The sequence below is a fragment of the Lytechinus variegatus genome, chromosome 14 (assembly GCF_018143015.1).
Source record: "Lytechinus variegatus isolate NC3 chromosome 14, Lvar_3.0, whole genome shotgun sequence".
In the NCBI taxonomy this organism is placed as follows: Eukaryota; Metazoa; Echinodermata; class Echinoidea; order Temnopleuroida; family Toxopneustidae; genus Lytechinus; species Lytechinus variegatus.
In genome coordinates, this window is record NC_054753.1 from 22,562,563 (window position 1) to 22,632,061 (window position 69,499).

Genomic DNA, 69,499 nt, shown 5'->3' on the forward strand with positions numbered 1-69,499 from the left:
GAAAGGTGTATAATCACAATATTGAGAATTCTTTATAAAGCAGGTTCCTTTTGTTGGGATCATTCATCATAGCCTCGGGAGCAGTGTTGTATCAGCGACGATTACGCAAATGGCCTGACCTTTACACGTGGCCAGGGTAATCTTTGTTCAACTTAAGCGTGTTTCATCAGAAAACAGGCAGCCCTGCGTTCCAATATTGCCAAGTAAACATCTGAGTAGAGTTTCATTCCATTAATCTATTTTGAGCCGAGCTTTCTCCTTTTGAAAATGAATGCCGTTATCTTGGGTGCATCTACATGCAAACTTACACAAACACCCCCAAGAAACGCAATCCCGCAGACGCAGTAATGAAGGAGATAATTTCCGTGCCACAGCCAAAGCACGGCGATACTCGGCAGCTTGACCTGCCGCTGTCATCAAGTGCGCCGATATCGTTTTTCTCTCTTCTCTTCTGCAGCTGTCGTTTGTCTGCGGTCGATGGCATGATACGCAATCCCATGTCGTTCTCTTTGAATGTTATGGGACATTGGAAGGGGTTTTAGAAGACCTCTGAAAGACCACTAAAAACAATTAGGAGACCACTAGAGGCTGATGCGTTAAAGCTCCAACAAGTAACCCAAAATATCAAATAAATTTAGAATTCATTCTTTTTTTACATAAATGAAGTTAAATTAACAAAAAAAGAGAGAAGAGAAAAACAGTAACACAGACTCATAATTCAAATTTCAATTCAATTACAATTTCTTATGTTTTTTTTATATAAGTTGTAACTTCTGTTCATTATCAAAAAGAGCCTTTTATCATTTCTTCATCTTCCCCTACTTTCTCCTTTTTCTCTTGGATATTTCTAGGCCTCACTACTTTAGATTTCTCCCTTTTCTGTGTCACTCACTCTCTCTCTCTCATCCTCCTCTCTGTATCTCTGTCTCTTATTTTTTCTATCTGTCTCCACCCCCCCCCCCCCGCTCCATTCTCCATCAATTCATCAATTTTTCTTTTTTCCCTTCGCTCTTTTTTCCTTTATCACACTGCTTTCTTATCGTTGCGTACTTCTATCTATCCATCTATCTATCTATCCATCTATCTATCCATCTATCTATCTATCAATCCATCTATCTATTAATCTAATCGTTCTATCGATATCTCCACTTTATCTATCTAATGTCTCATTATGTTCAAGATTTCTCTCATGAATATATTTGATCACTTCAAGTTTTCTTTGAACTTGCAACATCAACAGGCACATTTTACAGTGTCTTTATTATGAATCCAACTCACAAGTTGGTCCTTTAATGGCTGGCATCAAGCTGCTTTCCTTTTCTTCTTTACCTCATCTCAAATCTCCAATTGTTCAAGAATTTGTTTAAGGATATAATCATTTCCACTTTTCTTTGAACTTGTAAAGTCAAAAGGCACATTTTGCATACATGTTGAGTATAAAGTACAATCAGAATCCAATCTCTTAAGCGAATCTAACTCATAAGTTGTTCCTTTAACGGCTGACATATGTCTTTTCGGTTTCTTCATCATCTTCTTGAAAAAAAGGGAATTAATTAATCACCGTGATCACCTCATCTCTTGACCGTCATCTATCTTCAACGGCTTAACGACGAGATTTAATTGCATCGCACATGTCAAGATGGCCAAAGATTCCTAGCTAATGACTCAATCAAAAGGACTTGGCCTAGGGGTGTTTCACAAAGCCGTTTGTAAGTTACAGAGCGACTTTAAGAACGACCGGAGATCCTTTCTTATGGACTAAATAATCATCAATGAACATGTTGGTGTATAGGCCTACCATTTACAACAAAGAAGGATCACCAGTCGTTCTTAAAGGCGCTGTTAACTTACGAATAGCTGTATGGAATGTGCCCCTGGAGGTGTTTCACAAATGGTTGAGTATGACAAAGGGGGTGTTACAAGAAAAAATGCAATCGATTGCAAATTTCTATTCCTAACTTCCAACTGATATACCACTTGTAACTAAAGCAAAATCAACTTCTTCTTGATGCATTTAGGGGCAGACTTGGTGGGTGTTTTGTAAGAGAAGAGCGACTTAAAGAAAAATTTTTTTTGGTAAATGGTATACACCATTGGCGATGGTTTAACATGTAAGAAAGGTTCACCAGTCGTTCTTAAAGTCGCTCTTAACTTACGAACAGCTTTATAAAACGGCCCCCAGGGTCCCGTAACACAAAGGTTAGTTACTGAAAATTGTAGTCAATGCCATCAATGGTAGAAAAATGTTCTATGATCGTTGCTAAGCTTTGTGTTATGTGCCCAAACATTTAAGAGCAAATTTGTCATTAATTGCTGGACTTATGCTTGGTTTTAAGACCCGAAATTGACTTGCAATTGATATTGCGAGTTTCTTGCAACTCATCAATACAGTTGCACTTAAAGGTCCAGTTACATGTGAATAAACAGCATCACTGCATATTTTAAAGTTTCGCTTATTTTTCACAAAACAGTGATATGCACAACTAGATGAGTCAGTCGATGATGTCCATCACTCACTATTTCTTCTGTCTTTTTTATTGTTTGAATTATACAACATTTTCATTTTTACATATTTGAAAATTAGGACCAACTTGACTGAACCATGTAGTATTAAACAATGCGAATTCCACATGTTCAGGGAGGAATTAATCGTTGTATCACTTGACAATGAAGAGAAAATTTTCATATTTCATATACCGTTAATAACATAAAAAAGAACTTGTGAGTGGATGATGTCATCAGTCTCCTCATTTGCATATAGACCAGTATGTGTATATAACTAATTTGTGAAATTAAGCAAAACTTTCAAATATCATAACTTTCTTATTTTACATCCGATTTTGATGAAATTTTCTGTGTTATGCTTGTTGGATTTTTCTCTTTTTATTCAAATCAACTTTTTGTTGGGGTGGACTTGTCCTTTAAGTATGTGTTGGAGCTAAGGAAAGCAATCTACATTGTACTTCCAACACAAAAACCAAAAACAAGCACCAACAGCAACTGCAGTACCCACAGCAACACCATTACTAACACCAGCACCAACACCTACACTTACACCAATAACACCAGTACCGACACCAAACTAGATATAGGGTTTCTGATGCAACAAGAGTGTGTGTTTCTGACAAGTTGGCCAAGAGGTTGAAAGTTCTGCTCATCCACTGCCCTGATATCATAATGTAACTCCCTACTCTTATACGAATAGTGCAGTGGGTTCTTAACTTGAAAAGGTGGTGACTCTGCTCTACACGGGGCCTCCATTTAACATCCTATCCGAGGGACGGAGTGTTTTCAATTGTAACATAACCTGCATCTACGAAACATGGGAGAGACGTTTACACACAACGCACTGGCTTCAGTCATCCGCCCTGGGTGGACTCGAACCCATGATCTTTGGTTCAACGGGCAGACGCGTTACTGACTGAGCCAACAACGCTCTCAATCAGGCTATTTTAATTGTCTTTAACAGTACTTACTAGGGAGATACATACATTAAAATCCAAATTTGGTGCATAATCCAAACATGTGTATGTTCACATTTACAGACATGTGCATCTCTGTACGTGAATCCATACAAATTCTGATCTAAAAACAATCTCTAGATTGAAAAGAGCACCTATGAAGTCCTTCAAGGAAGGGATTAGAATTAACCTTTAACTATGGGTGGATGAAACAAAGAATTAATGCGTTCTTCACAATTTAACCTTTAAAAATTGCATCTGCTTCAGGAATACATGAAAACAATACTCACTGGAGTACAAAGAGACAAATTTGTGATCAAAGCTTAAATGGGAAGTTAATCCAGAAGAAAAGTTTCTTGTAAAAATAGTTATTTAAAATAAGCCAGTTCGTAGTTCCTTTCTGCGCATGATCAAAAGATTCTACGCATGATCAGAAGAAGGTCATTTGTACTAAAGTGACATGGTGCTTTAAAATCTAATGAGATAAGCACCAACTTTGATGTCTTGATTATTCATATATTCTTTTGAATTGCCGTTTTCATTTACATCCACAAAAAACAACAATGCTTCCACGAACGACTGGTATTTCACAGTTTGTCAAGTACATTGTGCAACATGCTAAGATATGCATTCAAAGTAGGAATGCAACAAATACCTTCATTAACTGTTCATTGGTGTGCTATTCTAGTCACCTGGTCTATTCAATTTTCTTCATCCTGCTATGTAAGGCAAGCTTACGTAATATCTTGCTTTGAAATCTGCCTATCATGATGAAAGAAATGAAAGGTCATTTGACCAAAATTGCCCATGAAGTAACTACGAACTGGTCCATTATTTTTAAATGTTGATGAAGGTTTGAGGAAAATCCATTAAAATTCAAGAAAGTTATTAAAATTTTAAGTTTTGGATTTGTGATGTCATAAACGCGCAGCTGCCCTACATGTTATGGAATATAAAATGCATAAATTTCCATTTCTAACGGTTCGTGACAACTTATTTTTGCTTTATTTCAAGGAACGGGTGTGAAATAATTTGTATATTGATATACTGAAGGTACAGCAAAAAATATTTTCAATTTTCTCTCTTTCGATCCTTCTTCCATCCCCTCTCCTTTTTTCCCCGTTCCCCCTCCCTCCTGCCTCCTCTCTCCTTCCCCCTTTCCCCTCTCTATCCTTTTCATGGTCTATCCTTCTTTCCTCTCCTTCCCTCATCCCCTCCCTCTCACAGGCTCCCTCTCCCTTTCCCAAGCTCCTTCCCCCTCTCTCTTTCTATCCCTCTTCCATTTTCTCTCCTTCTTTTCTCTCTTTCCTTCACCCCCTCCCTCTCCCTTCCCCCAGCCCCTTCCCCTCTCTCTCTTTCTATCCCTCCTCCATCTCCTCTCCTTCTCTCACCCCTCTCCCTTTCCCGCCCCCTACCCCTCTCCCATTTTAACCCTCTTCCATCTCTTTCCTCACCGCCTCCCTCTCCGTTCCCCTTGCCCCTTCCCCACTCTCTTTCTACCCCTCTTCCATCTTTTCTTCTTTTCTCTCCTTCCCCCTCCCTCTCCCTTCTCCTTGCCCCCTCTTCCCTTTCTAACCCTCTTCCATCTCCTCTCCTTTCCTTTCCTCACCCACTCCCTCTCCGTTCCACTTGCCCTTTCCCCTCTCTCTTTCTATCCCTCTTCCATCTCTTCTTCTTTTCTCTCCTTCCCCCTCCCTCTCCCTTCCCCTTGCTCCATCCCCCACTCCCTTTCTAGCCCTCTTCCATCTCCTCTCATTTTTCCCTCACCCCCTCCCTCTCCCTTCCCTTGCCCCATCCCCCTCTCCCTTTTATTGCACAGCCTCTCTGAAAACCAGTCATTGACTGATCGAGGGCTTTTTTTCAATGTTTGAATGAAATAAATCAAATCTCCCTTCCCCCTCTCTCTTTCTATCCCTCTTCCATCTTCTCTACTTCTTTTCCTCCTTCCCCCATCCCCACCCTCTCCCACATTCCCTCTCCCTTCCCCTCTCTCATTCTATCCCTCTTCCATCTTCTCTTCTTCTTTCCCCTCCTTCTCCCATCCCCTCCCTCTCACACATTCCCTCTCTCTTTCTAAGCCTCTTCCATCGCCTCTCTTTCCCTCACCCTCTCCCTCTCCACTTGCCCCATCTTTCTTCCATTCTTCATCCATCCTCTCTTCTCCTCTCCTTTTCTCCTCTCCCTCCCGACGCCTCCTGTCAGCATACACTCAGGTTTGATTGTTATTCAATGATGATGCTGTATCTCATCACCCGACACATCCCATCAGCTCCGCTGCCCCGCAAAATTCCAGTGTCCGACTGACATCGGCATTAAAACCACAATAGCGCTCTCACGGGCAAAGCTTAATGACGCCAGATTGGCGAGCGTGCGGCCAGATTACAGGGAGCTTTCGGGCCATTCACCGCATGACACGCTATTGGATAACACTGACGGCGAGTGACTCGCATGCAAAGTAATGTATATTCTCAGACTGGTGCTCTTTGGATCAGAGGACTGTATGGTTAGAAGAACATGTATTATTCATTGTCTGGTACATTGGATCACAGCTTAACATTCCATCCATTAAAGTGCAAACCGACAGTTAACTTTATATAATTTATTTCAAGAAATTCAGAGAGGAATTTCTTTTTTTGTCTCTATTACAGTCACCAATCATAACGAGTGAAACAAAATCCTTGCACTTGTAGAAAAAATTGCCAGTGATAGTCATATCATGTTATGGTGATGGTGGTGATGATGTTAATGAAGATGACGATGATAATGACGATAACGATGATGATGATCATCATCATCATCATCATGATCATGATGATCATGATGATGATGGTCATGATGATGATGGTCATGATGGTGATGATGATAATGATAATGGTGGTGGTGGCGGTGGTGGTGATGATGATGATGATGATGATGATGATGCTCATGATGATGATGATGATGATGGTGATAATGATGATGATAATAATGGTGGTGGTGGCGGTGATGGTGATGCTGATAATGATGATGATGATGATGCTGATGCTGATGATGATGATGATGGTGTTGGTGATGGTGATGTTGGTGATGGTGGTAAGCAGCGATGATGATGATGTTGGTGGTTGTGAATAGAATCACCATTCAAATAATTTATCACAGAAACAGCGGACTGTAAACTATCATGAATTCCATTAAATCATCAGGTCCCCTAACCCACGCACCCCACCATTTCAAAACAAGGAAATATTTCATCACAAAACCAACAACAAACGGAACTAATGAATAACCTATAAACATTTCTCAGACATCACAAAGAAATGACTCACCTTTTTTACCAAACCATTCTATTTTCTCCACTCATTAGGAGGTAATAAAACGTAAAAAGTATTACATAATTGTAGCACTTGTAATTACACATGCTAGCAACATGTCAAAGCATGGCTATCACTAAACAAACTAAGACTACAAATTCTTTCCTTTTAGATTCCACATGGAATCTAGAATAGATAACTTCATCAAATATCATGATAGCACAGTATTTTTGTTGAGGGGTGTTGATTCTGTTTTTTTCAATAGCAGAATGATAAAATGAAGAATTTTTCATTTTCAAAGTGGACCTTGATTCAGCGAATATCATAATTGCAGAAAGAGCATAGGGCTCCCTAACATAATTAAATCATTTCATCAAGCAAACTGTCATGTTAAAAATCACATTACATGAACTTAGTGAAGCATTGCACTCATTCTTCGCAACAAACATATTTCTAAAGAATCATCAATCACATTCATGACTAAACATGAAGTCCGTAACATAAGCTTTGTAAGATCAGCATTCTAATTTGGCGTCTATTCAAAATGAAAATAAGAGTCAAATCTGTGTTTTGAGCTAAACATCCATTCTGGTAAAAAAAAAATTGTTAAGCATGGGCTGCGTTTCTGCGACCTCATAAAAGCTGGAATCACAAAAATGAATAACGATTCAACAAAGAAATATAAATCACAGTAAATGCAGAATCAGGGTTTAATCATGGACCAACCCTCTCTCGAACACTGTTTCTCCCAGTCGTAGTGCGCAGTTTGGCCCAGATAGGTTAGGTCAACATCTACATGTATGAACGTTGTTTTTTTAATTGCAAAAGATACTCGGTCAATTTCCAATACATGTGTGAAACGAAAAAGAAGAATGCCACTGGCAGTGCAAAAATTAGCATGAAAATGGAAATAGGCCAACATAATCATGATTCAAATGAAAAAAAAAATATTGTTTATTAGACCTTTATCGAACGTGTTTCTGCAGAAACGTCTGTCCTAACACCCCTTTTTTCTGTGCGTGACATGTTCGTGATTTGAAACATGTTCACTTTTACTTTTGACTAAAATGCAAACGTGATTCTGCAGAAAAGTCTTTCTAAATGTATTTCAAATCATGATTCTAAGAGATAAAGTTGCGCATAAACACACCCTTCAACATATCCCTGGATCACAGTATCACACACCTTGATACAACACATGTTCCTTGGTTTGTTTGTTGGATTCTGACTTAAATCTTAATTGGACACTCCAAAGTCCAAGCAAATTGACCAACAAATCGTTTACACTTCATTTATATTACCTTCACCATTCCATGACTATGAGATTATATACCCTCATAAGGTTTTTTTCTTCTAGTCTGGGTCTCGTATAATAAAACGTCACAACTAAAGAGAATCATAATAAAAACATCATAAATAATAAAATCGCATAGAACGTTATATCATCTTCCAAAATTTAGTAATACTTTCCTTTCCTCCTTTAAAATCATTAATATAAGTGACTACACTGAGGCACAGAACACAAATGCACCGCATTCAAACCAGATTAAATTTCCATTTATTCTAAATTGCCACATAAAAAATCTGACAATAATAATTCGATAATCTGACAATAATGCCCCCAAAAATATATTTTTATCATTCAGACAAGTACATGTAATGTCCTTACAATAAATGTATTTCCCTGTTTTTTCCACACATGTGCAATGTCAATTTTGTTTGCCATGTTAACAGTACTCTCCAATTCCTTTAGCATTTCTTCATACAAGATATGGAGTGTGAACATGCCCTTAATAATAGATAGTAATCTCCAATGAAGATGTGTAAGAAAACACTATTAAAAAACTTTTATTACAGCCTAGGACAACTTCACACAATCATACTACCCAAAACAAGTGCCAATTAAAGTGGTAGAATTCACACTCTATACCCTTTCTGCTATCTCTCTGCTACACTGGTTACGTATTATGTTGAGAGATTTCCAGAGTGAAATGTAACATTTCTTTTTGATAAATTACATACACATCGATTGCATTCACAATTATGCATTATCATTAACTAATTTCTTTATTACAATATTCATAATACTGCTATCATAATTGTGTGTTATTACTATACAGTATATCATCAATGGGCCCACTGCTGAGCACTCAAATGTGAAAACTTTTTCCCCTTGCACTATTCTGTAAACTTATGTTATGGTCTAAGAACAATTTTCATGTTTTAAATTTTCAAATGACAATAAAATGAATTAAATTGAATTGCATTGTTATTATTTATCATTATAACTACTACCACTATTCATTTTCAGTACATATAAATATTACCACTGTATTTATCACATTTGCCTTCATTACTATCATCAACATCATCAACATAATCACCACCACCATCATTGTCATCATCATCACCATTATCACCACTATCATCATCAACACCATTATCATTATTACCATCATCTCCATCATCATCATCATCATTGTCATCATCATCGCCATTATCATCATCACCGCTATCATCATCATCATCATCATAATCATCACCATCATCATCATTATCAATCATTATCATCATCATCAATCATTATCATCATCATCATCATCAATCATTATCATCAGCATTATTACCACCAATACCATTTTCACCATTACATTGCTTGAGCAGATCTTTACAAAAGAAAATCTTGACATGAAGCTAACTGGTCTACCGCTGATCATCAAACATCACACTGGAAAAAAAAACACCTTCACAATTCTCAGCGAGAAGTTAGGACAGCGGCAATTGTCATAGGGAGCAAACTGACGGGTCAATCGGGCAACGACAGTGAATTCATCTAATATTTCTTGGAAATCTTCTTAGAGTCGGCTAAAGAAGCCATCACGTCCGTTTTCATTTCATTCCTGAACACGATCTAGCACTTCCAGTGGTATTCAAGCAAGCACGGCTGCAACGATGTTCAGACCGAGACATTTACACGAACTAAAACGTCTAAATACTGTATTACAGTAACACTAGCACAATCGCTATTATGTAAAAACATAAAACAATGTAAAAATTAAATATGAAGTTAACACTAGCCATCCAAGAATTTGTTCAGCAAACTTTTGCCCAATGTTTAGAAACTTATTGGCAATGTAATGACAAAATTGTTTAGAAACTTATTGGCAATATAATGACAAAACTGACCAGCAAAAAAAATGAAAATTTACCAAACGTCAGGGGGGGAAATGCTTCGAAGTTAGCTGAGTAAGCTAAATTAGCCAAACTGGTAGCCCCATTTCTTTTTTTTTTACAGCATATAGTCCCTTATTTTTTAAGAGGGGCAATGGAATTGATAAAAACTTCTTGCTTGACGTATTTGTGGTGTACATGTATGGCCGGTGTTTTAATGGTGCTTTATTGGCGTTTGGTTGGCATTTGATTGGTGAATATTGTTGTTTCTTTGGTGTCTAGTTGGTGTTTGTTTGCAGTTTGATTGGTGTTGGGTCGGTGTTTAGTTAGTGGGTTAACTTGTAGTAATCTGCAAATAAGAACAAATCCTGGCTGCATCTTAATTCACTGTCACTCAAACTGCAAGTTGCAATTAAAGTTAACTGTTACAGAAGTTTTGCCATTCAATGGTAACTTTCCTAAAAGCCTTTATTCTGATTGGCTGCTCGGCATTGTGACCATTGTATTTACCATTGGATTGCAAAGTTATTGTTATGATAACTTTTATGCAACGGGGACTAGAGCTTTGCTATACAAGAACACACCATTATAATTCTATCATATTCATACTAAAAGAATGTATACACTAAATTTCAAGTATTTAAAAAAATCAACATTGGCTGTGTATGGTAGGCTAGTGCAAAGTGACCAATCAACTAGATTTCGATCTAAACCTTACATAGATTTTATCACAAAGCTAAAAGATTTTTTAAATCAAATGATTCAGCTTTAACAATCAATCTTTGAGACTAAAAGTATATTCAATAATCTGTTGGTCTCTATTCACAGCCAGTTTGGATTTATTTTTAAACCCTTGAAATTCAGAGTGCAGTTTGCACAGGAACTTATGCATGGGGTTCAGTACAGCCACGATTACCATTTGTCTGAACTGGTCTCGAGAATCCCAGAATGATATCACTGACGTCTGGGCAACCCTTTGCACGATTACTTATTAACTGACTATTGAGATGGCTCTTTCCGTGATGGTAATCCCTTACGCAAACATGATTGCATGGGACTAGAAATATTGCCGGGTTTCGCAGAGGAAGCTTGACAATGCGATGATCTTTATTGCCAAGTTAATACCAGATAGAATTACAGTTTAGATGTCATTGCAATTATAGTTCAGACTGTCCCTCAAGAAATTCATCAGTATGTTCCACATATGAAATGATATAAGGAAAATAAGAATGGTGATAAATAGATAGTATTGATGTTGTGAACAATTTGATAATATGATATAAATCTAAATCTGCAATCTAGACTTATATTGGTCTATAAATAATTTGTACACAGAGGGTGGGGTGCCCTTTTAACTAAAAGCCGACTAATTGGTTTCCATGCGGACTCTCGGTCAACTGTCCCAAACAGCCATTGGCTTGGGAACACGCAACTGGCAGAGTGGTTTCACAACTAGCAAGTTCAGGATTCAAAACCCGTTCAATGCATGGGTACTAGACTGAATCGTTGTTTTCCTCACATAATAAAAAATCTTCAAGGCTTTAAAAGCAGACATTCTTCCAGCAGAGAACATGAAAAGGTAGGCTGAGATTTATGAGTTATAAATAGATATGGATATATATATTCAGTAAAGTAAATCAGCAAAAAGCATGATGTCACTCACAAATGCCTGCAAGAGTCCGATACAAATTATAAGCTAACTGTTTTACAAGGAACAAGTTTGGGTTGGGAGCTGGAAAAACAGTCCCTAATGACTGCAAACTATTTTGTCCTGAACTGGATCCTCAAGTGGACAAATGGGAAACAACTCTCAGTAGGAACTTCTTCAATGAAGAAACAACAGTGAGGGTGAAGCGAGGGAGAACGAGGGAATAACGAAAGAGATCAGAAGATGGGTTAAATGCGAGGAGAGCAATTGAGGTAACACCTGACGCACTCGAGAGATCTGTCACACGAGAACAAGTGATCGTGAGAGAAATAGAACACCGTAAATGAGCAAGAAAAGGGTAATCAGCGAAAAAAGAGGGGAGAAGAAGTAAGAAATGGTGAGAGAAAGGACCCTGTGAAACAGGCCTTGGCGACTGATAGTAGGGATTACTTCAATGAATGATTGGAAGTGATCAATACGTGCAAATCAATCACATAACTCAACGGTAAAATTAATTGCTATGCCTCGTGTTACAGAGTCCTGAAAGAGAGACTGGTGATATCCATCGACCCTATCCACGAGATCGCAGAATATGCAAGAGACAAAGAATGAGAAGAGATAAGGAGAGGGATGAAAGAGAAAGAGATGGAGAGAGAAGGAAAGACAGAAAGATGAAGAGGATGCAAGAGTAGGAGAGAAAGATTAAGAGGATGCGAGAGCAAAAGGTAAAGACAGACAGAGGGAGAGAGAAAGAGAGAGGTGATGATACTGAATTCAAGAGATGCACCAGAGAAATTAACCCCAAGGACCAATCGAGATGACACAATAGAAACAAGAGCCACTCGGTCGTACGTCTCCCAGGCGACCCCAAGAAATAAGACCAACCCGGAGAAGATCAACACGAAGCTTGTAGAGTGAACGCTCTCACGATACCTGCAAAAAAAACATCAGAATCAGGAGTAATGCAGCCTTTTCACAAGGCCTTAAGAGTTGGCGATATTCCTCTTCAAGTAGTGGCTGAGACAAGACTAGCGTTCGACGAAGAGAGATACAAGGCCTTATGGATTCTGACGGAGATATGAATGTGTAAATTATTCATGAGCATGCCGATGCGCAAATCCGCACTGTCAATGCTGATGACATCATGGGACCGGGTACGTTTGATGCGAACGATCCGCTCAGAGATCGGCCGCTACCTCTCCGGTAGCATTCACGAGTTATAAACAAAGGTTAACCCAAGAAATCCAGTCAGGTTCCTAAAGGTTCTGTTGCTGAGCTCACATTCACCGGTATCCATCCAGCAATTCACAATTAGTCTCTCTCCGGTCTGTACTCTGTGGGTGTTTGATAAAAGCATCATAACCGACACCGAGCCTTGTCTCAAGGCTAGGAGCAAGGCGACACAGACGACATATACAACAGGTTAAGAATGAGCCTACGCCGACGACCGTGCCATTAGCATGGTCGGCTTAAAAGCCTGCACAGCATTCTTGCTCTAAAATGCAAACAACGCATTTGAAATTCAACAGGCACTTGGTACAATTCCACTCACTCGCGAGTGATCTAAAATGATGACATCTGATGATGGGAAGGAAACTTATTCAATTACCTAAGTGTGTTCCACCATGCATGGTGTGGCATTCTATTCTTTTCCCATCTACTCCAATTCCCTTTTTCCGCAGTTTTAACCAATCAGATTGTTAATATCTCATTTCACAGTTTATTTAATCTTCTCATGCACTGTGCTCTCCACATCCTTCACCCAACCATGGACGGACGTACTCTCTAAATTCTGTGAACTGAAAGTCAATCCAATAGATTATCGTCAGGGACCAATCTGAACTTGGATGAAAAGCTTCAAGCACATAAGATTGAATTCTAAATCTATTAGATTGAAAACGGATTGCAATATATTTCAATCTAATGTATTTAGAGAGTACTACGTCTACTACTACTACTACTACTACTACTACTACTACTACTACTACTACTACTACTACTACTACTACTTCTACTACTACTACTACTACTACTACTACTACTACTACTACTACTACTACTACTACTACTACTGCTACTACTACTACTACTACTTCACTACTACAACAACTACTACTACTACTAAACAAACAATTTCCTGACTCATCAATATACAGTGTCAATTTTTGAAGTACAATCATTTCGGAGTACTTGATTGTGAAACAATGATTTTCAACTTACCAAACTCTGTGTCTAGGTGTACAAAAAGATTTGAAAAAGTTGAAATACAAGAGACATCTCCTTCACATTCTTATCAGTACAAACAGCTTTTACTTCTTTTACTTGAAATAAGATCAACATGCTTACCTGCAGAAAGAACAAAAGAAAAAGAACAAGAAAATAAACATTATATGATAATTTGTTTCAATATTTGAAATTATACAAATTCTCATGAAACTTGAAAATATGGCTTTAAAAGGAACTGAGAGAGGACAGATCTAGCAAAAATAGCTGAACTTTGTTTACAAGTGTGTTTGGAAAGAACTTGCAGCATTATTTGCATTTCAATCACAGTTTCGTTGGATATGGTATCATCTGCAGAGAAGCAAAGGGAAATAACTCCATTCAAAATCATATGCCTTTATGCCCTTCTTGATCTCCATGCAAAGATATGATATCACTTGTTGCGGCTATCCACACCATCTGCACTGCGCAACAGTGCGGGTTACAAGATGCTTGGTACGGCGGGGCTCGATGATAAATTAATCTCGCACACTGACCCCCTGAATAATCCCAAAACATCGCCTCTATGGCGTATTTCCATTGATTTTTTTAAAGCATTTTCTGAACCTACGGAGAGTACCATTATGTAGCTTAAGATGCATGCATTCCCTGGCGTGTGCAACCTATACGTACATCACACTGGTATGGCGGGAGCATTGGTTTGGCTTGGCTTTCTTTCGGAACCTCCCATGATGCTTTAATTTTGCATTGAAATTAAGATGGCAAAAGCTGTGTTTATACAAAACATCACTTTATTTCATGTGAAAGAAGGTGCATGGTATTCTTAAAATCTGCATTTTGTAGACAAGATCCTCACTCTAAATTTCATTATTAAATTTTTCTTTATTTTTAATTTTTTTTTTTTCACATTTTGTTTAATAGTACTTTGTCTTTCACTGTGCCTCTCTGTTTCTCCCTAGACTTATTCCCTCTATTTATCTTTCTCTCTTTCTTACTTACTTTCTTCCTTCCTTCTGTCTCTCCTTTTCCCAATTCTTTCCTTTCTTTCTTTCTTTCTTTCTTTCTTTCTTTCTTTCTTTCTTTCTTTCTTTCTTTCTTTCTTTCTTTCTTTCTTGCTTTCTTGCTTTCTTTCCTTCCTTCCTTCCTTTTCCTTCCTTTCTCCCTTTCTTTTTCTTTCATTTTTTCTCTCTTATCTTATATTCTCTTCTCTCCTCTCCTTTCCTCTCCTCTTGGTTCCTCTCTCTCTCTCCCTCTTTTGGTTTCTCTCTTCAAAAAGTAGTTATAGTTTATTTGCTTCATATGATATAGGCAACACAGAAAATTCCTCTTTGTCTTTATTTCTTTCCTAACCTACTCAACACATCAATAATAGTATATTGATGCTCAACAGTTACTCATGAACAGTACACCACTTTGCATCACCCATCATCCCCTCTAGTCTGCTGTGCAAACCCTTCACTCGAGTTAAGGGTCTGAATTGCAGCCTACTCATCTTGTATACCGAAGGCCCTCTCGTTCGCACCTGAATTGAAACAGCAAGTTTTGTATGTATGTGCTAGTCTTTGCATGGAGACACACTTGTTGATGAAAGTTTCAACCAGGGTCTGTGCCTGCAGACTACCCCCCCCCCCCCACAAGCACACACACAATATGGTTTCAGTGGTTTCAGAAGTGGTTTTAAAACCAAGCAAAAAAAAAGAGAAAATACGAGAGAGTGAGATTAGAAATCCAAGGTATGAAATTCAAGTCAACCATCCACCAACTACTCTGGATTTTTTTTATATCTGACCAAATATTCCTCTGGAGGATATATAATTCCAGCTTCATCCAGGGGAAAAAAACGAAATTGTACACATTCTTTCCTCAGAGAGACAAGAAAGAAATCAAGCTGCAACAAAACAAAACCAGAAAATAAGCCAATTGAGGACAGACACAGCTTGGGTTGCATTTATGCTAAATTTTCAAGAGCAGAGTGTAAATTTTCAAATAAACAAAATGAAATACATTTCGTTAAACTATCATACTTTTTATTCCTAGATCATTTTACAAAAGAAAAATCAGAAAAATGCTTTAAAGAGTTTTGATAGAGGATACAGGATATAGGAGTTTTGTTTCATTTCACTCTGATCTATGCAGGGACAGCAACAACATATTTTAGAGGAGAAGACAGAGAGGAAAGATGACCTAAAAGGGACATTTTTTTCTCAATTAAATTAATATACATGTATATATAGAATGAGGCAAAAACAAACTTTCTGGGACTACTTTTCATAACTTGACTAATTCTGCAAAAATCAGACAAAATTGAAGTAAATGGGGTATCCTTTGGAATTTCCAGGGTTTTTTTTCATATTCCAAGGCTTTTTTTATCACTTCGGGGGCGAAATCACCAGAACCCCGTGTGACTTTTTCGCTGATATAAGATGATCCAGACATCTCTCCTGATTCCTCCTGATTATACTCTTCCTATTTTCTTTTTCCTTTATTTTCTTTTCTCCTCTATTTTTCACATTATCAAACTATCTCTCGGCGGCAGACTGGACAGTAAGCACCCCTTCCCCCCCCCATGCATGTAGCTGCACCCCTGCATTTATGCATGAGTTACATCCAGCGGCTCATGCAAGCATAGCAGAGGGGTTCTGTATCAATTATTCGCAAGACAACCTATATCCTGGTATCACACCAATTTCAAGGGTTTCCTTCCTACAATGTCCTTGGACTTCAGCTGGGATTTGGTATTGATCAGGACACCATACTTTCAAAACACCCTAATATACAATATTCATTTCCTCCTCCTCTCACATACAAAATGAATTCCACATTCCATACCTTTAAAGGTAAGAGACAGTAGTTGCAGTAAACAATTATTTCATGAGAAAAATCAAGGTTAATTGTCAAAACATTACTATCCTTTTTACACAGGATTTTCTTAGCCCTGGACTATCGCTAACCCCGTACTTTCCTTAACCCCGTACTATATTTTTTTTCCTTTTCACACTTGCCAAATTGTTATTGCTAACCCCAGATAAGGAATGCTGGCTTTTCACACACGAAATTCGCTATTAAACCCCGGATTAGTGGTTTTGTCGATCATTCGTAGTACAAGTACTTCACTCATACACTTTTTACACATGCTAAAATTTCCTTAACCCCGTACTAAAGGTGGGGTTAGCCCACTTTGCAAAAATGCTGTGTAAAAAGAAAGTGGGCTAAGCTTAACCCCGTACTATAGGTGGGGCTAAATGGCAATTTAGCCCCACCTATAGTACGGGGTTAAGGAAATTTTAGCCTGTGTAAAAAAGGTATACCATACATCTAGATCTGGTAAAAGAATAATAATAATATAATATAGCGTATTTATATTGCACACATGTCCACCTTGTTAGGTGCTCAAGTTGCTCCTGTATTACCCGGCTAAGCTGCATGGACGTTCATAGTGCACACAGCTTTTTAAGGAAATATTTCCTACCGGTACCCATTTACCTCACCTGGGTTGAGTGCAGCACACTGTGGATCAGTTTCTTGAAGGAAATTACGCCATGGCTGGGATTCGAACCCACGACCCTCTGTTTCAAAGTCCGAAGACTAATCCACTGGGCCACAATGCTCCACATGTGAATGTGAAGAATGTGAAATTATCTTTGTAAAATCATAAAATCTTAGCTCAAAATCAAATATTTTGTTGTTCACAAAAGCAGAAAAGCATACGTGGGACAGTGTATTAATATTGCTTCGAAAAAATGCCTGACATTTGATGGAATTCGATGCTTGTTTTGCTTATTTCTCAGCTATTCCAAATTTTCTCCCAGAGATATTTGGCACATATTTTTAATTCATACATACAAACACTTTGGTGGTAATTTCATTAGATAACAATAATAATAATTATACTTGCTTATATAGCGCTTAATACTTACTTTGTCAGAAGTCTCTAAGATTCTGTTTGAACTCATTTTGAGATCATTACCATGACTGGTATTCATCTTTAACAAAATGAATACACATTGTCATTTCATAAAAAGCATAAATCAAATTCAGTATTACAAAGAGGAATACTTGTTATTTTTGACAAACGAGAAGTGACGAACATAAACTATGAATGTTGAGTTATCAGGCTGCTCAGAAATTATCATAAACAGGACTGTCATTTAAGGAAGTAGCTACATGTAATAACAAATTGAAAAGTGCAAGGTTATAAAACATGTGATTTAGTCAAAGATGTATACAGTGTCATAAAGATATCCAGATTAAAAGATAAAATACCCAAACTGGAAAAAAACAAAATGTATCGAAATGGTCTACATTTTAGTGACATATGCTCAAACTGCCATGACATTTCCCTTACTATAATAAGAAACACTGAATAGATAATTGTTCTTGTACTACCAGTGCTTTGTTAGACTGTAATATGATTTTCACCCTGCACTTTATTCCCCTTAAAGAGAAATTCCAGTAGTTGCAGTAAACACTGATTTCATGAGAAAGTCTGTAAAACAAGGCTTAATTGTCAGTATATCATCGAGGATCTAGATCTGGTACAGTTACATTAACTGAACTTTGTGAAATCTTGAAATCTATGCTGAAAAATGTTCACACCGAAGATCCCCAACACAGATAAGCGCACGTGGGACAATGTATAATTATTGCTTAGAGCGTCGGGACCGACGCTCTACCCAAATCCTGTGCTTATTTGCTGATTTCTCAGCAATTACACAATTTCTTCAAGAATCCTTTGGCACATGTGTTTTATTTATACAGACACTTTGGTGGTCATTTCATTGGATTCTGTATGAACTCATTTTGATATTGTTACCAAAACTAGCATTTACCTTTTACCCCGGGAAATTGGTGGGGCTAAGGTGGGGTCTTAGCCCCAACAATTTCCTGGGGTCAAGCTTAGCCCACTTCGGTTTCACACTACGTTTTAGCAAAGTGGGCTAGCATGGTAAATAGTGCGGTACTATCTGGCCCTGCAAAAAACAGGGTTAACCGGCTTTTTGTGGTGCTAGCAAATGCTTTAACCGATTTTTATTCCAATTCCCGATCCGATCCGATTTCCCCCTTTTTTCTACATTTTTCCGAACTCCGATTTTTGACCAGTGGGGAAAAAATCGGATCGGAAAAACCAAAACATAACAAGACAACAACAAAAAAACATGTGGCGACATGTTTGCCGTCGAAATGCACTGCTGATTTGTTTTTATCTCAGACAAAAGCGGTGGAAGGAAAAGAAGATAAAGGGGAAGAAAATTATGATTTGATCATTTGTTTTTATCTCCGATATTAGCGGAAAGGCAGGTGGAGAAGATTATGATTTGTTTTGATCTCCGACATAATCGGGGAAGAACAAAACGATGATGATGATGATAATTTGTTTTGATCTCCGACAAAAATGGAGGAAGAAAAACAACGAAAAGACGATATGTTTTGATCTTAAGCGGAGGCAAATAAGATTTAGTTGAACACGCTGACATGCGCGGTAATATTTACGACTATCTGACTATACGTCCTCTAAGAGTTTACGATTACCTCACCATCACTACGATGTTGTAGAGAAGGTGAAAATCATCTCTAACAACTTTGGATAATAGTGCGTCTTTTTCGGGAGGTCATGCGACCTTTATGAGTTTACGATTACCTCCGCTATCACTACGATGTTGTAGAGAAGGTGAATATCATGGTAAACAACTCTGGATAATAATGCGTCTTTTTCGGGAGGTCATGCGACCTTTATGAGATTACGATTACCTCCGCCATCACTACGATGTTGTAGAGAAGGGGAATATCACGGTAAACATCTCTTGATAATAATGCGTCTTTTTCGGGAGGTCATGCGACCTTTATGAGATTACGATTACCTCCGCCATCACTACGATGTTGTAGAGAAGGTGAATATCATGGTAAACAACTCTGGATAATAATGCGTCCTTTTCGGGAGGTCATGCGACCTTTAAGAGTTTACGATTACTTCCGCCATCACTTAGATGATGTAGAGAAGGTGAATATCACGATAACCAACTCTTGATAATAATGCGTCTTTTTCGGGAGGTCATGCGACCTTTAAGAGTTTACGATTACCTCCGCCATCACTACGATGTTGTAGAGAAGGGGAATATCACGGTAAACATCTCTTGATAATAATGCGTCTTTTTCGGGAGGTCATGCGACCTTTATGAGATTACGATTACCTCCGCCATCACTACGATGTTGTAGAGAAGGTGAATATCATGGTAAACAACTTTGGATAATAATGCGTCTTTTTCGGGAGGTCATGCGACCTCTAAGAGTTTACGATTACTTCCGCCATCACTACGATATTGTAGAGAAGGTGAATATCATCGTAAACAACTTTGGATAATAGTGCGTCCTTTTCGGTAAGTAATGCGGCCTCTAAAAGTTCACGACGGACTCCGCCATCACTACGATGTTGTAGAGAAGAGGCCTATCGTTGATCGGCGGTAGTGTCGCGCGCTGGAACGTCATTATCTTATTTTCCTTCCTCCGATTATGTCCGAGATCAAAACAACTCATCATCTTCTTCCTCCGCTTTTGTGGGAGATCAAAACAAATACTGCCATCAGTGTAGCGTGCCGCATTTGTCCACGCGCCGGCCACATACAAATTTTAATGTATTTTTTTGTTTTTTAATATCTTCCGATCCGATATCCGAACCGATTCCGATTTTAGGAGCAAAACTTCCGAACCGAACTCCGATCCCGTAATGGCTCTAACTTACAACATTAGTGCTAGCACAATTGCGGTGCTTAGAGATACAGAGTGAAATGAACCGCGCTAAGGAAAAGTGGGGCCTGTCGAGTTCCTACGGGCATTACCATTTAAACAGAAACATACACAGGTAAACTGATAATCAATAGGAAGAAAATATTGGTCTACATGTCATGTACACATATAGGTATAGGGTTACCCCTATAGACCTTGAAGAATCTTTGTCATTATATTTCCTTTTATATCACATAGTGACTTGTGACAACTCTACAAGTCCTTTTCAGATTACTGATACCTTGTACAAATATGCAAAATTCTTTTGCCTTGCCAATATTACACGAAGCTGTCAACAATGAGCAGTCAGGAAGCACAGAAATGGCTACATTGACATTCATATCCTACCATGCAGTCACCCTTTGAACTCTTGGGTGGAGAGCGGCAAATATAAAAGTAGGCCTACATCCAGGATAAAAGTTCTGCCAAAGGATGCTTTAGCCGCAATGTAATGTGTTTAAACCCTGGGTCTTGTGATTTGCAGTGTGGGACCTGCGCTGTAAAAGTAATGTGTTAAAAACTGCTTTAAAAAAGAAATGGCTTCAATAAGCACCCGTCAGCATTGTGAGAGGACCACTTCCTCTTCAAGTGTTAAAAGTACACCACAAAGTTTGAACGTAACACTAGATAGCAGAGGTGTAAATATCAAACGGTGTTGAGCTGACACAATAATTTACACACTGGTGTAAAGTGCTTGGTTCAGTCCTTTCAACACTACACTAGGCACTACAGGTGTAAATATCCACTGATCCAGAAAACCTTTAAAGCACAGTGCTTCTTTGCAACCACACAAGGATATGCAGGGAAAAAATAAGTTTCAATATCTTATCTTTGACAATGCAACATGACAATTAAATACTGATAGCAAGGTAAATTAACCAGTTTCAATCTCCATTTTGATAATTAAGGTTATAACCTTTGCTCTATCAAACAACAATTCAAATATTGACAGACATGAACTTGATTTGGGATAATTGTTATATATCGGAGTAAATATCTTTTCACCTAATAATAAAGATACATGCCATTTTGTTCAAGCTTTCCATAAACAAGTAACATGTCCTTTATGGTTTATTTCATACCATTATTTTTATTACGATATTGGAACAGGCTTGTACCTCTAAAAAAATATCAAACAAATTTACAAGCTACATGTATACAACTCTAATTTTTTTTAAGTTTGAACTATGAAATATATTGGATCACGAGAATTAACAATGAATTATGACAAACCTAATTTTTCATGAAGAATCAAATGGGGGAAATGCATTGTGTATCATATCATCATAGCATAATTTATTCAATTGCATACTGCTATAGATATTCCAGTTTTGGTGAATATAACTTAAAGAAAAACATTAAAATTTGATAACTTTATCCTTTTACTTATCTGCATTTATTCAAAACTACATTTTATTGACGCAGACTCACCCTTTAACAAAATGTAAATGGATCTATAACGGTAGTAAAAGAAGGTGTTTCACGGCTAGCCATTCAATTATTCATGAACGAAGATCAAGAAATCAGATCAACTACCTCTACCACAGTGCACGATCATTACTTCCGAATGCATATAAATTGCTCACGAATGGACTATAGTGCGTTTTCACAGTTCGGCATTCATTTATTTATAGGTGAACGAATATCGAGAGCGCGCTCTCATTCACGCTATTTTCAGCCATTAATCAACGGCTAATCACCCATTCTATTTTCACACCCCGCTGAGACACAAAGTGCTACCCTATTAGCCTGAGCTAGAGTCTTGTGTATAAGATCCATTCTGAGCTGCTCAGGTATTTATAATGGCCGAACCTGTGTTTAAAGATAAATTCCAATATTGGTAACGATCTAAAAATGACTTTTTACAGAATCTAACATAATGACCACCCAAGTGTCTGGTAGTATGAATAAAAAATATGTGCCGAAAGATTCTGGAAGAAATTGTGTAATTGCTGAGAAATAAGCAAAATAAGCGCGGATTCGGTCACTTCCGTCCGGTCTTCATTCCAACAATAATGATACACTGTCCCACGTGTTCCTATCTGTGTTGGTGATCTTCAGTGTGAATATTTTTAAGTGTAGATTTCAAGATTTCACAAAGTTCAGTTTATGTAACTGTACCAGATCTAGATCCTTGATGATATACTGACAATTAAGCCTGGTTTTACAGACTTTCTCATGAAATCAGTGTTTACTGCAACTACTGGAATTTCTCGTTTATACTGTTAGATTGTATTTCATTTCTCAGTTCAATAATGAAAGGAAAACATCTCTATCCGGATACTATCTCCACACACAAGTAGTGTGAATTTTGTGCTTGATTGATTTTTTTAGAAAAATTATGCACTGAATGAATGGATGAATTAACAAAAGAATAAACAAATGAACAAGGGATGAAATTAATTGTTCTATGACAGTCAGACTGCAGGTCCCCAAAAAGTGGCTTCTTTCATCCAAGTGATATTCATGACTTGAGTTGTTTTGCATATTTAATGAGCTTGATGCGGACCAAAACACCTCTTTTCATTCGATCATTGCTGCTCTAATTGTGTATCGAATTTCATGAATTTGGTACCATTGTAAAAAAGAAGAATCATTATTTTAGGTCATGTGTTTAGATTTATTCAAAGATTTTGTAATATAGGTTAAAATTTTGACTCAAAATATGCTACAAATTAAATATTTTCACCTGACAAAAGCTGCTATTTTCACACTTTATTTATGTTTGAGCCCAAATGATTTTTATATCATGATAAAGGTGAATATGTATGCTTTGAAATGATATAGGTTTCAAAATAAGAATTGGTTTAATCGGGTCAAGATCACACTTTTCATTTGCCAAGTACATAAAGCAGTTTGAAAACAAGAATACTGCACTCTGATTGGTCAAAGAGACCACCCAGTGGCAAATTCCAACGGTTCCAGCGCCTGGGTTCGTGGGAAGGTCACACTTCCCATGTGGTAATCTCCTCAAATACCCCGCGCCTGTTGTTCTGTGAATCTTATCCAGCCAATCAGGACTCTGGATTTCATGCAAGTACAAAATTTCAGAAATCTCGTCTTGTACCTTGGTGGGAAAAGTGTGATCTTGACCCGATTAAAAGGTGCCGCATATCAAGAGTGGCATTGTGAGAAAGTACAGAAGTTCAGCTTTATGGTGATATAGATATCATTGAGGCTCAAAATAAAAAGTTTTGCACAATTTGCAAGAGAAAACAGAGGAAGAAAATTCAGTTTTGAGGCACACTTTCAGGCCAGAAATTTACTTATTTAACAATCTATTGTTTACAAAATAAATGACCAATATGAAAGAGTAACTTTTACTCTATCTGATGGTGCAATAATATTTCATTTAACTTGAGGTTAAAACAGGTAAATTCTTAGAGAAAGAAAATCTCATGAATCACGAGATTTTGCAAGGAGGAGGATTCAGCCACGAGATGATTTGGATGAATCTGGCCTTTTTGCTCATTAGCATAGGGACCTGCGGTCTGACTGATGAATGAATTCATGAATGGACAAATGAATTAAAAAATGGATGGATGGATGGACGGACGGATGGACAAACGAACGAACAGACGGATGGACGAAAGAACAAAAGAAGGAAGGAAGGAAGGAACGAACAAATGAATGAATTCCTTTGATATTTCCAATAACATTTTGTTATATATTGTTTTACATTATTATTACAATTTAATCATTTTTGTATATTCATATTATGTTTTATATTTTGTTATTTCGTAATATTGTAAAGCACATAGAGAACTATACCAGCTATTATGCACCTAATAAATACCCTATGTGAATGAATGAAATAATAAGATTTATGAATGAAATACCATTCCTTTCTCTGAAAAAAACATCATTCAAAAAAGTGATCTTAATTTATTTGGCTGATACCAATTTCTCTTATTGATTTTTTTCCTATCCATCTGCTCTCTGAGTGTGACTTGGATATTCATGACAGCGATGCTCAAGGTCCATTAGCCTGGCAGAGTTTATACATCCAAAAGCACAGTTCTGCCAGTTAAATCTAACAACACCTATCTGACACGTTACAGACGGACAGAAATAGCATCCAATCCCCACGATGGACGTGCGTTCCACGCATATTTCTTCTCAAGTACATTTTACGACACAGTGTAGTCCCATTAACCAACATTCATGTGGTGTTGAAGGTTTACTGCTATCATTGCATGTTATGGATCGCAATTGCAATGACTGCTTGTCCCAAACAAGTATCAGTATCAGTTCTGAAGTGATCTGGCTAACTAAATGTCCTTTCCTCAAATATTTATGAAACATTTTTTCAAGATATATTTTGTCACATGGTGAAAGAAAACCCACAAGTAGCAAGATAAATGTCCCATGTAGTAGCAATTGCATTGAACTGTAGTAGTAGCAATACAATACATATGCATGTGGTAGTCCTAGTAATGTAGAAGCAGAAGTATAGCAGAAGTATAGCAGCCATGGCGGTGGCAGTGGTGGTGGTGGTGGTAGTGGTAGTAGTAGTAGTAGTTGTTGTAGTAGTAGTTGTAGAAGTAGTAGTAGTTGTAGAAGTAGTAGTAGCAGTAGTCGTAGTAGTAGTAGTGGTGGTGGTGGTGGTGGTGGTGGTGGTGGTGGTGGTGGTGGTGGTGGTGGTGGTGGTGGTGGTGGTAGTAGTAGTAGTAGTAGTAGTAGTAGTAGTAGTAGTAGTAGTAGTAGTAGTAGTAGTAGTTGTAGTCGTCATCGTAGAAGTAGTAGTTATAGAAGTAGTAGTAATAGTAGTTGTAGAATAGTAATAGTAGTAGTAGTAGTAGTAGTAGTAGTAGTAGTAGTAGTAGTAGTAGTAGTAGTAATAGTGGTGGTGGTAGTAGTGGTGGTGGTGGTGGTGGTGGTGATGGTGGTGGTGGTGGTAGTAGTAGTAGTAGTAGTAGTAGTAGTAGTAGTAGTAGTAGTAGTAGTAGTAGTAGTAGTAGTAGTAGTAGTAGTAGTAGTAGTAGTAGTAGTAGTAGTAGTAGTAGTAGTAGTAGTAGTAGTAGTAGTAGTAGTAGAAGTAGTATTAGTAGTAGTAGAAGTAGTAGTAGCAGTAGTAGTAGTAGTAGTGGTGGTGGTGGTGGTGGTAGTAGTAGTAGTAGTAATAGTAATAGTAGTAGTAGTAGTAGTAGTAGTAGTAGTAGTAGTAGTAGTAGTAGTAGTAGTAGTAGTAGTAGTAGTAGTAGTAGTAGTAGCAGTAGTAGTAGCAGTAGTAGTAGCAGCAGCAGCAGCAACAGCGAGTAGTAGTAGTAGTAGTAGTAGTAGTGGTAGTAGTAGTAGTAGAAGTAGTAGTAGCAGCTGCAGCAGCAACAGCGAGTAGTAGTAGTAGTGGTGGTGGTGGTGATGGTGGTGGTAGTGGTAGCACATGTACATGGTAAACTGCATTAGCAGTCTGACAACCAAAAACATATGTTTTCAAAGATTGATGAAGTAGTCATTGTACACAGTTTAGTAAATGATCCTCCTCAAGCCCATTCGGACGAGGGGAATTTATAAACCCCTAGTGGGAATGGGGCATTAGGATGGTTTGCTAATAGCAACGCATAATGTATAATTCAAAGAGCACTTCAAATAGCTAGAATGACATTTAAACAGATTGGCTTTCAATGCAAAGTTTGCCCATGTGTTCGGCGGAAGCTCATGAATTTCTGAATACTAGTATAACGTTCATGTTCTCCGCAAACAAGGAAGCATAATATACACGCAGAGTGCATCCTTCCTATATGAAATGCAAGTTAATTTTACCTCTTAAGGTTAAAATACAGAGAAACAAAGAGAAAGTTGCACATGCACAGTTAACACATGAATCTGAATTTTTTACGGAGATCTATCTCCATAAAAAATTTGTAACAAAGGCTTACTGCATGGAGTTTAATGTAAGGAGATTGGGCAATGTAAAATTACCTGTAATACTGGATCGTTATGCATGTCAAATTACTTTGTCATGAGCATGTATTAAAGATAAATTCCAGTTTTGGTAACGATCTCAAAATGACTTTTTACAGAATCTAATATCACGACCACCCAAGTGTCTGTTTGTATGAATGAAAAATATGTGCCAAAGGATTCTGGAAGAATTTGTGTAATTGCTGAGAAATAAGCAAAACAAGCCCAGATTCGGTCACTTCTGTCGGGTCTTTATTCCAGCAATAATAGTACACTGTCCCACGTGTGCCTATCTGTGTCAGCGATCTTTAATGTGATCGTATTTCAGCTTAGATTTTATGATTTCACAAAGTTTAGTTTATGTAACTGTAACCAGATCTAGATCCATGATGATACAGTCATACTTTAATAACATCGGTTTTACAGACTTTCTTAAGAAATTAGTGTTTTACTGCAACTACTCTCATTGAGCTTTAAAGAAAATAGCTACATCAAAAGTGATACACTCTCACTGCTCAAAGTGGAAGTAAAATAGTATTATTTTTTTTGAGTGAGCATTGGGCTTGGATCTGATTTCATCTCATCATAAATTCCTCACTCAAGAAATCTCCCTTTAGTTTTTCATCTTGACTCCACCGGGGGGGGGGGGGGGGCCACTTCCATTCACGAGTGGATACCATGCATGACCATGGGGTCTCGAAAAGCGCCCTAAACACGTAATTTCCAAATTCTGAAAATGCACCCCTTAACAAGTATTGGCGTGTGAAACCCTACCCTTAACAAGTATTGGAAACAAAACGATACTCTTGGCAAATATTCCCTGAAATGAACCCCTAAACAAGTACAGAAATGTTTTATTGTTACGGGTCCTTCGGTCGTCGGCTTTACCTTATTTGGTTTAGTACAACCCCATTTTCTACACCTCGCACAAATCGCACTCTAAACACGAAGTGTTGGGGCAAAAATTACATCCTTTATAAAACATTTTAATTTTGTTTTATCATCCCCGCAAATTCGACCCTAAACACGTAATTTTCCTAGCGAAATAGATACCCTTTTTTCATTATTTTTGTGTTTTTGACACCCTTATCACGTTACGTACGTAACGTGCCCTATCGCGAAAAAGACATCCTTTTTACGTGTTTTTTGGTCGCGCATGGTATCCACTCGTCAATGTAAGTGGCCCCCCCCCCCCCCCCCCCGGGAACTCCACACAGCTCATAACAGACTTTGTCTGTGTGAAAGTATGATTAAGTGCTTCGACCTTCTACAACAAAAAGTTTTTCTAATGCTTTTCACACTGCATTTCCTTAACCCCATAATATCCTTAACCCGCGGCACATACCCACTACTTTTTGGGTTGAGTGCCCCCCCCCCCCGACGGGCTTGCCCCTCCAATTTGCCGGGGTTAAGGGAAAAAAGTGCAGTGTGAAAAGCATATTACATGTATAAGGAAAAAAAGTATTTTTTACAAAAAAGAGCCTATTGTATAAAGATTGGTGAAAATAATGTGAAATTACTGTACTTGAAAACCTGCAAATTCACCCTTTTAAACATGTGCTTGTAGGCATGAATTTACTTGTTCTTTTCATGCAACAAGTTACTGGCCCAACAGTGATTTTTACCGGTCTGGGACTGTCGGACCGGCACTAGTGTCAAGCGCTGTGTTAATACAATGTACATACTCCATGATCAGAAATTTTTTTAAAAAGTAACAAATCATAAATAAAGTATTGGTGTATTTATAGCAAAAAAAGAGGAACAAATACTCTAAAAAGGGAATGATTGGCATGTCTGCTTATTGCATCACTTATGACAACACTGCCACAGTGCGACCAATACTGCCATCCACAAACAAAAGGAAGCGACTCCTTGGAATAAGTACTTAGTAATAATGTGATTTTTTAATGCGGAAATATACAAAGTTAACTCATCTTTTACAATAAAAATCCAGAAACTGGGGGCTGCGTGACTCACAAATATTTCAGCATTATTAAAGCCTGTGTATAGCTTTGGTAAAGGATAAATAATGTGATTGATAATCGAATATCATCTAATATGACAGTCTTTCTGAAGCGTAGAGACCGTTAGATATTTTTCCAACTGCTCTTATCTAAGAAAATTTCAAATATTCAAATCTTGGATATATAGTGCCCTCTCTCGGCGATGCTTGTTTTAAATTTCAAAAATGGGCATTCAAGCACTTATCTTATAAATTTAGTGATTAGATATCCAAAAGTTACAGACAAAGAACATATCTTAATAGTTTCAGCCCATTCCATGATTTGGAATAGGATTTAATTGAAAGACAAAAACACACAGATATTTAATTTGATCGGGTGACCCGATTAAGTTAAATTTCCATGTAAAATCGCAAAATTTATCCTGTAAAACACATTTTCATTTCATATCCTCCACATCATAACTGTTATAGGGAATATCCATTCATATTAGCTAGCAATGAATTGGAATAGTGATAGGTGCATTTTGGTGGATTTACCAAAACTATACACAAGCTTTAAGAGGCTAGAGCATAGAGAATATATCCCAAGACAAGAAAAAAGGTCAATTTTGAAAAAAAAAGTTGCTTCCCTTTGTCAGTAGGAAGCAGATTTATGCAAGTACCTTTCAATGTTTTGCAACATATGGAGTGTATGCACAGCATAAACACAGGCCAATGAATGCAAAGCACTGTTCTAACATCTGTGTTCAGATGGTCACGTCTTCAACTCAAATCCCTGTTTTTTTTTTATTGCCACCACTGCCGCTGCAACGTCATCTTGCCCCGTATGACCCCTGGATAGTGTTTTGGGGGGCTCGGTGATAAACCCATCCTGCAAAAAAAAAGACTTCAAGATTGTTCCCAGCCAATGTAGGGGAAGTGTGTTGCACATGAATGCTCGCAATATTTACATGTAAGTGTAGGCCTATGTATCCCGAGTCCTGAAAATCAGACCGTATGAACCTAAGCTTATAATAAGTAAGAAGCAGTTATAATCAAGAATATGATTCAACCAAAAGATGCACTTATGATTTGTTCTATTTTATATCATCATTATCATATTATTGAACAAAAATACAATGCCAAAAATATATTCAAAATTTAATACAAAAGTACTTAGGGAACTACTTGTACATGTTAACCAAATAAATGGTGATGTAAGAAATATATACCATAGATATCATCTATAGGTGTTTGAATTCACAGAAAGTTTTTCCCACTTTGAGAAAAGTATCCTTATAATTGATAATACTTCAATAACAATTTAGGCCTACTTATTAATATTTCTTGAATGACTGATTGTGGTTGTTATGTTATATGTGATAATAAAAATGTACTAAATGGTTATAAACAGTTATAATATTAATGTATAGAGTACAGTCTTGTACATACAGAGAACAAGATCTCTTCGCCTGCTTTTTTTCTCATTATTATAAACTAAATGCAAATGCAAATACATCAAGGCATTCTAAATCAAAGTGCATATTAATCAACAGGAAAAAAATGGACACCACAGATGTCAATACCGATACTGAATTAATAATATTGAACATTATAAGGTCAACATTATTAGGTCAATACCGATACTGAATTAATAATATTGAACATTATGAAACATGATACAATACTACATCAACAATAAGATTTGAAATCAATTGTAATACTACTAATACTAAAACTGCAGACCTATGTACATGTACAAGTGTTGCACTGTCGACTAAAAATAGAGAGTGTGCTGTTGCCAAGCGGCTCATACCAACAAAGTTTTTTTTCCATACTATTACTTAATTAATGAAATGTATAACAAGGCCATTATAATGACACTGCCTCTGCAGTAAAAAACCCACAATAGAAACATGTGCGTGTACATCACAAGATACTAATGGATAAGCGATCAAAGTATGGGGAAAAATCAAGGCTTGCATATTTCATCTACATAATTAATGTCTTTACAGAATAACTGTATGTGTAAAATATTGATCAATCATGGATACATGCATAACTGACATAATAATATTCACTAGTTATTGCAATTGGCAATAACTAGAAAATAAGGAAAACATAGAATCTGATGATCACGATAAGTACTATGGAATTTGTCTGAAGCATTATCAAAGTGCCATATAAATCATATTTATTTTATTGTACCCTTAAAAAAAACATTTCCAAACATGCATGTATTAATAGTCCCGGCTGGTTATTGCCTATTGGTAAACACAGGATGTACATGTACAAAAAGAATTTTCTGATAACATTAACAATTAAGTGAATTTCAGATTCTACTTTGAATATATCATATGGCTTCTTATTGGACTAATGATCAATCAATGATAATGAGGCCTAAAGCAAAAAATATCCAACAAATAACTCTTGAATATAGTCATACAGCACGTAAGAACATTCCTAATAAATCCAGACAATGAGATATACATATATATGTATCTTTCCTCTATAAGTTTCCTTAGAGTGAGAACAATAAGACATGTTTGAATGCATCTGTGGATCTAATAAGCTTTAAGAATTTTTATATACAGTGTGCAAACAAGAATTGTAACTCCTTAAAGACAAGCCCCCCCCAAAAAAAAAATGAATTAAATAAAAAAGAGAAAGAGCAAACAAGCATATTGCTGGAAAAAAAATTCAAAATGGGATGTACAATAATAAATTTCTGACATTTTCCATTTTGGCTTATTTTTCACAAAACAGTTATATATGCACAACTCGGTGATATATGCAAATTAGAGTGTCAATGATGTTATTCACCATATCTTTTGTTTTTCATTGTTTGATTATAAACATGTCAAGGTTTACAGATTTGACAATGAGGGCCGGTAATTTAATATCATGTGCTACATTGATTATTCCCCTCAATGTTCAATCAATCTCATTTTACTAATTAATAATCTTTTTTTTATTCAGGATAGCTTTTTGGGAGCCTACTTCTTCAATGTACAAGGTTCATCCTAAGTTTGCCATCTCTTCCTTGGAAAAATACATCACATAAATGAACATTCAAACATCTCGTTCAATCAGCACGAGTCCCATCACCCCTCGAAATTATTCAATCACGTTTCTCAAAATTGCAATTAGTTGGGTTTTTTTTTTTTTTAGAGGAAATCACAGTTCAATTAGAACAGACGTGAGAACCTGGCCGAAGGGCAGCCAGGGCACGAACTAATTGACCAGCCATTCGTGTTGTTGGGTACGTTGCCGGGGGCGACTGAGATGAGATGGAGAAAAGAGAAAACATACAAGCGACATCTCGGTATGAACACAGACTACAAGCACAGACTCATATTTGACACTTGAACCAAAACAGGTCTTGAGTTAAGACTAGATGCCGAGCTCTTTTTCTGTGTTAAATTAGACATGTAACTTCATCAACAATTATGTTAGAAAAGGTACTAAAAAATTAAAAACAAAAAAAAGGCTGTGGAACAGTTTTGAAAGTTAGGGGGTTGATCATCTTTTAAAAATCACAAACAGATGGTCATTTCAACATTTTTGCACTTGGTTTTGGAAAAAAGTGGGTAGCTGAAGCCCCCCCCCCATTCCACGACACCTGAATTGTATGATCATGGACAAAAATATGAAATATCAATACCCCATAATTCTGCTTTCAAAGCCCAGTCAGGTCGTAGGCCTAATCCTATCTGTCACATTATACTTGATTTTTCTGCATACATTCGTAATTCCGAAGCTTTGTTATTCCGAAGGTTTGGATATTCCGAAGGTTCATATTTCCGAAGGTTCATAATTCAGAAGGTTCGTAAGTCCGAAAACGAAATGAGGTTCGTAATTCCGAAGGTTCGTTAGTCCGAAAACGTAATGATTAACGAACCCGATTTCATTTTCGGACTAACGAACCTTCAGAACAATGAACCTTATTTCGTTTTCGGATTAACGAACCTTCGTAACAACGAACCTTATTTTGTTTTCAGACTAACGAACCTTCGGAACAATGAACCTTATTTCGTTTTCGGATTAACGAACCTTCGGAATAACGCCACAAATGTTTGGATTAACAAACCCTTTTACGTTTCCGGATTAACGAACATCGAGATATAGACAATTTACGTGTTTCGGAATTACGAACCTTCGGACTTACGAAGTGTAAGCAATTTTTCACCATCAGCATGAGCAGCTAATCCTGAGGGAAACAGAGTGGGGGCGGGGGCATACATGTATCCCCCTTAAATTTTATGCATTACATCAGCCTATGGAAAAAGGGCATCTCATAGCCCCCCCCCCCCCCACTAGTCTGCAGGCACAGACCCTCATTGGAACTTTGATCAACAAGTGTGCCTCCACGCAAAGACTAGCACATACAAAACTTGCTGTTCCAATAGAGCCTTCAGTACACAAGGCATGAGTAGGCTGCACATTCAGACCCTTTTTCGAGTGAAGGGTTTGCCCAGCAGACTACCCCCCCCCCCACTCCCCCTTTACTTGACAAAAAACATCTTGACTTTTGAGGGTGGATCTCAATCATATGTGCCCACAATGTTCCCTGATGTGTCCAAAGAGTATTTTGTTACATACAAAAATCCACTTGTGCAAATGTGCCCCAACTTGAGTCCTCAATCTAGGACAAAATGGAAACACAAAGATGAGCTTCATTTCCTCTTCAACATCCTGTCTGTTTTCTTTCATGTTCAATAACCTATTTAAAGGACAAGTCCACCCCAAAAAAACTTGATTTGAATAACAAGGCAAAAGCGATTTTGTGTCTCGCCCACGTATGAAAATAACCAGAAATATCGTGATTCGCGAGGGCATGCAACAGAATTGTATCGAAACTTCATTGTAATATGACTGGGATGGAATAACACTTGCCTTAAGAGCCTTGCACGTAAATTTTAATGTTGACCTGAAAATGACCTTTGACCTTATCATGTGACCTCCGACTGCAGCATAACATGCAGGTCCCCCAAGTGAATCTACCATCCAAGTTTGGTTGAAAAGCACCTTACGGTTGCGGAGTTAGGTAAGGTTGACCTGAAAATGACCTTTGACCTTATCATGTGACCTCCGACTACAGCATAACATGCAGGTCCCCCAAGTCCATCTACCATCCAAGTTTGGTTGAAAAGCACCTTACGGTTGCGGAGTTAGGTAAGGTTGACCTGAAAATGACCTTTGACCTTATTGTGTGACCTCCGACTGCAGCATAACATGCAGGTCCCCCAAGTCCATCTACCATCCAAGTTTGGTTGAAAAGCGACTTACGGTTGCGGAGTTAGGTGTCATAAGAGAGTCTTGCATGTAAACTTTAACGTTGACCTGAAAATGACCTTTGACCTTACGATGTGACCTCCGACTGCAGCATATCATGCAGGTCCCCAAAGTCCATCTACAATCCAAGTTTGGTTGAAAAGCGACCTACGGTTGCGGAGTTAGGTGTCATAAGAGAGTCTTGCATGTAAACTTTATCGTTGACCTGAAAATGACCTTTGACCTTACCATGTGACCTTCAACTGCAGCATAACATGCAGGTCCCCCAAGTCCATCTACCATCCAAGTTTGGTTGAAAAGCGACTTACGGTTGTGGAGTTATGTGTCATTAGATTTGTGACGGACGGACGGACGACATTTGGATCCCTAAGTCTCGCCTTCACCTCTGGTGGGCGAGACAAAAAGAGAAAAATCCAACGTGCATAACACTGAAAATTTCATCAAAATCGGATGTAAAATAAGAAAGTTATGACATTTTAAAACTTTGCTTAACTTCACTCAACAGTTATATGCACATCCTGGCTGGTATGCAAATGGGGAGACTATGATGTCATCCACTCACTATTTCTTTTGTGTTTTTTTATATGAAATATGAATTATTCTAATTTTCTCCTCATTGTCAAGTGATACAACAATAAATTCCTCCCTGAACATGTGGAATTAGCATTGTTTAATACTACATGGTTCAGTCAAGTTGGTCCTTAATGTCAAATCTATGAAAAATGAAATATTGTATAATTCAAACAATAAAAAAAACAAAAGGAATAGTGAGTGATGGACATCATCGACTGACTCACCTAGTTGTGCATATCACTGTTTTGTGAAAAATAAGCGAAAATGTAAAATGTCATCACTTTCTTATATTACATCCAATTTTGATAAAATTTCCAGCATTATGCTCGTCTGATTTTTCTCTATTTATTCAAATCAGCATTTTCCTGGGGTGGACTTGACCTTTAAAGGGGTAGTCATGGACACCGTTCTCACTACCTTCCTAAAACTAGTTTACTGGACACTAGTTTGGTGGAAACTAGTTTAATGTGTAATGAGAACGGTCGAAGCGATCTTCCGAACCAGTTCATAAAACAACCTCGCGATGTACATGTAGTTTTCAAGATCGCTTTGCCTCGTTTAAACTGGTTTTATCGTGAGGACACAACTGTTCTTCGGAAATGATCTTCGCACATTGTGTGTGTAGAATGCCTACGCTTCGGTTTCAAATTTCGCGTGATAAACGTGTCATCCCCACTGAGAGCGCTTCCATAGCAACAAGATCGCTTTACATGAAGTGATTTTGAAAACCACTTTCATGTGATCAAATAGGAACGCTAGCAAAGCGATCTTCCAAACTGGTTTCCTGAATCCGTTTCCAGTAAACTAGTTTTAGAAAACATAATGAGAACGGTGTCTAAAGTGTACCTTGTTGAATTTTTACTTAAGGCAGATATTACCTTCTTGCAATTAGCTGATAAAATGCAGTGTATACTTGGAAGTATATGTTTCAGTTTCCTTCCGGATACTCGGAAAAATAATGTAATGAAAGCTTAATGCATGCAAAATAAAAAAAATACTGCTTCCAGCATCAGACACAAATATTTGGATTGCATTATTTAGTTCAGGGCCGGTAAGCCTTCGTTAACATGTGTACCAACAAAATCCCTACGACAACAGGATTAGTAAGTTGGCAACGGGATTGCTGGAGATGAACTCCGAATGGAGCGCTTTCCCCGCCGAATCCGTTTTGATTGATGTGCTTCAGGTCTGAAGCGGACAAATCGTATTTGTCACTCCATTTGCTGGCGTTGGGTATGATGTCGGAAACGGGAACAAGATTTGAATTAGCGTAATGGGATACACCTCACCAATCCAATTGAGGAAAGGGAAAGACTGAAAAAAAAGCTAGATACCAGAATAAGGGATAGTAGAGTGGGCCTATGTGGAATCAATGAAGGATATCTTCTTAAAATTCTTTGAAATATATGCAGGTATATACAAATCATTAACCCATCTTAAATTTTTGACGTCCTACGTCTTTGTCCAGAGCTTATTATAATGAAATATCAGATCTATCAGAGCATATCCTCAGACAGATGTTGCTAAACATATATACTTTATTTACTTATACTTAAAGATATTCTTAATTTATGAGGAGAATGTTATGTGGGTGGATGAAGTTTCATTAGATTAAGATAATACATTTTTGAAATCTTTTTATGAGATCTCATATCTATGGTGCTGTTAAACCTAATTTTATTATGTTTCAGACCGTTCAAATTTCAGTAGGATTAACAACACCACTGCGCCTAAAAGTATAATATGCATCCCGATATATTATCATTATTATCATACTTCACAAAACAAAAAATATAATTATCTGCCATTCTGCATAGCAACAAAGAAAAACATCTAGAAAAAGCACACACACAAAAATATACATGTATATGAATAAATAATTAATCAAAATTTAATGGGAAACAATACAATTCATAATAATGGACTTGCAAAAAACCAAGTTTACGAATCCATATGGCCCATGGTAAATATGATCAGATATTGATTATAATAGCAACAAATACAGTAAACATAGACCATACTGTAATTTCACATGAAAAATAAGAAGAGGGAAAGTGGAGATATGCCAACCTAACTTGACATATTACTTCACAATTAAAATTTTTCACTGAATTGTAAAACATTTTATTCTTGGTAATCAATTTATATAGCAGACATCCATGTATACATGAACACATATTAAGGTTCAAGGTTTATTCATATCAACATTTCACATTTTTAACAAGATCAACAACTCAATACAAAATATTTTGTATACCTAATAATATAACAATAGAAAAAATACTATAATGTATTCTTGTAATTGGTTTTAAAATAATGACAAAGAAAGAAAGTAAATATATCAGCCTGCAAAATAAAAGTCTTCTATACTCAGTAAATCATTTTAGAGTATTGAAAGGTTTTACGCATCTTATTCATGGCATTAATGACGATACTCGCCATCCCACCATTAGCGACGGAAGGTAATCCGCTTTTCTTCGCAGAGCAATCCGATTCTTCCAGAATCATGTAAACGCCATGTTGAGAGGATAAAAATTACCTTATCGGCCAGCAGCTAAAACTTTAATAGTAATCTCTAATAAAACACACAAGTTTCTGTCAGGCCAGAGAAAAATAACAGATACATTTACAACCTGTATGTTGACATTCTTAATAGTTAATCATGGCAATATACTGAAATTATTACATCATTCCTGATGTGCGAAATCTACATGTGGTCTCGTGTTAAAGAGAAATACCAGTAGTTGCAGTAAACACTGATTTCATGAGAAAGTCTGTAAAACCAGGCTTAATTGTCACTATATCATCGAGGATCTAGATCTGGTACAGTTACATAAACTGAACTTTGTAAAATCTTGAAATCTACGCTGAAAAACGTTCACACTGAAGATCACCAACACAGATAGGCACACGTGGGACAGTGTATAATTATTGCTAGAATAAAGACCCGACGGAAGTGACCGAATCCGTGCTTATTTTGCTTATTTCTCAGCAATTACACAATTTCTTCCAGAATCCTTTGGCACATATTTTTTATTCATACAAACAGACACTTGGGTGGTAATTATATTAGATTCTGTAAAAAGTCATTTTGAGATCGTTACCAAAACTGGAATTTATCTTTAACCTTACATGTATTTTGTTATTTCATTCTAAACTTGTTTCATTTTCAGTATCTATGTACTAGTTTATTGAGCACATCAAGGGTATTGTACATGCATTTACCTGTACTAGCCGCAGGAGTGCTCAAAAACATGTGAACAACTTTGAAGATATGAAGGGTAACATTTCTTGTCTATCAGGGAAAAAGCTTGTTGATGTCTAATCTAAGTTCATTGAAAGGCAGCATACACAGTGACCTTGGATCATAATTGTTCCTATATATTGAGTTTAAAAATCATATTTTTCTAAACTTTCAGTAATAAACAGGAAGCCGAGGAAGTTAGTCTACAGGCACAGACCCTGATTGAAACTTTGATCAACAAGTGTGTCTCCACGCAAAGACTAGTAGCACATAAGAAACTTACTGTGAGCGAGAGGGCCTTCAGTACTCAAGGCATGAGTGGGCTGCAATTCAGACCCTTTACTTGAGTCATGGACCTATTAGATCCAAGCTCGATGCACAGCAGACTGACTAATGGAAGTAATGCCAGAAATAGAGCAGAAATCTGTTCAAACTCATATCAGATGTGCTAGTGCCATATTGATGTTGAATTCTGTTAGGATGGACAGATCTTCAGAAATATGAATGCATACAGAACACTTGTATTTTCCAATATGAATAATTTGTGGATTTTTCTAATTTTTTCTGTAGTATACTTTGGTTGACCATGGTGTGGGATTGCAGATAGATAGCATTTGGAGGGGGTATCTCTGAAACACTCCATTATGATTTTTGTCCTTGATTGCTCAATAAGGTTAACTTTTTTTACAGGACTGCAATTCAATTTACTGTAGACCTTGTTAGTAAATCTTGCATTTATATTACAAGTGTGGTTCAATTTGTTATAAGACCCTCGTTGAATCTACAGCCTGACTGTGATTAAACTTTCAGAAAGACTCGCCAAATATTCTGAAAGACTGTGGTTGAATCTTCTGCAAAACTTTGGTTGAATCTTCTGCAAAACTTTGGTTTAATCTTCTGCAAGACTGTGTTTCGATCTTCTAAAGGACATTGTTAGAATACATTCAGAGTGATTTTGGGTCAATCTACTACAGGATTGCGATCCCATCTTCTGAACAACTGTGGTTCAATATTATGAGGCCTGTCATTCAACGTTATGCAGCACCATGGTAAAATTTCAGTAGGACTGGTTAAATATTACTGTAAGACTGTGCTCAAATCTTCTTCAGGACCATGTTACAATCTTCAGCAGATCAATCTCCATATGACTGTGGTTGAAACTTGATGGGACTGTGGTTGGATAGTAAGCTAAGTAGAACCATGGTTGAATATTCATTGTATGGGTCAGAATTAGGAATACACTACTGTAAGACTGTATTTCAAACACTAGGAAGACTGTGTTCCAATCTTCTGAAGGACTGTGGCTGAATCTTCAGAGTGATTTTGGGTCAAACTGCTACAGGATTGTGATCCCATCTTCTGAATATAAACTGTGGTTCAATATTTTGAGGCCTGTCATTCAACGTTATGCAGTACCATGGTAAAATTTCAGTAGGACTGTGGTTAAATATTACATACACTGTAAGACTGTGCTCAAATCTTCTTCAGGACTACGTTACAATCTTCAGTAGATCAATTTCCATATGACTGTGGTTGAATTTACAGTAGGACCATGGTTGAATATTCATTGTATGAGTCAGAATTAGGAATATGCTTCCAGAATGTGGCCCACCTTCTGAATGACTGTGGCTCCAGATTTTGAGGACATCATTCAAATTCTGCATCACTGAGGCTAAATTCTCAATAGGACTGTGGTTGAATCTTCTGCAAGATTTTGGTTGAATATTCTGCAGGAGTATGGTTTAACTTTCTTTTGGTTGAATATTCTGCAGGAGTATGGTTAAACTTTCTGTAAAACTGTGTCTCAATCACCGGTATTACTGTGGTTGGACAAGTAGGACAGTGATTGAGTCTTCTGCAAGACTGTAGTCCAATTTTACATAAGACTGTGGTTCATACTTATGAAAGACTATGGTTAAATCTTCCGGAAGACTTTAGTACAAATTTCAGTAGGACTATGGTCCATTCTCTTGTATGACTGTGATGTAAGCTTCTGCAAGACTGTGGTTCAATCTTCAGAAGAAGTGGCCAAAACTTTTGTGATGCTGTGTATGGATCGTTAGGAGGACTGTGTTTAGATCTTCTGTATGATTTTTGGTTAGAGAAGTAGGACACCGGTTGAAACTTCAGTGGGACTATGCTTGAATCATCATTAGGACTGTGTTTTATTCTTAAAGAAGTTGTACAGCAGTTGTATCTTCTGTGAGACTGTGGCTAAATCTCCCATATATGACTTCAGTTCATTTTCTCTTAGATGGGTTCACTCACCAGTATTAGACTGCAATACATGTTCTGTAGGACTGTTGTCAAATCATCCTTATGACTGTGATTCAATCGTCTATAGGACTATGCCTATGGCTTCAGAATCTTTGAGATATATCATTTCTCAGACTATGAATTCAATTATTCTTCTGAATATGTAGAAGCGTATTTCACTTGGAGGTTTTCTCGAGGACATTTTGATTTAATCTTCAATTGAAATGCATGATGGAACTACATGGAGCGTTGTGGCCCAGTGGATTAGTCTCCGGACTTTGAAACAGAGGGTCGTGGGTTCAAATCCCAACCATGGCGTAATTTCCTTCAGCAAGAAATTGATCCACAATGTGCTGCACTGAACCCAGGTGAGGTAAATGGGTACCTGGCAGGAATTTATTCCTTGTAACGCAGCTTCACTGCTAAAGCCAGGGTAATTATGCTGCATATACTGTAGAGCGCTTATATGCTTTTTACACAGGATTTTCTTAACCCCGGACTATCGCTAACCCCGTACTATCCTTAACCCCGTACTATTTATTTTCCGTTTCACACATGCCAAATTGTTTTTGCTAACCCCGGATAAGGAATGCTTGCTTTTTACACACGAAACTCGCTAACCCCGGACTATTGGTAGCTCATGAATATTCACGAGCGCACTGAGGGGTCATTCGGGTCATATCCAAAATCGCGCGCGCTTTAAATACATTTGTCGATCGTGCATATTCGTAGTACGAGTACCGGTACTTCACTCGGAATTGTCGTACTGTATTGTGGATTTGAATGCTACGAAATGAGTGCCATTTTGATAATTTGGAAAGTCTATTTCTTAATGAAGAAAAATAGGGAGAAACGGAGAACAAAATGTATAACAAGAAAGAAGCTATTTCGTCGGAGGAGGAGATCCAACATTGCAGACGGCGAGAGAATGGATATAGATCTAGACCTGTGGATGGCGATGTTGTTGTCAACCTATTTGGCCAACCCAGTTTTGAATACTAGGATTTGGAGTTTGCCCAAAAGTGATTTCTGGTGGCGAGTGATAGTTATGGAAACTTTCAAGGAAGAAGACTGGTTGAGTCACTTTAGAATGTCGAGAACCACTTTTGAATTTCTATCAACACAGTTGCGTCCTTTCATTCGCAAGACTGATACTCATATGAGGATGGCCATTGGAGTGGACCAACGAGTTGGAATTGCACTCTGGCGTCTTGCGACAAACGTGGACTACAGAACAATCGCACAACTCTTTGGTGTTGGGATAGCGACTGTCTGCGTAATTGTTCACGAGGTAGATAATTTCGGTTATTACATGTACGTTGGGAATGAATGAAAATAGTGAAAAACTTCATAAATTATAGATCAAGGCCTAGATTCGAATTAATTTGACCCTTGAAATTTGATAACTTTTTTTTAATTAGGCCTAGATGTAGAAGGCAGAACCTATTTTTTTCTTTAGTTTTGCAAAAGAAGTCTTGAACAGCTAGGCCTAGATCTAACGTCACATCTTTGGTGTAAATTATAAATGACTGAATGTTTGAAATTTTGTGATTACAGTATTCACTGATTTAGGAATCAGAATGATAGATTTTTCTCCTGATTTCTTCGAAAACTTGGATGAGCGCTATGTGATTGTTCTCTTTGATAGGCAGCAGAAGGTGGGGGGGGGGGGTGGAATATACCCCCTAAATTTTGATTATCCCCCGCCCCCTTACATGTATTTTTTGTGACTGAAGAACAGACATTTTTTTGTTGATAACCTTTTTTTTTATTTATTTTTTAGCTTGCTTGTCAATTTTTTTTCCTGCATCCCCCCTAAATCGAGGTGGTCCCCCCCCTATATTTTGTTAAATTTGTTTTGTATCCCCCCTAGAAAATTTTTATGGTGACAAAAGTAAAGACATTTTTTGTTGATAACCTTTTTTTTGGTCAATTTTTTTCCACTGCTTCCGCCAAAAATTCAGATGGTCCCCCTCAATTTTTGGTTGAATACCTTTAATCAACGACTGTCAGCAAGGTCTACATGGTGCAGAGCATAATGGTGGACTTTCATGCTCAGAAATGAATTCTTACATTTTCCAATCGTTCTTCCATTCTTTTTATAATCTGACATTAGGTATGCAAGGCCATTAGGGAAGCTCTCCAAGACACCATGGTGCGTATACCCAGAGGTGATGCTGCCATCGAAGTCGTCCGGGAGTTTGAGGTAAAGTGGGGGTTCCCTCAATGCTTTGGAGCTGTCGATGGAAGCCACATCCCGATACTCTCACCAAAGGAATATAGAGCAGACTACTATAACAGAAAGGGATTTCACTCCATGGTGCTGCAGGGACTGGTCGATCATCGCTACAGATTCATGAATGTGAACTTTGGATACCCAGGGAGTGTTCACGATGCTCGAGTATTTTCAAACTCAAGTTTATATCGACTTGGTAATAATGGTGCTCTGTGCCCACCCATTCAACGCGAAATAAATGGAACACAGGTCCCAGTCGTCATTCTTGGTGACAGTGCCTACCCCTTGCTGCCTTGGCTTCAAAAGCCTTTCAATGACAACGGCCAACTAACCAGACAGAAGAGGCTCTTCAACTACCGTCTGAGTCGAGCCAGAATGGTGGTGGAGAATGCTTTTGGTCGCCTTAAAGGACGATGGCGCATTCTTCTAAAACGACAGGATACACATGTGAAGTTTCTAGGAGACATTGTAGTAGCGTGTTGCATTTTGCACAATTTGTGCGAATCTGCAGGGGAAAACTTCAATGAAGAACTCCTCATCGGTGTTGAACCTGCTCAAAATGCCCTTGATGGCAATGATGAGCAAGTCAATGGCGATGCAGCTATGATCAGGGATGCACTTCTCCAATATTTCGCAGACTTCTAAAGGAAACCAAAATCCAAGGAATGAATCAATCATATTACAAAGAGTAAAATGAAAGGAGCAATTTAAAACAAGTTCATCAAGTTAGGTTGTAAAATTAGAGTTATAGATGTTGTAAAAGTTTTGCATCACTTTCAATGGGATCCTCAAATTGGCAAACATGCTTCAAAATGGTTGATATCTGTGGATAACTCTCCATTTGTTTTAAACAAATATTTTCAGATTCCCCCCTTTATTTACATTATCCAACAGGATTTTTGAAAGAAGTAATTATCTGAAAAAATGGCCATTTCAAACTTTTTGATTTCCATTTCGCTTTAAGTGTGATGTCTGTAATGTTTTAGGTACATTAGTTTTTATAGTACACCATGTCTTGGTCCATTTTAGTTGCAAATTCAAACGCAAATTTAAATGAAATATCACACAACATATCAACTTAATATCTTGACATTTTTGTTTATTAATTGAAAGTAAAACATTGCAGACATTACATCATGTTAGAGGTGTTACACATCTGTAGCACCGCTAACACTCCGGCTAACACTGCATACCAGTGCAGGATGAAGTTTTGTTTCTATACTACAATATTGAGATCCAGTGTAAGTAGTTGACTTGGTCCTTAATATGAACATTTATTTGGATATTAAAGGGGTTTTCTAGTAATGGAAATTAACTCTTTATATTTTTTTTAAATATTTCTTTTTGTGTCTATCATGCTTGTATGTTCTTAAAATGTTAACAACTTTCTTCATATTTGTGTAAATATGTTTATTAAAAAGAAAGAAAAAGGAATAGAGTCTACATGCTTTTGAAAAATTATTTTGTGTATGCAACAGCAATTTTCAAATTATAGACAGATCCAAGGCCGTATGCAGAATGTCTTTCAAAGAAACTTGAAAGGGGGGATCTTTTGCATGTTAAAAATGAAATTTAAGGATTTCTTGTACTCTGGTGAATTTTGTGAAAATTTTCGGGGAAAAAAATGTAAATTTCTTTTTTATTACTGGGACGTACATGTAACTGCCCCAACCCCGCTGTATACAGCCATGAACCGATCTGCAGTCTACGTCCGTTTTAGTGAGCTTGGATACAAGTTCCAATTAGAAGGAAAATCGAAAGCTAAATTTTCATGTCTACTCATTGTCAATGTTCATTATAAATTTCATTCAATTAATATAATGGGCTTGGTCCCAAGTGCTTCAACGGGCGTGGATTGAATTGTTCGTTTTAATTTGTAAATTTTGCTATGTGAGCGAGAGATTGGATGGATGATACAGTCAGATTTGCCAAAGTCAAAGTTCTTGAGATCAAAGAAATAGAAAAGTTCAAAATGAGATATCAAAAGAAATTTCCTTAAAATGGTTTTGGATTTGTAAGTGGTCAGTTTTAGGAGGTTGACTTAGACAAGGTTTGGCTGCACCTTTGTAAATGATGGATACAACATATCAGGAGCTTTTTTTTACTAACACATTTTCAGACATGCCTACGTCTATTTTAGCCTCTGAAAATATGTCAGTAGATAGAAAGTTTCACATTTTGAGAGTTCAAAATTGAAAGAATGAAAATAATTTCTGCCTCCTGTGTGTTTATATTTTTACTCTTCTCACTCTTCTCCCTTTCACTTCACATTGTCTCTTATATCCTCATACATCAAGAAAATGTTTCAACATGCCTCTCCTTTTGAGAAAACTACACTTCACTCTATGCCTCTCATATCTTATCTTTGTTATTTCCCTCTGTATTGGAAATTATCTTATACTCCAGACTTAGAATTTCATTTAAAAACAAGGAACAAAATTTTGACCTTAAAAAGAGCTTAATTTCAGTGAAACAGCTGTATACATGTTTTCATGAATATGCAGTGAATACACTGATGTAATACCCCTGTTTGTACTTCTTATATTTATCAGATTATATTTTGATTTCTTCTCTCCAAGAAAACTGAAAATATCTGTAACAAAATTTTACTGCAACATAATTATTTTCATGGAATAAAATATATTTTTTAAAAAGAAGGGGAATAACATCAGTCAACTGCATATTGATGGCAATATGCATATCCATGCCCACATTTCAATAATTCCATAACTATTCAGTTTATTACTTTATCAGATCTTAAAATATCCAGCAGTTTCTTTACTAAGTTTTGCTTAGAAAAATGAAACATTAGGAAGGGGTAAGTTTCAATGGAAACAAAACCCCAAAACAAGATCAAAGTTTAGCATTTGAATTTTGAAATCACATATGATATGGAAATCCTTGGTCAATTTGACCAAGATTGTGCCACAGAAGTACAACTTTTGCCCTTGTACACTGAAATTATACCCTTGTACACTGAAATTATACCCCAATCATTTTTCCCTCGTTTTAATGATGGTACAAAGCCTTTGTCCATGATATATTTCATGAAACCGCTATTAAAAGCTCTTCCATGAGAAAAAAACCCAGAACCAATCTATGGATAAACTCACTTGAGGGACAAGTTTTTAAAAAATAACTAGGGAGCTGTACAAGTCTGACACCACATTTTGTTCACATTGCCAATGGAGAATGTTACATGTACACCATTAGTAATCTCAATATTCAGCTGCGCTTAAAGGGGAAGTTCACCCTGAAGAAAACTTTGTTGTAAAAATAGCAGAAAAAATAGTAAAAAATATTGGTGAAGGTTTGAGGAAAATCCATTAAAGAATAAGAAAGTTATTAGAGTTCAAAGTTTTGGATTTGTGACGTCATAAACGAGCAGCTGCCCCATGTGTTATGTAATATAAAATGCATGAATTTCAAATTTTATATGGTTGCTGATGACTTAATTTTGTTTTCTATTCATGATCGGGTGTGAAATGATTTGTCTATTGATATACAAAAGGTACAGTAAAAACCATTTTCAATTTTCTGAGAAAATGACATTTCATTGATTTTTTACCATTCGCTATGTAGGAATGCTGCTCGCATATGACGTCACAAATCAAATAATTGAAATTCTAATAACTTTTTGATTATTTGATTAATTTTTCTGAACCCTTCCTCAATATTTTTAATTATTTTTTCTGCTATTTTTACAATAATCTTTTTGTCAGGGTGAACTTCCCCTTTAACTTTCTCAATATTTGTTCCTTTTTTCCATCTCAAACTCTCACTGATTTTTCTCTTTTCAAACAAGCAAACTTATTCTCGGTGTTTCTTGCCCTTTAACTTAAAGTCATTTTCAGCCTAGAGTAACTGTCATCCTCTCATTTCAACTCCATTGATTATAATTAATTTTTAATTACCAATCATTACCATGCTTCTCTTCTTCAGGAAACCATTCAAATTATGAATTTGCAGTATCTGTATTTGTGAAAGAACTTTTATTTTTGTTTTTATCATATAATACATATTTGAACACTTTTACCATCTTGAACATTCTTTAAGTACAAGTTTCAGGCAAGTTCAACATTCAATTCAAGGCAAGTTCAACATTCAGTTACAGGCAAGTTAATGTCCAGGATTGAGCGAGAATACATAAAACTTTCAATTTTGGTATAAACAGGAAGAACAGAAATACACATTCTGGAAGTGGTAAACTCTGAAATATACCTGCATTTCTATGAATTTGTAACCATTCATTAAGCATAGAAATTAACTGCAGGTACACACCATGAAAAAAAGAAACAAAATATTAGTGAAGAATATTATTATGAAGGCAATGTACTTTTCCTGTTGCTACCTGAAAATGAAAAGGGGAAGGCATGTATACAGGCTTCCTCAGAAAACCATGAACACTTAGGAGACAGACTAGGTGCAAGTACATGTATATATGACCTTTGACCTTACCATCTTCGCAAAAAATTTAGTACTACTCTAGACTCATATGTACCATGAATGAACCCTATTTATGAAGAAATAAAGAAATGAGACTAATTTACACAAATACCATCATTTTTTAACAGACTCATAAGAAAAGTGATTACTACATGTAGGTTTTTGTCGAACTGTGTGCAGGTGAGAGAAAAATGGCAAGCCATAACACAATGAATAAAATATCCACAATACGATTCCATGACATTTGCTCCAGCAACAATTGCTCCGCTATAAATTCCACACACTAATCAAATAACTGATTTGAACCCTACATTTAACACTATACCCTATCATAAACCTAACCCTAAATCTAACATAAAACCCTATTACACTAACCCTACATTGTCTCAGGAGCAAATGTTGTGTCACCCACAATTCATGTACCTAACATTTGTCATAAATGGGAGCTGCTGGAGGTAAAATACATAACATATGAAACAAAACAAAAATATCCACACACTGAGCTGAAAAATATAGCACTTTCCTAAACCAATACTGCACAGCTTCCCAGTACCTGTCCGTGAAAGACCTGCCATCTTAAATTGAAAATGGTTACTGTTAATCATAATACTAATCCAGTCTATTTCTAATGTAATGATGTGCTTGGAAATCAAGCAATTGTAAAGTACTGAGGCACATATAAACAATTAAACTCTTGAATACTTTCCTGTTTCAACTGGAGTGAACTCTACCTTCAAACTTACCTCAAAAGAACTGAATGTAACACACCCTGACTTTCAGATTTGTTTTCTTTTAATGGGAATGTTTCAACATTCTGTTGTGAATTTGAGAACCCCCCAAAAAGGAATAAACACCAACTTTTCAGCTTATAAATAATAACTAGCACACCAATGATGTGGAGCTCATCCGACATCTCGCAACACAATTTTAATTTCAACCCAGTTGACACTAGTGAATTATATTGGTGACATGAATTGAGGATATAGAATTGCAATTGATGAAGAAATGACATAGAAGCATTTTTTGTGATCTATGAATAAATTTCATATGAATTAAGTATTAACTATTATCTAGTCAAAGTTTCTTAACTCTGTGTAGAACCTTGGTGAACCTAATGTAGCTCTCAGATGGAACAAAAATAACCAAAATCAATCAACAAATAAGTAAGCAATTTTTGTGAGTTTTGAAAATATGAATAAATAGCAGATTCAACGAGTTTCAAAATTCTATGCTTAAATTTTGTATCACCACCTCGAGCTATCATATAAAGCAAACAAAACTGAAATTGATCAACAAATGAAGAAAAAACATTTTTTGTGATTTATGAATAAATTTTTCATGAATTAGAATAAATAATTTTCCAGACAAAATTTCAAAATTTTGTGTACAAGTTTGGTGGGCCTCATGAAGTCTACTGGATGGAAGAAAAATATCAAAATCTGTCAATAAATAAAGAAGAGGCATTTTCTGTGATTTCTGAATAAATTAGCATAAAAATTGTTCTAGTCAAAATTTCAAAATTCTGTGTAGAAGATTGGTGAACCTCATAAAGCTCTACCAGTTGAGCAAAAAAATCAAAATCGGTCAACAAATAAAGAAATAGCATTTTTTGTTAATTTTGAAAAAATGTGCATAAATTAGCATATTTAATGAATGTCAAAATTCTGTGTAGAAGTTCTGAATGCCCCACCTAGTGCTATCATATAAAGCAAACAGAATTGAAATCGGACTTGAAATGCCGAAGTAGTAGCATTTTGAAATTGTGGACAGACGACGGACGCCACGCTACGGCAAAAGCTCATCTTGCCCTTCGGGCCAGATGGGCTAAAAACAGGTATATGAAAGACAGTGAATCTTCTTGGCAGTAAACATAAACAAAATATAATCAAGGCAGTCTTTAGCAGTTATAAAACTACCTAACTATGGCTACTACTTTATAAAATAAAAACAACAAACCATGACATGAATAAATATGAACACAAGCCTACTATAATGGCACCAATGAGAGCTGCTAGAGATACAAGGTATAAAATATGTTTTAAAAAAATGATCCACAAACTGAGCTGAAAGTTATGGCATAAAGCTACATGTCCATGAACGACCTGCCATCTGGAGTAAACATGACGGCATTTCCTTGTTGGTTTTGCTGCTGGTTCGAATGCTGAAACATTGCGCCTAGCATCTGAAAAAGTCGAATTTCATGTTCCCTTTCCTCTCGTCTTCTCCTGTCCTCTCTCCTCTCATGAGCTTCCTCGCGCTCCTCCTCCCATTCTCTCTGCTCTCTCGCTGCTGCTGCCCTATCGTCCATCATTCTCTTCACCAACATCTCCATACCTTCCTCATTGTTGCTCGATGCTTGCTTCCTCTTCTTTGGTTTAACCTATGAAACAAAAAAGAAAGCAAACATCCAAATGTCGGATGATTATTTTGTGAGTTTACAATTCAATTCATTATTGTTTTCTTCTCTCCAGACTTCAATCCATTAGCATTTATTTTATTCATTGCCTCTGAAGTTCCAGTCAGTGGACCGTTTTTTCCTGCAACAGTTGCTCCATGTTTTATTTCATGTAATATCTAGGACTAGGGTTGAAATAGGATTTTATGTTAGGTTTATGGTTATGTTTCAGGAAGGGTATGATGTTGACCCCAGGGTTGAAGTTAAAAATTTGTGTGTGAAATTTATATAGCAGAGCTTTTTTAGCCGCAGCAAATGTCATTTAGCCACAGCAAATGTCATTTAACCATTCCGTTGCTATTCCATTTCGACACAAAATACCTTTTCTTTGACTATCATTTGCATCGCAAATTCTTCACTAAATTCAATTCCCAACCTGACTTGTTTATTTTTTACTCTCATTACTGCATCATCATTCACATTGGTTTATCTTATTTTCTCTTATATTTTAGCTTGATACTTCAAGTTTGATTGGTTGATAATTTAAAAATATCAATATACAGTGCTAGAGTTAAGCTGGGCAAAGTAGCCCTGAGAATAAAGTAATTTCACTTTTATCATTTTGATTGGGGCATGATCAAAGAATTGAGTTGCTGCACAGATCTTCATTTTGTACACCTAAAATAAATCCACAAACATTTTAACTCCCTGACACAAAAAGAAAAGACTTGCCAGCAACTATTATCCAGTAAAAAAAGCACACAATCTATTAAATTGTGCATGGTAATTTTTCATGTACTCAGATCCCCTCGTTTGACCTGTTGCTGGGTATGTGGTAGACTGGGTGATTACTTGACATAGGAAAAAGATGAATTCTTTGCACAAAAATACGAACATTATTGAAGCTTACCCAAAGAAGAGGGTGTTTCAATTAAAAATATTATATGGAATGTAACTTACTGGTACATTCGTCTTAGGGGTTGAAGTTGAAGGCCCAGCATCAGGAGGGACCTCAATAGCTTTGGCCTCATCCTCATCCAATCCAAGCTCCTCAGTCTTGCCACTGTTGTCACTGGCATCTTGACCTACAGTATTTGAATCTGGCTCCAGTTCCTCTGGCTCCTCCATGTCCGACTCCTGTGCAGTATCAATAAGCACCTACAATTCATGAAAGGAAGATATTGCATGGGGAATTAATGTTATTTTAACTGGTTTGAATAGAGTGAGGATACAGCGTACAGAAAAATAAGCAAAAAGGTAAGCAATTTCCTTCATTTTTTTGTCCCCTTTTTGAAGGGGATAGGATAACCCTTGCTCAAGCATCACAAGTCTACTTCATAATTTTGTGGACATATCCACCCAAAACATCAATTTTGAAAAGGTGGAATAAGTCACACTTTAGCTTCAAAATATAGTAATTCTGGATTTGGGGGACATATTTGCATACAAAAAGTTGTTGGTAACTTCAAGTTCACCTACCTCATCCCAGCATACCACACTATTAAATATTTTAAATACCACCCCCATCAAAATATTTCAGCTGATGTTGCACCCCCCCCCCTCCACCCACACAATATGACATCTACTTGAATTTTTTTTGGTGAAGTTAGCGGCCATTTAATATCATGCATGAGTGTGCAAATAATTTTGGCACCTAAGTCCCAGGATTACAGGCTCAAAATCAAATGCTGTGGTAAATTTGATTTGGCTTTTTGTTCCACATTTTTTTTAATGAAAATGAACACCACCTGTGTCTTTTTTTTGGGGGGAGGGGGGGGGACATGGAAAACTCTATGCTTCTAATTATGTTTGATGTTAGTCTTTTCATTTAAAGATACTAGTAGATAAATCTTCAAAGAGAAGTCCATTAATAACTTATTTGGGAAGCGGGGGTGCTGAAGCGTGCTGCGTGTTATTTTCCAGGCATAAGCAGCACCCGACCCCTGTGGAAATCAGGTTGACAAGCAAAAAAGAAAGGGTTATTGTGCTCCAAAATGAGGATGATTTAGGACAATCGATCATCTCGAAGAATTTTTTTTTGCTTGAATTTTTTTTGTTTACAACCCCACAGCACCCCATATCTAGAAATCATTCCCAGGGCCTTGATGACATGTTAGGCCTCATCCTTTAATCCAATTTATTTTATAAGTATGGAGTTAGTAAAGTAAAAAAAAAAATCTTAGATTCTGCCAGGCCTACATTCTGACGTTAAATTTATCATTAAAAAAATAATGCACATTCCAGGCCTACCTGAGGCTCGATGCTGGGCCGATTCCCAAGCACGGCATGGATTTCATCGTAGAAGGGGCACTGTACCCTAGCAGCCCCACTAGTGTTGTTATTTGCTTTGGCGTCCTTGTAATCTTTTTTCAGCTTTTTCAATTTATCACGCAACTGCTCGGGTGTCCGGCTGAATCCTGCCTCGTTCATTCTCTCGCTGATGTCTCGAAAGACCTTCTTGTTCCGAACCGTACCGTCCAGTTGTTTTTGGACCTCCTGATCGGCCCAGAAATTGAGGAAGCATCTTACCTCAGCATCCTCCCAATTCTTCATTCTCCTATAATTTGCAGCCATACTTCTCCCGAAAAAAACAAGTCAAGAAATCGATCCAGTGAAATTGAAAAGATAAATAGACGCGAGGTTCGGTATCTCAAAGTCCAACATGTGCGATGTACTATAGCGCTTGTTATCAAGATAGACACATGTGTTGGAGTGATCAGGATCAAGTCTCCCAAAATATTTAAAACGAAAGTGCATTCATATTTAATCGTAAAATCACCTTCATATATCAATTGGAATAAAAAGAGTTCTATATCTACCCTTGCTAGAATTTATAATAACAGTTTTAATTTCAATTGTATTAAACCGTAAATGTTATCTTGAAAACTAAATACATGTATCCTCAAAATAGACTAGTTTAATAACACGATGGATGTCGAGGAAAGAATCAAAACACGAATTCCAACTCGCTGACTTCTGGCGCGCGCTTTTTTTTCATCGCCGTGATCGCTGTTCATGAATATTCATTATATACTTACCTCTGATTGGACAACAGGGCCGGCTCTGTTGCGGGGCATGAAAGGGAGCGCTTAGCCCACTTTCGTTTTACACATGCGATCTTAACCCCGTACTATTGCTCTTAGCACCGCAATTGGTGGGATAACCCTGCTTTTTTGCAGGGCCAAATAATCCCGTACTATAGGTGGGGTTAGCCCACTTTGCAAAAACGCTGTGTAAAACGAAAGTGGGCTAAGCTTAACCCCGTACTATAGGTGGGGCTAAATTGCCATTTAGCCCCACCAATAGTACGGGGTTAAGGAAATTTTAGCCTGTCTAAAAAGGGTATTAGAGACTTCTGACAAAGTATTAAGCGCTACTATAAGCAAGTATAATTATTATTATTACATGTACATGAACATACAGTTGGGTATAATGAATAAAACTCTACAAGACTTTCTCTTAACACAGGACAAAGCTACATAAAGATCTTTTTACTGTACATTGACCATCCAATGCTGGGTTGTGGAGGAATCTTTCCATAAGTCTTATGTTCTTGTGACCAGCCAGCTACCAACCTTCAGAACTCCAATGAAGACAAATATTTTTGCACATTGTCTATTTATAAACACTAAATTATTTTCCATCTTTCTTTGAATATCAGAATCATGAACACATAGTAATAATGTTTTATTTACCCATGGTAGCCACTTCAGTTAGGAAACTGCTCTACCAGCGGGCCCTGCATAACATAACATGTTATTATTATCCTTCTCCAATCTAAATGCTGAGCACCTAGCTAGAAGGCAGAAGGTCCCATTTTTATAAGTCTTTGGTATGACTCGGCCAAGGATCGAACCCATGACCTCCCGTTCATGAGGAGGACGCTCTACCACTGAGCCACCATTCAAGATTGGTGGGTTTTCGGTCGAGAATCCTTGATGAGGAAACTCATTATTGGTACTCTACATATCCCTTGATCGGAGTGGACTGGATTTTTTCTTAAAAGATGGTAAATTTGAAGAATCCCAGAATTCTGTCATTCTTAATTTCTGTGATCGAAAAACACACAAAAAAACCCAACAAAAAAGCAGTTGAACCCTGTCTCATGTGAACACATTCTAGAAACATTAAACTGTCAGAGATGTGGTTTAAGAGGATCAAGAGTAGGTTCCACCAGTCATGGATCATGACCTCATGGGGTCCGTTTACCAGACACCACCACCCCTCCCCCTCCCCACCGCCATCCACAAAGACTAGATGTTTTCACACTGACTCAAAGTTTAAAAAATACAAGCTATTCTCTGATTGTGAAATTTGCTGATCTACCCCTATCAGAAAAATACCAGGTATTTTTTGCCAATCATGTGAAAGTAAAATACCTGAAATATCCCTGAAAGAAAATACCTGCTGAATAGAAGGTACTTCACCAAATAATAAAAATCTGCAGGGATTTTCCAGTGTCGCAGGTATTCTCACAGTGTGAAAGCTATTATAGTGAGAAGTTTTTCAATCCAGCAAGTAGTTAGGTGCAGGCATTATAGACTGCTAGCACCTTGGGTGCCAATCAGACCATACTGGCCTTGTTTGTAATAAAAATAATAATATACAACATTTATATAGCGCTTAATACAAATGTTTCTAAGCGCTGCATACTATTACCCCGGCTTTAGCACGGCTACCCTGATCGGGCGCAACAAGCATTCAAGGAATTCCTTCCTACCAGGTACCCATTAACTACACCTGGGTTGAGAGTGGCAAATGTAGATGAACGCCTTGCCAAAGGACGTTAGTGCTACAGTGGGATTTGAACCCCGGACCTTGTGCTTCAAAGTCCGAAGACTTATCCACTGAGCCACAACACCTCTACATTGTAACTTTGAGAACTTACCCTGAAAGGATATGCTTCAGGTCGGTGTGAATGTGTAGAATAGTTATCAGGTATTTTGAGGTATAAACAAGTTCTCGTAACTAAAACAAGGACTTTGGTGATCAATTTGGTCTGAATACGCCTTCTAGAACATAGAAGACAAGGCCAAGGTCTATCTTCAAGCCCTTCACCATCCAGAAGGCATCTCAGGATAATCCTTCATCCATCATCACAGTATCAAGAATTACCTGCTGGGGAACATACAGGCACGCACAGCCTGGGTGATGGGTTTACCAAGGGTCCCTCTCACATTCTGTGATAACATAACACAGATTTCAATACATGGGACCGCATCGAATTTTCTGGATAGATGTGTTGGGCTTGGGGGAATGGGTTTTCAAGACCTTGACAATGTCTGGAAGGGATTAGTTTTTGACGAACTTTGAGATGGGGGAACAATAAATCTGATCTGCATCACTTGTTCTAAAGTGGTGTAGACAAAACAATGGACATTCCCTGAATAAATGCATGAAACTTTTGTGAAATGGATCCATGTATCAAATCACTGAACAAACATATACACCTACTTCAGAATAATCCATTTTTGCAGGGCAACTTCAATTATAAACTTAGTGCAAATTTCTGTTTTCTAACAGTAATACCTATGTCACATTTCCCAAAGGTGGCCATACAACAACTCCCTCTGGAAATGAAAAATTGCATTCTTTGATCTCCAAACCTGAGTTTTTCCTCAAATGTGGTGGGACTTGAACCCTAGATCTTCAGGTTCATAGTCTGGAGACTTATCCACTCATCCACAACACTTCGACAAAACAAATCCTGTGTTTGATCTATACATGTAGGTTTGACAGATGGCACAATCTCAGAACTAAAGACAATACCACCATCCTAAACACCAATCCTAAACACCAAACACCTTTACTCAAAATCACCCATTGGGTTAGGTTAAAGGGGAAGTTCCCCCTGACAAAAACTTTGTTGCAAAAATAGCAAAAAATAATTAAAAAAATATTGGTGCAGGTTTAAGGAAAATCCATTAAAATCAAGACAGTCATTAGAATTTTAAGTTTGGAATTTGTGATATCATAAACACGCAGATGCCCCATATGTTATGTAATATAAAATGCATGAATTTGATTTTTTTTAATGGTTCATGATGACTTATTTTTTACTTTATTTTCAGGAGCAGGTGCAAAATCATTTGTGTATTGATATACTGATGGTACAAAGAATATCATTTATAATTTTCTGAGAAAATAATATTTAATTTCTTTTTACCATAGTAACCATACGATATGTAGGAAAGCTGCTTCCATATGACATCACAAATCAAATGATTAAAATTCTTTTAACTTTTTTATTCTTTGATGGATTTTCCTCAAACCTTCGGCATTCTGTCTCATAATTTTTTTTTCTTCTATTTTTACAATAAACCTTTTGTCAGGGTGAACTTCCCTTTAATTCACTATCATCATGTGACTTGCAAGGGGCGAGATAGAGCGGGGTGGGGTAAGTAAAAGCAATAATGGCAATTCCCTGCTCATGAATGGAACCTGATTGGGATGAACTTTAACTCTGCTGGCACAGATCATTAGAACCTTGGGGGACCAGACCGATATTCAATGCTATTTGCTAAAGAGTGCGAAGTTGGGTTCACATCAACTTGCCAAGTCGCATTGTCGAAATGATACATTTGAAAATAAACGTGACAAAACTGACAAGGTGTTGGTGGAAAAAGTGCAAAGTTGATTTTACATTCATGGCCGTTCACAGCAGGGGGGGGCAATTGCCCCCTAGAAATTTTGAAAAACTACATTTTTTTACTGAACATTTTATAAAATTCATCAAAAATTCTTTCACTTCACTTTCAAAGATGCGAAAGTGCCCCCAAGTAAAAGCTTGTACTTAAAGCCTTGCTATGGCAGTAAGGTACATGTACATTGTACATTCCTTGAAAGTAGTTTGCTGGTGAACCCTTCAGAACCCCTGTTACACCCACAAATGTAATAATCGCCCACAAATGTAATAACGCCCACAAATGTAATAACACTTTACCCACAAATGTAATAACGCCCACAAATGTAATAACACTTTACCCACAAATGTAATAATTTTTGATCGCCCACAAATGTAATAACACTTTACCCACAAATGTAATAACGCCCACAAATGTAATAACACTTTACCCACAAATGTAATAATGCACTTTACCCACAAATGTAGTAATGACTTTACCTAAAAATGTAATAAATTTGAAGTGATTTTTGGCGAATTCGTTCTAAACTAATATCCTATAGTAATGCGTTCATATAGCACAAAAGTTCAAAGTCTTTTTTCCAGACCCGGTTAATGAAATATTACAGTACAAGTCCAAGTCTTTTTCCAGACCCGGTTTTTCAAAATTATAATATACGTCCAAAGTCTTTTTACCAGACCCGGTTGTTTCAAAATTATAATATACGTCCAAAGTCTTTTTTCCAGACCCGGTTAATTCAAAAATTATAATGCAAGTCCAAAGCCTTTTTTTCAGACCCGGTCGTTAGTTGTAGTTATAATATACGTCGGTGAGGGGTAAATACAACACTCTAAGCCCAAGCATTTTAAGTGGGTTTAATTTTGAAGATTGGTCTCAGCTGTCATTTTTTTTTCAATATTTTTTAATCTTTTAAATAACCGGGTCCAGACGAAAGACTAAGCATAATACTCGTGTTATTCCACAAGAATAAGAATATGAGTCTTTTGTTTTTAGGATTGTTTAAATCATTTTTAAATCACCGGGTCTGGAATAAAGACAACGCTCTAAACGTGTGCTTTTCTACATGCATGGTCTTAATTTGGAGGATTGTTGGTTCATAGATTCGTTGTTGGGGGTTGAGTTTTATTGATTTTTTATTCCTGAAATAATTGTGTCTGGAGGAAAGTCGATCTTCGACAATCGGTCTTCATGTTGTTCCACAGTAATTAGATTACTGGGTATTCGTTTTAGAATATTTGTAAAAACTATTTTATTTTTCAAATAGTAACCAAGTCCGGAGAAAGGATGTCTGCTTTAACCACGCGTTATTACAATGTTTTGTAGGGGTAGTAGTATTATTTAAAAAAAGACATATTTTTACTGGGTGAAACTTTGGAAATTTGGTCTTAGATTCGAAGTTTTTCAGTTACTTTTTTTAATAGCCGGGTCTGGAGGAAAGAGTATGTTTTAAAACTCGTGTTATTCCACGAGAATAAGAATATAAGGTCTTATGTTACAAGATTTTATTTTCCTGACTTTTTTAGGTCTGGAATAAAGACAACACTCTAAAACTCTTTTAAAACAGGTTCTTAGGTTGAAGGTTTGTTTGGTCTTAAACTTTGATTTTTTCTAATTCTTACTATTAGCGTTTTTTAAAGAAAAAAGTGGTCGGGCTGAAAGACTACGCTATATATCCAGAATTAATAAGATTATGGGGTCTTTATACTGTTTTTAAACTGTTATTCATAATGTTTAAATAATAGGTAACCGGGTCTGGAGAAAAGACTACGCTTGATTCTCAATTTACTCTTAGTGCATATATTCACAATATACACCGTATAAGTTGAAACAACAACAAAGACATTAATTCCACCAGTTTTAATTAACTGGGTCTGGAGAAAAGACTAAGCTCGATTCCCATTTTTTCCACAGGAATATCATTATCGTATCTTAGTTTGAACTTAAATTATAAATTTTGAAATAACTGGGTCAGGAAAAAGACTTTGGACTTATTAAAATTCTTGAAACAACCGGGTCTGGAAAAAAGACTTTGGATTTATATTATAATTTTTGAAACAACCGGGTCTGGAAAAAAGACTTTGGATTTATATTATAATTTTTGAAACAACCGGGTCTGGAAAAAAGACTTTGGACTTATATCACAATTTTTTAAACAACCGGGTCTGGAAAAAAAGACTTTGGACTTTTATTATATTTTTTTAAACAACCGGGTCTGGAAAAAAGACTTTGGACTTGTACTTTGATGTTTTATTAACCCGGTCTGAAAAAAGACTTTGCACTTTTGTGCTATATGAACACATTACTATAGGATTTCAGTTTAGATCGGATTCGCCAAAAATCCCTTCAAATTTATTACATTTGTGGGTAAAGTCATTATTACATTTGTGGGCGATCAAAAATTATTACATTTGTGGGTAAAGTGTTATTACATTTGTGGGCGTTATTACATTTGTGGGTAAAGTGTTATTACATTTGTGGGCGTTATTACATTTGTGGGCGTTATTACATTTGTGGGTGCAACACCCCCCCCCCCACACCCAGCTCCCATTCAGGACTTTTGAAACAGCAAGTTTTGTGCTAGTCTCGAGACAAGACCCACTTGTTCATCAAAGTTTCAAACAAGGTATGCACCTGCAGACTACTGCTACAGTGGTAAGCTACCAGCAACTCCAGTCTCCATCATCTCTTCCCAGAAACTACCAAGTTCAAAAGTCAAGCTCTGGCAAAATTATCAAAATCATTCAAACACCAAGCTTTTCATGTATATTTCAACCTGCTCCAAGAACTACACGTAACCCTAACCTGACCCTATTATACAAAGCCAAGCATTAAATCCAGTTGAAACTAACCTGTTTGTAGAGGCAATTAGAATCTGCTTTTTTATACATGGGTAGTGGGTTCGGAAACATGTTTGCAATTGGAAGAACCTTTTCCTTTTGAAGAAAATCAAAACTCTCTTGGAAGAATTTGATCAAATAATTCAAAATCCCTTTAAACCATCCTGGAGACTGTTTCATAAAGCATCTTTTCACTGACTAATTTCATCTAAGCCAACCAGACATAATGATTTCGGTAGCTTATGAGAATTGTCAGTAACAATCATTGACATTTTGTTTCATGCAATTCTCCCATAGTGCCATGTCTTCCGATTCAAGTCAAGTCACCATCTTACTAACACTGCCCTCTAAGAAACCAGCTTCCTCAAATTCTTGGGCTTCGATTGCGTTTCAGTTTCGACTCCACATCTTCGAGCTTTCCCATCAATTTTTTGCATTACAGAAATAGTTTGAAAGAGTTTCACAATGATATTGGAAAGTGTATGTGATGTACCACCCAAAACCTCTTCATGTAGGCCTCGGCCCCGTCTTACAAATAGTTGCAGTTGATCCAATCAATGGCAACTATGGACGGCCAGCAACGTCAACATCTACATGTAGGCCTACTATGCATGTTTATTCAAAATATTTTCTAACTATGATGTACATTTAATTCATGCATTCATTGTTTTCTTGAAAGTTTGCTGTGCTTCTCTTTGTTTACAAAAAAACATTGTGCAAATTTCCTGCAGAATAATAATTATAATATTCCGCATTTATATAGCGCTTAACACATCGGAACAACGTCTCTATGCGCTTTACAGACATATTATTACCCTGGTCATCAGAACCTTGCATGCCCGCATACAATGTATGCACCTTCTCCACTCCCTGGGGAGCATTCCAACAAGAGTTCCAACACTCAATTGCTAGGCATACTACACATAGGCTTTCACATCCTACCGGGTACCCATTGAACACCTGGGTGGAGAGTGGCAAAGTGTGGATTAACGCCTTGCCAAAGGATGCTAGGCCATGGTGGGATTCGAACACACGACCCTCTGATTACAAGGCGAGAGTCAGAACCGCTACACCACGACGCTTCCAGAAAAAAGTATGACTCTAATGCATTTCCATAGAGCTACGATTGATTGGATCAATTCTAGCTCTTTGCAAGATGGGACCCTGATATTTATACCACCCATAATCTGCAGGCCTGCACAGACTTTGGTTTTTACAATTTGCAGTACGTAATAAAGAGTCTGATATAGTGAGACTATAGATGCACTATGTGCAATGGCTATCCCTTCCTAGTCTGTATGCACAGACCCTGATTCAAACTTTCATCAGCAAGTGTGTCTCCATGCAAAGACTAGCCCGTACAAAACTTGCTGTTGAGCGAGAGAGCCTTCAGTACACAAGGCATGAGTAGGCTGCACATTCATACCCTTAACTTGAGTGAAGGGTTTGCACAGCAGACTAGGCCGCAGGGGTCTTCTCAACGCAAGTCATTGGGGCTACGTCTTAGGCTGCATATTCAGACCATGCACTTAAACTCGAGTGAAGGGTTTTCACAGTGCTCAGTCTCATCGCTTCCATAGTTAAGAGTCTAGTCACCACTCCGGACATGGTATAATTGGTAGGGTCTGTGCTTGCAGAGTGCAGACTACACTTCCCCGCACTACGTCCACATATTTTAACATGACCCCCCCCACACACACACACTCACACACCATAAACATCTCCATGCCTCAAACAACCCTATGCACAATGTACATTTTTAACTTGACCCTAAAAACAAACCACACCTCTCCTCTCCATTTGTCACATCCCTACTCTCAACCCCCACCTCTTCATATTTTCCAATGCCACCACCTTTGATCATTTAGCCCCTACATCAAAACCTAGCTCATAGGCCTGATACCATGGACATTCATGTTCAACTCATGTTTTACCATACTTTCCTTGAACATCTGACAAGTGTGAAAGGGCTGACAACTGGTAGCCTATACGCACAGACTCATATTGACTTTTTAATCAATTATACCATGTCTACAGCGAAGACTAGATGCCAATGTCCCTGTCTGTGTCAATCAAGTAAAGCCAGCCATAGTACATGGTGAATCTACATGTAGTCTCACTACTCCAGACTCTGCACTTTGCATGATGCGGATTGAGAAAAACAAAGGGTCTCTGCCTACAGACTAGTTGACTAGAGTAAGGTAGTATAAACATTCCTGGTCTTTCCTTGGGGTAGAACAAGCAAAAGTTTCTCTCCTGCTTAGCCTCCTCCTGGCCATTCATCAAAAAAAGAGGTAGAAGACTCACTTCAAATAAGGTGGTTTCAGACCGCCTCGAAGTTCGCCAGTTCCAGGTATTCTCTGATCGCGAAATTTACCCCGATCAGAAAATACTAGGTATTTTGGCAATGTGAAAGCAAACTACGTGTAATTTCCCCCGAAAGAAAATACCCGCTAAATAGTAGGTACTTGGCGAAATTACGAGAACTTTCGTGGGGATTTTCCAAGGTCGCAGGTATTTTAGCAATGTGAAAGCAAATTACGGGAACTTTTAGCCCAGCGTGTCGTTGGGCACAGCGGCGTGGGTGGCTGCTGGGCTAGTGATTTTGAATCTCGCGCCTTGCCTGCTTATCAGACCATACTGCGCAACTTCGGGAACTTATCCCGAAGGATGTGTTTCGGGGCGGTGTGAATGCAGGAATAATTAACAGGTATTTTTTAGCCTTAAAAAGTTCTCGTAATTTAACGGGGATTCTTTTGATCGAGGCGGTTTGAAACCACCTGTTTCACTAATAATGGTAAATTGGCTATTCATCCACTGCCAACTCGTCCGCTCACAGTCTAATGCCATTCTGTCCATCAACATTTCGTCTAACAACCATTTGGTCCAATAACCATTTCGTCTGTCACTTCGTCTAATCACCATTTTGTCTAATAACCAGTTGGTCTAATACCCATTTTCTTTTCATTCATTTTGCACAATTAACACTTTAGTTTAATTAGACCAAATGGTATATGGACTAAATGGCTATTGGACCAACTGGTCATTACTTGGAATGGCATTAGACTTAATGAAAGTAAACCATGTGGTGAGTAGACAAACTGATGATAGACCAAATGGCATTAGATGAATTGGAAATAAACCATGATGATGATGGTGATGATGGTTATGATAAAAATGACGATGAGAAGGAGGATGATGATGATGACGATGATAATGATGACAATGATTATGATGATCATGGCAGTGATGAATATGGTTATGATGATAATGATGAATTGTTCATATAACAGTGCAACAGTACATATATAGTTGAGGCCAAAAATTTACAATTTACATTCACCAAGGAACCAAACATAAATTTAATCTTATAAAATATAAATGCTATCATGACGAATTTGATATCAAACAAAAGAGTACATGTATGTCTTCATCACATTGCTTTGTCAGCAGGAGCTGAAAAATATTTAGGTGTCATTTTTTCCTCCAAACTCTTCATATCTTAGACAAATAAAAAATAAAAAGTTGATAAACATTTCATATTTATGCCGGTTATTTCTCAACACAAACATTTCAGTTTACACTTTTTGTTCACTAAAGATATATCATGATAGGAAATACGATATAAATCATATATGCAGGCTTGACATTTATGTATTTTTGTGAAACGATGTTTGAAAATACAATAACAAACAACAGAATAAATTTGGCACAAATATTTTTTTTCAAAGAAAATTCCACCTAAAAATATACTTTAATCCCAACTTCACCCCCAATAACGTGAAAGAGCTTAAAGGAGAATGAAACCATTGAAACAAGATAGCTTGTGTAAAAACAAAAAAATCAAAGAAACAGACAACGAAAGTTTGAGAAAAATCGGACAAATAATGAGAAAGTTATGAGCATTTGAATATTGCGATCACTAATGCTATGGAGATAGCAAATTGGCAATGTGACAAAGATGTGTGATGTCACTTGTGAACAACTCTCCCCATTACTTTAGTATATATTTCACTTGAATTGCCTCTTTAATCACATCTATCCATAAATCATACATTCTTTCTACATGAGGGCATGTAATACATATTTTTTAGGAAAACATCATGGATAAAGAGTTTGTATCATCATGAGAAAAAGCAAAAAGAGACATTTTGAGGGTATTTTATAGTCCACCAAAGGAAAAGTTGTTCATCAGTGACATCACACATCCTTGTCGCACTGCCAATGTGAGGATCTCCATAGCATTAGTGATTGCAATATTCAAATGCTCATAACTTTCTCATTATTTGTCCAATTTTTCTCAAACTTTCTTTATTCTTATTATTTGATTTTCTGTTTCTACACAAGCCTATTTGTTCCAAAGGTTTCATTCCCCTTTAATAATAAGCTCCTTCATTTGATATCAAATTCGTCATGGTAGTATTTACATGTATATTTCTGAAGATGTAGTAAATTTTATGGTGTTTGGCAAGCGAACAAATTTCACTGAATTCTATGTGTGTATATAAACTTTTGGCCTCAACTGTATATTGATATACAGTCTATCTCTGTCATGCCAAGATGCAACTGTGCACATGAATCTACATCCTCCTTCCAATATTTGTGTTTATGCCGAATTTTCAGAGGCAAAAAGGAGTAATATAAACAGAAACAGCATCAAATGCCAAAATCTAATTCTCATTTTGGTAAAAATTGAGAGAATCACAGTGTGTTTTGTGCACAGTGAAGTGAAGGCAGGAATCATATTTCCTGAGTGTACACTGTACATTGTACAAAAAGTAATAGTCGGACTATTGCACCATTTTTTTTTTATTCCGCATGTCGGATGATCTCACACACGGACTTTACATTATTTCAAGGCAGACAAACTGAAACTAAGGGCTCACGCAGTCTTGCAGAGTTGTGCAACACATTCAAATTGCGGTGTATCTTAATTTACGCAGTTAAAAGATGGTAATTTTAGATCTATCTCAGTGTCAGTGGAATATTTGAATGTATTGCAACTCTTTCTAAAATTGGGCCCCAAAGTTTCAATTCGATATTATTTTATTTTTCGATACCGAAAAAAACATGCACACTGTAGGCTTTACATTTCACACTACTTCAGATCACATTACGCTTTTGATCATGATTGTTACTGTCATGATTCTATTCCTTCAAACACAACCCACTTGAAGTTGAATGGGTAATTGGGGCATTGCCATGGTAACATGACACCAAGCAGATCTCAGTGGAGAATTAAGCATCACCATGTTGTGAGTGTTTGTGTATCTCAATGTGAATATTGGACAAATTATTTCCCTGTGTCATGTATTTATTCGTCTTCGGCACACTCAATTGGATTCCTGTACACACAAAAAAAATCTTTGGTTTCTTAGGGTGTAAGTGAATTTTAGTAAATTTCACTATTTTTAAAATCCAGGTAGGTTAGTTAGGATTCGCACATGACTGAGGGTGTAAAAGGTTGCAAAACAGTTTAATAACAGTTAACAGTTTCTAATGTCGTCAACACACTTAAATGTTGCAAAGCCAATTTCATTTTTTTTCACAATGGGATTTACATACATGTACAAGCATTTGCAACATTCCTGATAAAAATCAATTGAATTTAGAAGAGGGACACAAATATTGATCACTCACTGAAATGTACCTATGGTAGGACATATTTCCAATTCCATATTGAAGCAGATGTTCCTTTATCATATACAGCAGGGTCCCATTCCCATTAAACAGAAAGGTTTACTGTACGCTTGATTTTCACAATTAATTGTGCATTGTAATCAATGCAAAAAATAGAATAATAATAATAAAATGTTCTACAATCTTTGCTAAGATTTGTATTACCGGCCCCCAGCATTGTCAACTACATGTAGAACATGGGCATCAAACAGAAAATCCATCATTAGGAATCAAAATTTGAAAGATCATTCAAAATAAAATAAACAAAATAAAAAGATGCTATGATTATCTAGTTTCCACGAAGAAGGCCCAATTCCCCTTCAGAGCTGATCTATGAACCATTTAATAACAAACCAACGCAGACTTTTACTACCAGCACCCTCCATCGAAGCAGAAAATCATCCCTTTTTCACAAATTAGAGGAACTTCTGGTTGATAGTATAAATATATGGAAATCAAAAAAGGAATTAGCATGTATTGTATATTAATGTTATAGTTGGCACTCACTTAGCAGCACACCCATAACCCTCACTAGGGGGTAATGAGGGGGTTCATGGAGCCTAAAAAAGTGTACTCACTGAAAAATATCTTCACCCCTTGGCTCACATCCAAATATTTACTTTGCGGTGATCGCACACCTTTCAAACCACCTTATGTTAGCGCGACACCAAGGGTACATTTCATGCACAGAGGGTACACACTAAAGGTGTTGCTATACTGTGTTTTATTAATAAACATCGATTGGTATTTGTTTGGTCCAATTTATCACAGGTTCAACAAGTTCTGATCACTTTTCTTTAGATTGACCTGCTTTATATCGTCTGCTGTGCAAACCCTTCACTTGAGTTCGGGGTCTGAATGTGCAGCCTACAGTCCATTTCTGAAGGCCCTCTCACTCAGGAATTGGAACTGGATTGGAACACGCTAGTCTTTGCGTGGAGACCCACTTGTAGATCAAAATTACCATCAGGGTCTGTGCCGCCAGCAGACAATGCTGTACATGTGTATTGGTAAATTTCCCTTTCCAAGCTGAGTTACCTATGTTTTTAACCAGCATTTTTTACTTCATATCAGGGTCATTCCAAGGGTAGAATGTGAACTTGATCGCATTCAATGGCAAATAGTGCTATGAGACAGTGGCGTAATAAACCAAACATTTTGAGGGGGTCAGATATGGCGGATGGAGCAAAAGTTCTAAAGAGATGCGAGCGAGCAAAGAGACTGAGTAAAAATTTTGACCTTTTTTTTTAGTTTTCCATACACAAACCTAATTTTCAAATATTTTGACACAATATTCAGAAAATTATATGAATATTTCATTCTTTTCTCCTTTTTTTTTGGGGGGGGGGTAGAGGTCATGAACCTGTGAGGGCTCTGAGAAGAAAAGAGAATAACTTGTTGAGGGTCCATCTTGAAAGTCCATGTACAGTACAATGTACCTGTATGAGCATGCTGGTGTCCTCCTTCTAATGACGGTCCCCCGCATATGAAGCTATTTTAGTTTATTCTAAAGTTTTTTTTACAATTTCATGGGGGGAAATGTGGCAAGAGTATGTATCATTCTTACTTTCCCACTTTACAAGGAAATATAAATCATAAAAATCTGTAAACAAAATCCAAATGTTTACATGTAGACATTTGTCACTTTTGCTTTAAAAAAAAAATATTCTCTTTTGCAATTTGATGGAGTTGAGTAAGTTGACACTAGTGTATGTCCATCCCACCCCCCCCCCCTCTTTACCTAAATATCCATACCCCCTATGCTTTGCACATGCAACGTTCATACTGGTGGTTATAATACACAATACGTTTTCCTAATTTATATGAAACTTGAAGACACTTTACATGTAGACCTACAGTATGTGTAAAATCCCTTTTGTTATATTCGGTTTCATATCAATAATCAACCAGGATATGAAATATTATGAAACAAAAGCAAATTAAAGTAGGCTTGATGACAGTGTTATTAATTAATATCTTTCTCACATACATGTAGCCATGCACAGAATTTATTTCTTTGGGGCGGAGTATAAACTTGAAAGCGGGATAGAAAATCGATTGAGCTTGACATGTGGGGGTTTTTTTTAATGGGGGTAACTGCCCTCCCTTGCCCACCCCCCTCCCAACATACAGCCATGCTCGCTCTCTCTCTTCATTATTACATGCATACAGGAGGCATACATTTGATACTTTTGATTTGTCGATGGCATCGGAAGAATGGCACAACATTTAAAGTGATGGTTAACATTGGTTTGACTTTTAAAAAATCTGAGCTAGAATGTTACACTTGTCACCTGTGTCTGTGATATGTTACAAAAATTAAGCCCAGAAAAAATTGCGTTCAAAATTTTAGTGCTTCAAAAATTGAAATATAAAGTGACCGGAAACACCATCTTAATTTCATCCCATACACTTATGTGTAGTATTTAGGTGTCTATAAGACGCCTATTTACAAAATCAGGGTTTGCCTTGTAGTTTTAGCTTTTCATTCTCAATAATGGTTGTTTTCAGGGTTTATTAGTTCTAATACATGCACTTGTACACATGTTTCATCTTGGTTTGAGAATTTTTTAAATTGGCTGCTCACAAAGTTAAACAATACCTTTAAAGACAAATTTACAGTATGATGTGTCATTACAAATTGATGAATCAAATCTGTATTCAAATGAAATCATATGCCTCAGAATGATTTAACAGATCTATAGATTGTGCATTATGAATGCTGTGTTTATCCATGGTTTATTTTTGTCATAAAAAAGACATGGAAAAAGAAAGTGGTGGAGGAGGTTTGGGTTGAGGGAGGAGAATGGTCAGAGGGATAGGGGGCGACCGAAAGAGACATAGAAGAAACAAGTGGTAGAGGAGAGTAGGAGGGTTTGGTTGAGGGAGGAGGATGGTCAAAGGGGAAGGGGGCTACCGAAGAAGACATGGAAGAAGCAAGTGGTGGAGGAGAGTAGGAGGGTTGGGTTGAGGAAGGAGGATGGTCAAAGGGGAAGGGGGCTACCGAAGAAGACATGGAAGAAGCAAGTGGTGGAGGAGAGTAGGAGGGTTGGGTTGAGGAAGGAGGATGGTCAAAGGGGAAGGGGGCGACCGAAGAAGACATGGAAGAAGCAAGATGTGGAGAAAGTAGGAGGGTTGAGCTGAGGAAGGAGGATGATCAAAGGGGAAGGGGGTGACTGAAGAAGACATGAAAGAAGCAAGTGGTGGAGGAGAGTAGGAGGGTTGGGTTGAGGAAGGAGGATGGTCAAAGGGGAAGGGGGTGACTGAAGAAGACATGAAAGAAGCAAGTGGTGGAGGAGAGTAGGAGGGTTGGGCTGAGGAAGGAGGATGATCAAAGGGGAAGGGGGTGACTGAAGAACACATGAAAGAAGCAAGTTGTGGAGGAGGTAGGAGGGTTTGGTTGAGGGAGGAGGATGGTCAGAGGGGAAGGGGGTGACCGAAGAAGACATGGAAGAAGCAAGTGGTGGAGGAAAGTGAGAGGGTTGGGCCATGGACCTACCATGGTTGGGCTGAGGAAGGAGGATGGTCAAAGGGGGAGGGGGTGACCGAAGAAGACATGGAAGAAGCAAGTGGTGGAGAGTAGGAGGGTTGAGCTGAGGAAGGAGGATGATCAAAGGGGAAGGGGGTGACTGAAGAAGACACGAAAGAAGCAAGTGGTAAAGGAAAGTACGAGGGTTGGGTTGAGGGACGGGGATGGTCAAAGGGGGAGGGGGGTGATCGAAGAAGACATAGAAGAAGCAAGTGGTAGAGAGTAGGAGGGTTTGGTTGAGGGAGGAGGATGGTCAAAGGGAAGGGGTTACCAAAGAAGACATGGAAGAAGCAAGTGGTAGAGAGTACAAGGTTTGAGCTGAGGAAGGAGGATGATTAAAGGGGAAGGGGGTGACTGAAGAAGACATGGAAGAAACAAGTTGTGGAGGAGGTAGGAGGGTTGGGTTGAGGGAGGAGAATGGTCAAATGGGAAGGGCGCAACCGAAGACGACATGGAAGATGTAACGGTGGAGGAGAGTAGGAGGGTTGGGTTGAGGGAGGAGGATGGTCAAAGGGGAAGGGGGCGACCGAAGAAGACATGGAAGAAGCAAGTGGTGGAGGAGAGTAGGAGGGTTGGGCTGAGGAAGGAGGATGGTCAAAGGGGAAGGGGGCAACCGAAGAAGACATGAAAGAAGCAAGTGATGGAGGAGAGTAGGAGGGTTGGGCTGAGGAAGGAGGATGGTCAAAGGGGAAGGGGGCGACCGAAGAAGACATGGAAGAAGCAAGTGGTGGAGGAGAGTAGGAGGGTTGGGTTGAGGGAGGAGGATGGTCAAAGGGGAAGGGGGTGACCGAAGAAGACATGGAAGAAGCAAGTGGTGGAGGAGAGTAGGAGGGTTGGGCTGAGGAAGGAGGATGGTCAAAGGGGAAGGGGGTGACTGAAGAAGACATGAAAGAAGCAAGTGGTGGAGGAGAGTAGGAGGGTTGGGTTGAGGGAGGAGGATGCATCTAATAGAGTAAAGTGGAGGGAGTGGGTGGGGGTGATCTCTGTGAGTGTGAGTTGAATTAGGCCATTCCCATAATCAGGGACTAAACTGGACTTAAAGCCTAGATGACAGACATTATTACAGTATAAAAATAGTAACAGTCTGTTACATTTCTCGAATCTGCTAAAATAAGGCCTCATTGACTGTACATAATGAAAATACAAACATTATAGTGAAATGATAAGATAATTTTGATTGGCGCATATATTGCTTTTTGAATGAGAGCACCATTAATAAAAACTAATCAACAACAACATTCTAACCATCCATGTCATGAATAGTAGGCTGTATATGTCTATGTAGAAGTCTGATTATAATATTCAAAGACATACAAAAAAAGAAACAGGATAGATAGCGCTTGACAAAATCTAATATTAGCTAATTACAATACAGAGCTGGTGTGTCGCTCATACCCACCCATGTAATTGAACGACTTGTGTACGATACAGGCTGTACGTGTTTGCATTGTCTGAAGCTGTAATGACATTACGAATGCATCCACTAATTAAAAATATGGCATAAAAAGCAACCCCCTCTTACATGTACATGTATCATGGCACCAACGTGAAACAAAACCCACACACGTACTCCACTGACATCTGTCGATGATACAAAAGATGTAAGCTGATCTGTTCAATATTTCACAATTTGATCAAATCAATTTGCGTCACGCGACCATCAGACGTCACTCTTCCCCGCCTCCAGACATGGATGTTACAGCACTGGCCAGTCAACACCAGGTACTGGAGGTGTGACCATGTGAACCGCAGTGATTGGGAAAAGCCCTTATCTAACAATATCTACAAATTAGATTGGCAGATAGGACATCTCGGGACAACATTTTTATACAGTGATGAGCAAAATGGGAGATGCCGTACATAATCTCAACCAATCCAATAGTCATTTAATAAATGCCTTTTCATGTTGGTTTCAAAGCACTGCGCACACATGTTTGTGCACTATA

General features: G+C 37.5%; 2 protein-coding genes across 2 annotated transcripts; one reads left to right on the forward strand and one right to left on the reverse strand.

Moving 5' to 3' along the window:
• Positions 1–40,585: 40,585 nt before the first annotated feature.
• On the forward strand, positions 40,586–42,668 carry LOC121427277 (protein ANTAGONIST OF LIKE HETEROCHROMATIN PROTEIN 1-like). The gene is made up of 2 exons (XM_041623615.1): positions 40,586–41,078; positions 41,904–42,668. Exons 1-2 carry the CDS (start codon positions 40,620–40,622, stop codon positions 42,666–42,668), a joined length of 1,224 nt encoding a protein of 407 aa, XP_041479549.1. The 5' UTR covers positions 40,586–40,619.
• A 5,644-nt stretch (positions 42,669–48,312) lies between these two features.
• LOC121427178 lies at positions 48,313–51,533 on the reverse strand. Its single transcript, XM_041623442.1, has 3 exons — positions 51,115–51,533; positions 49,825–50,022; positions 48,313–48,849 (listed from the first exon to the last, which is right to left on the reverse strand). Exons 1-3 carry the CDS (start codon positions 51,436–51,438, stop codon positions 48,553–48,555), a joined length of 819 nt encoding a protein of 272 aa, XP_041479376.1. The 5' UTR covers positions 51,439–51,533; the 3' UTR covers positions 48,313–48,552.
• Between the last annotated feature and the right edge of the window lie 17,966 nt (positions 51,534–69,499).

Bases quoted from the DNA above. Each gene is read 5' to 3' on its own strand.
- LOC121427178 (XM_041623442.1), bottom strand. From the start codon at position 51,438: ATGGCTGCAAATTATAGGAGAATGAAGAATTGGGAGGATGCTGAGGTA. The intron at 50,023-51,114 runs GTAGGCCTGGAA...CATGAATTGTAG, and splicing joins GGCCCAGCATCGAGCCTCAG to GTGCTTATTGATACTGCACA. The intron at 48,850-49,824 runs GTAAGTTACATT...TTTGTTTCATAG, and splicing joins CCCCTAAGACGAATGTACCA to GTTAAACCAAAGAAGAGGAA.
- LOC121427277 (XM_041623615.1), top strand. From the start codon at position 40,620: ATGAAGAAAAATAGGGAGAAACGGAGAACAAAATGTATAACAAGAAAG. The intron at 41,079-41,903 runs GTAGATAATTTC...ATCTGACATTAG, and splicing joins TCTGCGTAATTGTTCACGAG to GTATGCAAGGCCATTAGGGA.